The 72,089-nt window shown below is 44.6% G+C and overlaps 1 protein-coding gene and 1 pseudogene across 1 annotated transcript; both read right to left on the bottom strand.

Moving 5' to 3' along the window:
- Window positions 1-1,802: 1,802 nt before the first annotated feature.
- LOC142733211 (tyrosinase pseudogene) lies at window positions 1,803-2,588 on the bottom strand (annotated as a pseudogene).
- Window positions 2,589-59,382: 56,794 nt separating this feature from the next.
- On the bottom strand, window positions 59,383-69,047 carry LOC142733213 (uncharacterized). Its single transcript, XM_075849513.1, has 3 exons — window positions 68,771-69,047; window positions 67,940-68,015; window positions 59,383-65,791 (listed from the first exon to the last, which is right to left on the bottom strand). The coding sequence occupies exons 2-3, from the start codon at window positions 67,986-67,988 to the stop codon at window positions 64,494-64,496; spliced, it is 1,347 nt and encodes a 448-aa protein (XP_075705628.1). The 5' UTR covers window positions 67,989-68,015; window positions 68,771-69,047; the 3' UTR covers window positions 59,383-64,493.
- Window positions 69,048-72,089: the final 3,042 nt, after the last annotated feature.

The following is a 72,089-nucleotide window of genomic DNA, read 5'->3' as shown; positions in this document are numbered from 1 at the left end:
TGATATAACCTGTCTATCTGTACCTGTAGTGTATGATATAATCCTGTCTATCTGTAGTGTATGATATAATCCTGTCTATCTGTACCTGTAGTGTATGATATAATCCTGGCTATCTGTATCTGTAGTGTATGATATAACCTCTCTATCTGTATCTGTAGTGTATGATATAACCTGTCTCTCTGTATCTGTAGTGTATGATATAATCCTGTCTATCTGTATCTGTAGTGTATGGTATAATCCTGTCTATCTGTACCTGTAGTGTATGATATAATCCTGTCTATCTGTATCTGTAGTGTATGATATAACCTGTCTCTCTGTATCTGTAGTGTATGATATAATCCTGTCTATCTGTACCTGTAGTGTATGATATAATCCTGTCTATCTGTATCTGTAGTGTATGATATAATCCTGTCTATCTGTACCTGTAGTGTATGATATAATCCTGTCTATCTGTATCTGTAGTGTATGATATAATCCTGTCTATCTGTATCTGTAGTGTATGATATAACCTGTCTCTCTGTATCTGTAGTGTATGATATAATCCTGTCTATCTGTACCTGTAGTGTATGATATAATCTTGTCTATCTGTATCTGTAGTGTATGATATAATCCTGGCTATCTGTACCTGTAGTGTATGGTATAATCCTGTCTTTCTGTACCTGTAGTGTATGATATAATCCTGTCTATCTGTGTCTATAGTGTATGATATAATCCTGTCTATCTGTATCTGTAGTGTATGATATAATCCTGTCTATCTGTATCTGTAGTGTATGATATAACCTGTCTCTCTGTATCTGTAGTGTATGATATAATCCTGTCTATCTGTACCTGTAGTGTATGATATAATCTTGTCTATCTGTATCTGTAGTGTATGATATAATCCTGGCTATCTGTACCTGTAGTGTATGGTATAATCCTGTCTATCTGTACCTGTAGTGTATGATATAATCCTGTCTATCTGTGTCTATAGTGTATGATATAATCCTGTCTATCTGTATCTGTAGTGTATGATATAATCATGTCTATCTGTATCTGTAGTGTATGATATAATCCTGTCTATCTGTAGTGTATGATATAATCCTGTCTGTCTGTACCTGTAGTGTATGATATAATCCTGTCTATCTGTACCTGTAGTGTATGATATAATCCTGTCTATCTGTACCTGTAGTGTATGATATAATCCTGTCTATCTGTATCTGCAGTGTATGATATAATCCTGTCTATCTGTACCTGTAGTGTATGATATAATCCTGTCTATCTGTACCTGTAGTGTATGATATAATCCCGTGTCTCTGCTCCTGTAGTGTATGATATAATCCTGTCTATCTGTATCTGTAGTGTATGATATAACCTGTCTATCTGTACCTGTAGTGTATGATATAATCCTGTCTATCTGTAGTGTATGATATAATCCTGTCTATCTGTACCTGTAGTGTATGATATAATCCTGTCTATCTGTAGTGTATGATATAATCCTGTGTCTCTGCTCCTGTAGTGTATGATATAATCCCGTGTCTCTTCTCCTGTTATGTATAATATTATCCCCTCTATTTGCGAGATTCACACTAATTTGTCTTTGCATTTAGCAGAATTTGTATTGTCTCACTTTTATGTTAAGGTCTTCTTGCTGATCCTGAATCCTACAATACATTTATTTCACAGAAACAGAAATTATAATCTGTGAATAGAATTTCAGCCTCTGCTGCTGTTGACAGATCTTGTGATGTTTGCCCTGCTAGAGATGCTTTGCGTATGGTAAAGAACATGCTGAGGTTGTGATCTCCTTATATTTTGTTACTCACCCTCCAGGTAGAGAAGACACTTAGTGAACTGAGGAATCCCTGGTTATCGTTACTTCCCAAAAAGTCGTTATTGCAGATGGCACAATCTGGGTCATCCTGCCAGTCGTAATACACAAGAGCAAAGCTCGGATCTTTCACGCATTTTTGGATTTGTTTCTCCAGTAACAGTAACGAGATTCGGTGCCAGGGCAGGAATCCGGTGCTGCCATGTGCGAAGTTTATGATATTGTTTTCCCTGGTGTTGTTAATGAAGGACTTTGTGGCATAATAATGGGAATAACACCACACGTCGTAGTACGAGGCTTCAATGAACTGGAAGGTCTTCCTGCGGAATCGATCCCCAGACCTCATGATGTAATAGTCCGGATCAATTTTGGTTTTGCAGTAATGTAACTTGGCAAAAAATGCTTCTCGTTCAATGATTGTCAACTGCCGGATTTCTCTGCGGTAAATTGTGACGCGAGTGGCGCAGTTATCTCCCTGATAGCCAAACTTACATTCTCCACAGTTGGGACCATCAAAGTTGTTCTTACATTGACAGGTTGTATTGAAATAAAATGAGGGAAAAAGATGTCGGTCATCGATGTTTACATCGGGATTTTCCACGGCCCTGCTAACTCGTAAAGGCAGACAATTGCCCCGGTTTTCACCAGATCCACAAACTGTTCCTTTGTAGGTCGGACAACATGGTACGGGAAACACATCTTTGCCAGTAATACAAGCTCTAGGGAACATTACAGCGTCTGTAGTTGTGAGGACCATCAGGAAGACACTGAGGAGCAACATCTCTCCCTCTCGATCCACTCAGAGATATCTGCAGGGGAAAAAATACATGGAACCGGTGAGACGAGGTTCATGGATAATGGAACATGTGAAGATCTGGTCCCCACTGCACAAAAAGTTCCACCTGTAAAAAAAACCAGAAAGAGCCACCAGCACCGTCTGAAAGAGAATATTAACAAAGGCCATGCACCTGGCTACCAAACCACCGGATACAAGGGACTGGCTACCAAACCACTGGATACAAGGGACTGGCTACCAAACCACTGGATACAAGGGACTGGTTACCAAACCGCTGGATACACGGGACTGGCTACCAAACCACTGGATGCAAGGGACTGGCTACTAAACCACTGGATACAAGGGACTGGCTACTAAACCACTGGATACAAGGGACTGGCTACCAAACCGCTGGATACAAGGGACTGGCTACTAAACCACTGGATACAAGGGACTGGCTACCAAACCGCTGGATACACGGGACTGGCTACCAAACCACTGGATACAAGGGACTGGCTACCAAACCACTGGATACAAGGGACTGGCTACCAAACCACTGGATACAAGGGACTGGCTACTAAACCACTGGATACACGGGACTGGCTACCAAACCGCTGGATACACGGGACTGGCTACCAAACCACTGGATGCAAGGGACTGGCTACCAAACCACTGGATACAAGGGACTGGCTACCAAACCGCTGGATACAAGGGACTGGCTACTAAACCACTGGATACACGGGACTGGCTACCAAACCGCTGGATACACGGGACTGGCTACCAAACCACTGGATACAAGGGACTGGCTACTAAACCGCTGGATACAAGGGACTGGCTACCAAACCGCTGGATACAAGGGACTGGCTACCAAACCGCTGGATACAAGGGACTGGCTACCAAACCGCTGGATACAAGGGACTGGCTACCAAACCGCTGGATACAAGGGACTGGCTACCAAACCGCTGGATACAAGGGACTGGCTACCAAACCGCTGGATACAAGGGACTGGCTACTAAACCGCTGGATACACGGGACTGCTACCAAACCGCTGGATACACGGGACTGGCTACCAAACCACTGGATACACGGGACTGCCTACTAAACCGCTGGATACAAGGGACTGGCTACTAAACCACTGGATACAAGGGACTGGCTACCAAACCGCTGGATACAAGGGACTGGCTACCAAACCACTGGATACAAGGGACTGGCTACCAAACCGCTGGATACAAGGGACTGGCTACTAAACCGCTGGATACAAGGGACTGGCTACTAAACCGCTGGATACAAGGGACTGGCTACTAAACCGCTGGATACACGGGACTGGCTACCAAACCGCTGGATACACGGGACTGGCTACCAAACCGCTGGATACAAGGGACTGGCTACCAAACCGCTGGATACAAGGGACTGGCTACCAAACCGCTGGATACAAGGGACTGGCTACCAAACCGCTGGATACAAGGGACTGGCTACCAAACCGCTGGATACAAGGGACTGGCTACCAAACCGCTGGATACAAGGGACTGGCTACCAAACCGCTGGATACAAGGGACTGGCTACCAAACCGCTGGATACAAGGGACTGGCTACCAAACTGCTGGATACAAGGGACTGGCTACCAAACCACTAGATAAAAGTTTGTGCTGCAGTAGTAGTAGTAGTATTTTATGCTGCAGTAGTAGTAGTAGTAGTAGTTTATGCTGCAGTACTAGTACTACTACTACTACTAGTAGTAGTAGTATTTTATGCTGTAGTAGTTTGTGCTGCAGTAGTACTAGTAGTAGTTTATGCTGCTGCAGTAGTAGTAGTAGTAGTAGTAGTAGTAGTTTATGCTGTAGTAGTAGTTTGTGCTGCAGTAGTAGTAGTAGTAGTAGTTTGCTGCAGTACTAGTAGTATTTTATGTTGTAGTAGTAGTAGTAGTTTGTGCTGCAGTAGTAGTAGTTTGTGCTGCTGCAGTACTAGTAGTAGTATGAGTAGTGGAGGTGTGCGGATGTGAAGATGGAGGTGTGCGGAGGTGTGCGGAGGTGGAGGTGGTGATGGAGGTGTGCGGAGGTGGTGATGGAGGTGTGCGGAGGTGGAGGTGGAGATGGAGGTGTGCGGAGGTGGAGATGGAGGTGTGCGGAGGTGGAGATGGAGGTGTGCGGAGGTGGAGATGGAGGTGTGCGGAGGTGGAGATGGAGGTGTGCGGAGGTGGAGATGGAGGTGTGCGGAGGTGGAGATGGAGGTGTGCGGAGGTGGTGATGGAGGTGTGCGGAGGTGGTGATGGAGGTGTGCGGAGGTGGTGATGGAGGTGGGCGGAGGTGGTGATGGAGGTGGGCGGAGGTGGTGATGGAGGTGGGCGGAGGTGGTGATGGAGGTGGGCGGAGGTGGAGATGGAGGTGTGCGGAGGTGGTGATGGAGGTGCGGATGTGGGTGGAGATGGAGGTGCGGATGTGGAGATGGAGGTGCGGATGTGGAGATGGAGGTGCGGATGTGGAGATGGAGGTGCGCGGAGGTGGAGATGGAGGTGCGCGGAGGTGGTGATGGAGGTGCGCGGAGGTGGAGATGGAGGTGTGGAGATGGAGGTGCGCGGATGTGGAGATGGAGGTGTGGAGATGGAGGGGCGCGGATGTGGAGATGGAGGGGCGCGGAGATGGAGGGGCGCGGATGTGGAGATGGAGGGGCGCGGATGTGAAGATGGAGGGGCGCGGATGTGGAGATGGAGGGGCGCGGATGTGGAGATGGAGGGGCGCGGATGTGGAGATGGAGGGGCGCGGATGTGGAGATGGAGGGGCGCGGATGTGGAGATGGAGGGGCGCGGATGTGGAGATGGAGGGGCGCGGATGTGGAGATGGAGGGGCGCGGATGTGGAGATGGAGGGGCGCGGATGTGGAGATGGAGGTGGTGATGGAGGTGCGCGGAGGTGGAGATGGAGGTGCGCGGAGGTGGAGATGGAGGTGCGCGGAGGTGGAGATGGAGGTGCGCGGAGGTGGAGATGGAGGTGCGCGGAGGTGGAGATGGAGGTGCGTGGAGATGGAGGTGCGCGGAGGTGGAGATGGAGGTGCGCGGAGGTGGAGGTGCGCGGAGGTGGTGATGGAGGTGCGCGGAGGTGGTGATGGAGGTGCGCGGAGATGGAGGTGCGCGGAGGTGGAGATGGAGGTGCGCGGAGATGGAGGTGCGGATGCGGAGATGGAGGTGCGCGGATGTGGAGATGTACAGATTTTGTTTTAGATGTAGTTCCTCCACGCTTGTGTCCACTGTTAGCAGTATAAAGGACATTAATGTGTAAATAATCGCAGCAGATAATTCCGGTCTTACGTTCCATTTCCTTCCTTATGGGGGATGAGATGGAGGTGTGCGGATGTGGAGATGGAGGTGTGGAGATGGAGGTGTGCGGATGTGGAGATGGAGGTGTGCGGATGTGGAGATGGAGGTGTGCGGATGTGGAGATGGAGGTGTGCGGATGTGGAGATGGAGGTGTGCGGATGTGGAGATGGAGGTGTGCGGATGTGGAGATGGAGGTGTGCGGATGTGGAGATGGAGGTGTGCGGATGTGGAGATGGAGGTGTGCGGATGTGGAGATGGAGGTGTGCGGATGTGGAGATGGAGGTGTGCGGATGTGGAGATGGAGGTGTGCGGATGTGGAGATGGAGGTGTGCGGATGTGGAGATGGAGGTGTGCGGATGTGGAGATGGAGGTGTGCGGATGTGGAGATGGAGGTGTGCGGATGTGGAGATGGAGGTGTGCGGATGTGGAGATGGAGGTGTGCGGATGTGGAGATGGAGGTGTGCGGATGTGGAGATGGAGGTGTGCGGATGTGGAGATGGAGGTGTGCGGATGTGGAGATGGAGGTGTGCGGATGTGGAGATGGAGGTGTGCGGATGTGGAGATGGAGGTGTGCGGATGTGGAGATGGAGGTGTGCGGATGTGGAGATGGAGGTGTGCGGATGTGGAGATGGAGGTGTGCGGATGTGGAGATGGAGGTGTGCGGAGGTGGAGATGGAGGTGCGCGGAGGTGGTGATGGAGGTGCGCGGAGGTGGAGATGGAGGTGCGCGGAGGTGGAGATGGAGGTGCGCGGATGTGGAGATGGAGGTGCGCGGATGTGGAGATGGAGGTGCGCGGATGTGGAGATGGAGGTGCGCGGATGTGGAGATGGAGGTGCGCGGAGATGGAGGTGCGCGGATGGAGGTGCGCGGATGTGGAGATGGAGGTGCGCGGATGTGGAGATGGAGGTGCGCGGATGTGGAGATGGAGGTGCGCGGATGTGGAGATGGAGGTGCGCGGATGTGGAGATGGAGGTGCGCGGAGGTGGAGATGGAGGTGCGCGGAGGTGGAGATGGAGGTGCGCGGAGGTGGAGATGGAGGTGCGCGGAGGTGGAGATGGAGGTGCGCGGAGGTGGAGATGGAGGTGCGCGGAGGTGGAGATGGAGGTGCGCGGATGTGGAGATGGAGGTGCGCGGATGTGGAGATGGAGGTGCGCGGATGTGGAGATGGAGGTGCGCGGATGTGGAGATGGAGGTGCGCGGATGTGGAGATGGAGGTGCGCGGATGTGGAGATGGAGGTGCGCGGATGTGGAGATGGAGGGGCGCGGATGTGGAGATGGAGGGGCGCGGATGTGGAGATGGAGGGGCGCGGATGTGGAGATGGAGGGGCGCGGATGTGGAGATGGAGGGGCGCGGATGTGGAGATGGAGGGGCGCGGATGTGGAGATGGAGGGGCGCGGATGTGGAGATGGAGGGGCGCGGATGTGGAGATGGAGGGGCGCGGATGTGGAGATGGAGGGGCGCGGATGTGGAGATGGAGGGGCGCGGATGTGGAGATGGAGGGGCGCGGATGTGGAGATGGAGGGGCGCGGATGTGGAGATGGAGGGGCGCGGATGTGGAGATGGAGGGGCGCGGATGTGGAGATGGAGGGGCGCGGATGTGGAGATGGAGGGGCGCGGATGTGGAGATGGAGGTGTGGAGATGGAGGTGCGCGGATGTGGAGATGGAGGTGCGCGGATGTGGAGATGGAGGTGCGCGGATGTGGAGATGGAGGTGCGCGGAGGTGGAGATGGAGGTGCGCGGAGGTGGAGATGGAGGTGCGCGGAGGTGGAGATGGAGGTGCGCGGAGGTGGTGATGGAGGTGCGCGGAGGTGGAGATGGAGGTGCGCGGAGGTGGAGATGGAGGTGCGCGGATGTGGAGATGGAGGTGCGCGGATGTGGAGATGGAGGTGCGCGGATGTGGAGATGGAGGTGTGGAGATGGAGGTGCGCGGATGTGGAGATGGAGGTGCGCGGATGTGGAGATGGAGGGGCGCGGATGTGGAGATGGAGGGGCGCGGATGTGGAGATGGAGGGGCGCGGATGTGGAGATGGAGGGGCGCGGATGTGGAGATGGAGGGGCGCGGATGTGGAGATGGAGGGGCGCGGATGTGGAGATGGAGGGGCGCGGATGTGGAGATGGAGGGGCGCGGATGTGGAGATGGAGGGGCGCGGATGTGGAGATGGAGGGGCGCGGATGTGGAGATGGAGGGGCGCGGATGTGGAGATGGAGGGGCGCGGATGTGGAGATGGAGGGGCGCGGATGTGGAGATGGAGGGGCGCGGATGTGGAGATGGAGGGGCGCGGATGTGGAGATGGAGGTGTGGAGATGGAGGTGCGCGGATGTGGAGATGGAGGTGCGCGGATGTGGAGATGGAGGTGCGCGGATGTGGAGATGGAGGGGTGCGGATGTGGAGATGGAGGGGTGCGGATGTGGAGATGGAGGGGTGCGGATGTGGAGATGGAGGGGTGCGGATGTGGAGATGGAGGGGTGCGGATGTGGAGATGGAGGGGTGCGGATGTGGAGATGGAGGGGCGCGGATGTGGAGATGGAGGGGCGCGGATGTGGAGATGGAGGGGCGCGGATGTGGAGATGGAGGTGTGGAGATGGAGGTGTGCGGATGTGGAGATGGAGGTGTGCGGATGTGGAGATGGAGGTGTGCGGATGTGGAGATGGAGGTGCGCGGATGTGGAGATGGAGGTGCGCGGATGTGGAGATGGAGGTGCGCGGATGTGGAGATGGAGGTGCGCGGATGTGGAGATGGAGGTGCGCGGATGTGGAGATGGAGGTGCGCGGATGTGGAGATGGAGGTGCGCGGATGTGGAGATGGAGGTGCGCGGATGTGGAGATGGAGGTGGTGATGGAGGTGTGCGTATGTGGAGATGGAGGTGCGCGGATGTGGAGATGGAGGTGTGCGGATGTGGAGATGGAGGTGGAGATGGAGGTGTGCGGATGTGGAGATGGAGGTGCGCGGATGTGGAGATGGAGGTGTGCGGATGTGGAGATGGAGGTGGTGATGGAGGTGTGCGGATGTGGAGATGGAGGTGTGCGGATGTGGAGATGGAGGTGTGCGGATGTGGAGATGGAGGTGTGCGGATGTGGAGATGGAGGTGTGCGGATGTGGAGATGGAGGTGCGCGGATGTGGAGATGGAGGTGCGCGGATGTGGAGATGGAGGTGCGCCGATGTGGAGATGGAGGTGCGCCGATGTGGAGATGGAGGTGCGCGGATGTGGAGATGGAGGTGCGCGGATGTGGAGATGGAGGTGTGGAGATGGAGGTGCGCGGATGTGGAGATGGAGGTGCGCGGATGTGGAGATGGAGGTGCGCGGATGTGGAGATGGAGGTGCGCGGATGTGGAGATGGAGGTGTGGAGATGGAGGTGCGCGGATGTGGAGATGGAGGGGTGCGGATGTGGAGATGGAGGGGTGCGGATGTGGAGATGGAGGGGTGCGGATGTGGAGATGGAGGGGCGCGGATGTGGAGATGGAGGGGCGCGGATGTGGAGATGGAGGGGCGCGGATGTGGAGATGGAGGGGCGCGGATGGAGGTGCGCGGATGTGGAGATGGAGGTGCGCGGATGTGGAGATGGAGGTGCGCGGATGTGGAGATGGAGGTGCGCGGATGTGGAGATGGAGGTGCGCGGATGTGGAGATGGAGGTGCGCGGATGTGGAGATGGAGGTGCGCGGATGTGGAGATGGAGGTGCGCGGATGTGGAGATGGAGGTGTGCGGATGTGGAGATGGAGGTGGTGATGGAGGTGTGCGTATGTGGAGATGGAGGTGTGCGGATGTGGAGATGGAGGTGTGCGGATGTGGAGATGGAGGTGGAGATGGAGGTGTGCGGATGTGGAGATGGAGGTGCGCGGATGTGGAGATGGAGGTGTGCGGATGTGGAGATGGAGGTGGTGATGGAGCTGTGCGGATGTGGAGATGGAGGTGTGCGGATGTGGAGATGGAGGTGTGCGGATGTGGAGATGGAGGTGTGCGGATGTGGAGATGGAGGTGTGCGGATGTGGAGATGGAGGTGTGCGGATGTGGAGATGGAGGTGTGCGGATGTGGTGATGGAGGTGTGCGGATGTGGAGATGGAGGTGTGCGGATGTGGAGATGGAGGTGTGCGGATGTGGAGATGGAGGTGTGCGGATGTGGAGATGGAGGTGTGCGGATGTGGAGATGGAGGTGTGCGGATGTGGAGATGGAGGTGTGCGGATGTGGAGATGGAGGTGTGCGGATGTGGAGATGGAGGTGTGCGGATGTGGAGATGGAGGTGTGCGGATGTGGAGATGGAGGTGTGCGGATGTGGAGATGGAGGTGTGCGGATGTGGAGATGGAGGTGTGCGGATGTGGAGATGGAGGTGTGCGGATGTGGAGATGGAGGTGTGCGGATGTGGAGATGGAGGTGTGCGGATGTGGAGATGGAGGTGTGCGGATGTGGAGATGGAGGTGTGCGGATGTGGAGATGGAGGTGTGCGGATGTGGAGATGGAGGTGTGCGGATGTGGAGATGGAGGTGTGGAGATGGAGGTGCGCGGATGTGGAGATGGAGGTGCGCGGATGTGGAGATGGAGGTGCGCGGATGTGGAGATGGAGGTGCGCGGATGTGGAGATGGAGGTGTGCGGATGTGGAGATGGAGGTGTGCGGATGTGGAGATGGAGGTGTGCGGATGTGGAGATGGAGGTGTGCGGATGTGGAGATGGAGGTGTGGAGATGGAGGTGCGCGGATGTGGAGATGGAGGTGCGCGGATGTGGAGATGGAGGTGCGCGGATGTGGAGATGGAGGTGTGGAGATGGAGATGGAGGTGTGGAGATGGAGGTGTGGAGATGGAGGTGTGGAGATGGAGGTGTGCGGATGTGGAGATGGAGGTGCGCGGATGTGGAGATGGAGGTGCGCGGATGTGGAGATGGAGGGGTGCGGATGTGGAGATGGAGGTGTGGAGATGGAGGTGTGGAGATGGAGGTGTGCGGATGTGGAGATGGACGTGCGCGGATGTGGAGATGGAGGTGCGCGGATGTGGAGATGGAGGTGCGCGGATGTGGAGATGGAGGTGCGCGGATGTGGAGATGGAGGTGCGCGGAGGTGGTGATGGAGGTGCGCGGAGGTGGTGATGGAGGTGCGCGGAGGTGGTGATGGAGGTGCGCGGATGTGGAGATGGAGGTGCGCGGATGTGGAGATGGAGGTGCGCGGAGGTGGAGATGGAGGTGCGCGGAGGTGGAGATGGAGGTGCGCGGAGGTGGAGATGGAGGTGCGCGGATGTGGAGATGGAGGTGCGCGGATGTGGAGATGGAGGTGCGCGGATGTGGAGATGGAGGTGCGCGGATGTGGAGATGGAGGTGCGCGGATGTGGAGATGGAGGTGCGCGGATGTGGAGATGGAGGTGTGGAGATGGAGGTGCGCGGATGTGGAGATGGAGGTGCGCGGATGTGGAGATGGAGGTGTGGAGATGGAGGTGTGCGGATGTGGAGATGGAGGTGTGCGGATGTGGAGATGGAGGTGTGCGGATGTGGAGATGGAGGTGTGCGGATGTGGAGATGGAGGTGTGCGGATGTGGAGATGGAGGTGTGCGGATGTGGAGATGGAGGTGTGCGGATGTGGAGATGGAGGTGTGCGGATGTGGAGATGGAGGTGTGCGGATGTGGAGATGGAGGTGTGCGGATGTGGTGATGGAGGTGTGCGGATGTGGAGATGGAGGTGTGCGGATGTGGAGATGGAGGTGTGCGGATGTGGAGATGGAGGTGCGCGGAGGTGGAGATGGAGGTGCGCGGAGTTGGAGATGGAGGTGCGCGGAGGTGGAGATGGAGGTGCGCGGAGGTGGAGATGGAGGTGCGCGGAGGTGGAGATGGAGGTGCGCGGAGGTGGAGATGGAGGTGCGCGGAGGTGGAGATGGAGGTGCGCGGATGTGGAGATGGAGGTGTGCGGAGATGGAGGTGCGGATGCGGAGATGGAGGTGCGCGGATGTGGAGATGGAGGTGCGGATGTGGAGATGTACAGATTTTGTTTTAGATGTAGTTCCTCCACGCTTGTGTCCACTGTTAGGAGTATAAAGGACATTAATGTGTAAATAATCGCAGCAGATAATTCCGGTCTTACGTTCCATTTCCTTCCTTATGGGGGATGAGATGGAGGTGTGCGGATGTGGAGATGGAGGTGTGGAGATGGAGGTGTGCGGATGTGGAGATGGAGGTGTGCGGATGTGGAGATGGAGGTGTGCGGATGTGGAGATGGAGGTGCGCGGAGGTGGTGATGGAGGTGCGCGGAGGTGGTGATGGAGGTGCGCGGAGGTGGTGATGGAGGTGCGCGGAGGTGGAGATGGAGGTGCGCGGAGGTGGAGATGGAGGTGCGCGGAGGTGGAGATGGAGGTGCGCGGAGGTGGAGATGGAGGTGCGCGGAGATGGAGGTGTGCGGATGTGGAGATGGAGGTGTGGAGATGGAGGTGCGCGGATGTGGAGATGGAGGTGCGCGGAGGTGGTGATGGAGGTGCGCGGAGGTGGAGATGGAGGTGCGCGGATGTGGAGATGGAGGTGTGGAGATGGAGGTGCGCGGAGATGGAGGTGCGGATGTGGAGATGGAGGTGTGCGGATGTGGAGATGGAGGTGTGGAGATGGAGGTGTGCGGATGTGGAGATGGAGGTGTGGAGATGGAGGTGCGCGGAGGTGGAGGTGCGCGGAGGTGGTGATGGAGGTGTGCGGAGGTGGAGATGGAGGTGTGCGGAGGTGGAGATGGAGGTGCGGATGCGGAGATGGAGGTGTGCGGAGATGGAGGTGCGGATGCGGAGATGGAGGTGCGCCGATGTGGAGATGGAGGCGCGGATGTGGAGATGTACAGATTTTGTTTTAGATGTAGTTCCTCCACGCTTGTGTCCACTGTTAGGAGTATAAAGGACATTAATGTGTAAATAATCGCAGCAGATAATTCCGGTCTTACGTTCAATTTCCTTCCTTATGGGGGATGAGCTGCAGAGAGTAGAAAAGACTCACATGGTCCTTTTTGGGTTTTTTCCTATTTACATCTTTGGGATATTAAGTGTCATGTGAAATGTCACAGACTTGACTTAGTAATGGGTTTGGGGACATGTGGTCCCAACCGAGGCCGCAGGCGCTTCTAACTCTGCTACCCGCGTGCAGACAGTAGGAGGAGTTCTGCGCTGGAAGATCAGGAGAATAAAGGGAATTCTGTGGTTTTCCCAAGGACCAAAGTGACAGCAGTATCTCTGGAGTGAAAATTATATGAGAAGCAGCACCCCTACAATCTGTACCCCCCGACACTGATGGCGACAACCTTGGCACACGTCTAACTCTCTTTCTTCAGTGGTGCCCGAGGTGCACCAAACATCAGTGGAGAAAATCACAGATTTCCTCCATTACAAGTTCATGCTGAAAACGTACAACTCTGCCCTTCACCGCACCAAACAAGTCCATGTCACCTCCTCATCTCCGCACATCTAATAATCCATAAACATCCTCTGATACGTTTCACTTCTTTCTTAGTCCAAAACTGCAGACGCCGATCACAGATTTCAGGACTGAAGACCTAGCCACTTATTTCACAGTTATAATTGACAACATCCGGCATGATATTATCTACCAGTCCTCTCGTAACATCGATCCCCTTCACTCCCGCACTCCCTCTTCTTCACTTTCAGCATTTGACCCAATAACAGAAGAAGCCGTCTCTAGGCTCCTCTCTTCTTCTCGTCCAGCTACCTGCTCTAGTGATCCTGTCCCCTCACACCTCCTACAGTCCCTCTCCCCAGCTGTCTCCAGGCTCCTCTCTTCTTCTTGTCCTACTACCTGCCCTAGTGATCCTATCCCCTCACACCTCCTCCAGTCCCTCTCCCCGGCTCTCTCTAGGCTCCTCTCTTCTTCTCATCAAACTACCTGTCCTAGTGATCCTATCCTCCAGTCCCTCTCCCCGGCTGTCTCTAGGCTCCTCTCTTCTTCTCATCCAACTACCCATCCTAGTGATCCTATCCCCTCACACCTCCTCCAGTCTCTCTCCCCGGCTGTCTCTAGGCTCCACTCTTCTCGTCCTACTACCTGTCCTAGTGATCCTATCCCCTCATAGCTCCTCCAGTCCCTCTCCCCGGCTGTCACTAGGCTCCTCTCTTCTTCTCATCCTACTACCTGCCCTAGTAATCCTATCCCCTCACACCTCGTCCAGTCCCTCTCCCCCGACTGTCTCTTGGCTCCTCTCTTCTTCTCGTCCAGCTACCTGCTCTAGTGATCCTGTCCCCTCACACCTCCTCCAGTCCCTCTCCCCAGCTGTCTCAAGGCTCCTCTCTTCTTCTCGTCCTACTTCCTGTCCTAGTGATCCTATCCCCTCACACCTCCTGCAGTCCCTCTCCCCGGCTCTCTCTAGGCTCCTCTTCTTCTCATCCAACTACCTGTGCTAGTGATCCTATCCCCTCACACCTCCTCCAGTCCCTCTCCCCGGCTGTCTCTAGGCTCCTCTCTTCTTCTCATCCTACTACCTGTCCTAGTGATCCTATCCCCTCACACCTCCTCCAGTCCCTCTCCCCGGCTATCTGTAGGCTCCTCTCTTCTTCTCATCCTACCTGCTCTAGTGACCCCATCCCCTCACACCTCGTCCAGTCCCTCTCCCCGGCTGTCTCCAGGCTCCTTTCTTCTTCTCGTCCTACTACCTGTCCTAGTGATCCTATCCCCTCACACCTCCTCCAGTCCCTCTCCCCAGCACTCTCTAGGCTCCTCTCTTCTTTTCGTCCTACTACCTGTCCTAGTGATCCTATCCCCTCAAACCTCCTCCGGTCTCTCTCCCCAGCTGTCTCTAGGCTCCTCTCTTCTCGTCCTACTACCTGTCCAAGTGAACCTATCCCCTCACAGCTCCTCCAGTCCCTCTACCCGACTGTCTCTTGGCTCCTCTCTTCTTCTCATCCTACTACCTGTCCTAGTGATCCTATCCCCTCACACCTCCTCCAGTCCCTCTCCCCGGCTGTCTCTTGGCTCCTCTCTTCTTCTCATCCTACTACTGGCCCTAGTGATCCTATCCCCTCACACCTCGTCCAGTCCCTCTCCCCGGCTGTCTCCAGGCACCTCCCTTCTTCTCTTCCTATTACCTGTCCTAGTGATCCTATCCCCTCACACCTCCTCCAGTCCCTCTCCCTGGCTGTCACTAGGCTCCTCTCTTCTCATCCTACTACCTGCCATAGTGATCCTATCCCCTCACACCTCCTCCAGTCCCTCTCCCCGGATAGCTGTTATATGGGGATACCTTGCAGGACAGTTGTTATATGGGGATAGCTTGCAGGACAGCTGTTATATGGGTATATCTTGCAGGACAGCTGTTCTATGGGGATAGCTTGCAGGATAGCTGTTCTATGGGGATAGCTTGCAGGACAGCTGTTATATATGGATATATCTAGCAGGAGCTGTTATATGGGGATAGCTTGCAGAGCAGGTGTTATATGGATATATCTTGCAGGACAGCTGTTATATGGATATATCTTGCAGGACTGCTGTTATATGGATGTATCTTGCAGGACTGCTGTTATATGGGCATAGCTTGCAGGATAGCTGTTATATGGGCATATCTTGCAGGATAGCTGTTATATGGGGATAGCTTGCAGAGCAGGTTTTATATGGATAAATCTTGAAGGACAGCTGTTATATGGGTATATCTTGCAGGATAGCTGTTATATGGGCATAGCTTGCGGGATAGCTGTTATATTATATGGGGATAGCTTGCAGGGTAGCTGTTATTTAGGTATATCTTGCAGGATAGCTGGTATATGGGTATATCTTGCAAGAGAACTGTTATATGGGGATAGCTTGCAGGATAGCTGTTATTTAGGTATATCTTGCAGGATAGCTGGTATATGGGTATATCTTGCAAGAGAACTGTTATATGGGGATAGCTGTTATTTAGGTATATATTGCAGGATAGCTGTTATATGGGGATATCTTGCAGGACAGCTGTTATATAGGTATATCTTGCAGGATAGCTGTTATATAGGTATATCTTGCAGGATAGCTGTTATATGGGCATAGCTTGCGGGATAGCTGTTATATTATATGGGGATAACTTGCAGGGTAGCTGTTATATGGGTATATCTTGCAGGATAGCTGTTACATGGGTATATCTTGCAAGAGAACTGTTATATGGGGATAGCTTGCAGGATAGCTGTTATTTAGGTATATATTGCAGGATAGCTGTTATATGGGGATATCTTGCAGGACAGCTGTTATATAGGTATATCTTGCAAGAGAACTGTTATATGGGTATAGCTTGCAGGATAGATGTTGTTTAGGTATATCTTGCAGGATAGCTGTTATATGGGGATAGCTTGCGGGATAGCTGTTATATGGGTACATCTTGCAGGGTAGCTGTTATATGGGTATATCTTGCAGTATAGCTGTTATATGGATATATCTTGAAGGACAGCTGTTATATGGGTATATGTTGCAGGATAGCTGTTATATGGGTATATGTTGCAGGATAGCTGTTATATGGGGATATCTTGCAGCACAGCTGTTATATGTGGATAGCTTGCAGGACAGCTGTTATATGGGTATATGTTGCAGGATAGCTGTTATATGGGGATAGCTTGTGGGATAGCTGTTATATGGGTATATCTTGCAGGGTAGCTGTTATATGGATATATGTTGCAGGATAGCTGTTATATGGGGATATCTTGCAGGACAGCTATTATATGGGGATAGCTTGCAGGACAGCTGTTATATGGGGATATCTTGCAGGATAGCTATTATATGGGGATAGCTTGCAGGACAGCTGTTATATGGGGATATCTTGCAGGATAGCTGTTATATGGGTATATGTTGCAGGATAGCTGTTATATGGGTATATCTTGCAGGATAGCTGGTATATGGGTATATGTTGCAGGATAGCTGGTATATGGGTATATGTTGCAGGATAGCTGGTATATGGGTATATGTTGCAGGATAGCTGTTATATGGGGATATCTTGCAGGATAGCTGTTATATGGGTATATCTTACAGGATAGCTGTTATATGTGGATAGCTTGCAGGACAGCTGTTATATGAGGATAGTTTGCAGGATAGCTGTTATGGGGATATCTTGCAGGATAGCTATTATATGGGGATAGCTTGCAGGACAGCTGTTATATGGGGATAACTTGCAGGACAGCTGTTATATGGGGATATCTTGCAGGATAGCTGTTATATGGGTATATGTTGCAGGATAGCTGTTATATGGGTATATGTTGCAGGATAGCTAGTATATGGGTATATGTTGCAGGATAGCTGTTATATGGGGATATCTTGCAGGATAGCTGTTATATGGGTATATCTTGCAGGATAGCTGTTATATGGGGATATCTTGCAGCATAGCTGTGATATGGGTATATCTTGCAGGATAGCTGTTATATGGGTATATCTTGCAGGATAGCTGTTATATGGGGATATCTTGCAGGATAGCTGTTATATGGGGATAGTTTGCAGGATAGCTGTTATATGGGTATATGTTGCAGGATAGCTGTTATATGGGGATAGCTTGTGGGATAGCTGTTATATGGGTATATCTTGCAGGGTAGCTGTTATATGGATATATGTTGCAGGATAGCTGTTATATGGGGATATCTTGCAGGACAGCTATTATATGTGGATAGCTTGCAGGACAGCTGTTATATGGGTATATGTTGCAGGATAGCTGTTATATGGGGATAGCTTGCAGGACAGCTGTTATATGGGGATATCTTGCAGGATAGCTATTATATGGGGATAGCTTGCAGGACAGCTGTTATATGGGGATATCTTGCAGGATAGCTGTTATATGGGTATATCTTGCAGGATAGCTGTTATATGGGTATATGTTGCAGGATAGCTGGTATATGGGTATATGTTGCAGGATAGCTGGTATATGGGTATATGTTGCAGGATAGCTGTTATATGGGGATATCTTGCAGGATAGCTGTTATATGGGTATATCTTACAGGATAGCTGTTATATGTGGATAGCTTGCAGGACAGCTGTTATATGAGGATAGTTTGCAGGATAGCTGTTATGGGGATATCTTGCAGGATAGCTGTTATATGGGGATATCTTGCAGGACAGCTGTTATATGGGGATAACTTGCAGGACAGCTGTTATATGGGGATATCTTGCAGGATAGCTGTTATATGGGTATATGTTGCAGGATAGCTGTTATATGGGTATATGTTGCAGGATAGGTGTTATATGGGTATATGTTGCAGGATAGCTAGTATATGGGTATATGTTGCAGGATAGCTGTTATATGGGGATATCTTGCAGGATAGCTGTTATATGGGTATATCTTGCAGGATAGCTGTTATATGGGTATATCTTGCAGGATAGCTGTTATATGGGGATATCTTGCAGCATAGCTGTGATATGGGTATATCTTGCAGGATAGCTGTTATATGGGGATAGTTTGCAGGATAGCTGTTTTATATGGGTATATCTTGCAGGATAGCTGTTATATGGGGATATCTTGCAGGATAGCTGTTATATGGGGATAGTTTGCAGGATAGCTGTTATATGGGTATATCTTGCAGGATAGCTGTTATATGGGGATAGTTTGCAGGATAGCTGTTCTATGGGTATATCTTGCAGGATAGCTGTTATATGGGGATAGTTTGCAGGATAGCTGTTATATGGGTATATCTTGCAGGATAGCTGTTATATGGGGATATCTTGCAGGATAGCTGTTATATGGGTATATCTTGCAGGATAGCTGTTATATGGGGATAGTTTGCAGGATAGCTGTTATATGGGTATATGTTGCAGGATAGCTGTTATATGGGGATAGCTTGCAGGATAGCTGTTATATGGGGATAGCTTGTGGGATAGCTGTTATATGGGGATAGTTTGCAGCATAGCTGTGATATGGGTATATCTTGCAGGATAGCTGTTATATGGGGATATCTTGCAGCATAGCTGTGATATGGGTATATCTTGCAGGATAGCTGTTATATGGGGATAGTTTGCAGGATAGCTGTTTTATATGGGTATATCTTGCAGGATAGCTGTTATATGGGGATATCTTGCAGGATAGCTGTTATATGGGGATAGTTTGCAGGATAGCTGTTATATGGGTATATCTTGCAGGATAGCTGTTATATGGGGATAGTTTGCAGGATAGCTGTTCTATGGGTATATCTTGCAGGATAGCTGTTATATGGGGATAGTTTGCAGGATAGCTGTTATATGGGTATATCTTGCAGGATAGCTGTTATATGGGGATATCTTGCAGGATAGCTGTTATATGGGTATATCTTGCAGGATAGCTGTTATATGGGGATAGTTTGCAGGATAGCTGTTATATGGGTATATCTTGCAGGATAGCTGTTATATGGGGATAGCTTGTGGGATAGCTGTTATATGGGGATAGTTTGCAGCATAGCTGTGATATGGGTATATCTTGCAGGATAGCTGTTATATGGGGATAGTTTGCAGGGTAACTGCTTCTAACCAAACGCATATCCTGAGAGAACATATTATGCGGAGCCATATTAGAAGCTAGCCCTAAGGATACATGCTTTATTCACACCTGTCTGATACAACTTCTCATCGCAGCCGACAGTTCTCTGACTTCACAATTTCAGTTTGCAAATTTTAGGTCAGATTTACTATTCAAAAAGCCCAGATTTCTGCCGTACTTGACATGAGCCACATTTGTAACTATTTTAGATACTTTTTTTTTTGTCACACTTGACAATGGGGCGTGGCTGAGTACAAAGGGTGTGGCTTAAAGGTGACACCGTAAGCCAAAATTTTCAGAATTTTTGGTACAAATAATGGCGCAAACTAAGAAGCCCAAAAGTTGTTATAAAGAAGAGAAAAGTGTCTGATATGTCGAATAAAATGTGCTGCGTTTATCATACGGCGTGCGCCACTGGGAAACGCTTCTCTCTGCCCGGTCTAATCTTACGCCGCTTCGTAACTCTGCCCCGGACCGCTCAGCGTCACGTAAATGTCCTCCCCGAACTCTTTTGCCTTTCATTCTCTTTCTTAATAACTTTCTGTGTCTGTTTCCGGCGGATGATGTAATATCGATGTTCGTTTCATCGCATCTTTTGTCTCACGTACGTTTTACCGCACAGAATGTAGAGGACGTTCTTACAATTACAGGTAAAATCCCCCTGGACCGGAATATTAACCCCTTTGTGGGATGTCCGGACCTTTACTAACTCTGGCGCCCAACACATGAGAAGGTTTTACATCTTTTTAGTTTGTAAACTCATTGGTCCCATTATTTTTTGCTTGCTTGATATCATCCAGTTCCGGCTCCGGACCTTCCCTTCAAAAGACGAAACGGGGGAAGACCATGAAAAAGATTCCGTATTAATCATCCTGTGGTAGTAAATTCTGACATTTGGCGTAACTGTATTTTAGGGAGGGGGTGCATGATGCCAGTTTATGGGCTGAGCTCCTCTAAACGCTGCCAGTGTCATGTGATTATTACAGCTGACACCTCACACTAGCGGCCGGGATCTGGGGTAACTCTGATCCCAGCCGCCTGGACGCAGTGACGTGGCATCTTAGCCCTTAGAAGGCCCCCCCCCCCCGTCTGACACTCCGCTATTCCCCTGAGACACGATTGCGGGCTGCTGATGTTGTCATTGCGTTGTGCCCTCTTGTCCTCTTCCATATTTCTCCTGCTCGGTGAGCGCCGTAATAATAAATACAAAAATCCACCAGAATCATTCATTTTCGATCATCGACCTCTCCCCCCAAAAGAACGGAATAAAAAGTGACCAAGAAGTTGTATGTACCCCACAATTGTACCAAAAAGACCTGCAGCGCGCCCCACAAAAAAACAGCCCTCAGCTCCGCGGATGGAAAAGTAATGAAGTCCGAGCTCTCGGAATATGCCGACACAAAACACATTTTTTTGACAGATTGTTTATATTTTGTAAAATTGCTAAAAGATTTTAAGAAAATAGATAAATTTGGTCTCGCTGGAATATTATTGACCCACAGAATTCGGCATTTTTACCGCTCAGTGAAAGCCCAAAAATTGCAGGAATTGAGTTTCTTTTACATTTCACCCCACAAAATAATTTTGAGAAGTTTCTCAGTAGATTAAATGGTTCATTTAATGAGGCCTTAAAAACGATCGCTCGCCCCGCAAAAAACAAGCCCTCATGTGGCTATACCGACGGGGAAGTGAGAGAAACAAAAAATAGCTGTGACGGAAACGGGTTAATAGGATGTTTGTCATGAGGACCATGGGCCTGTCCTCCTGTCTTGTAGTTGGACGGGATTCTCCATATCGTTGCCGATACTTCATCCCTCGTCCTTCCGAGACCTCTAGCTCTCCATTCTATCTAATAAGCCACATCTTCTGAACACATTCTCCGTATTCTGGGAGATTATTAGGGTTTAATCCCCTTACACGTTTTGGGGGCCTGATAGCGCTCACGTCTTGACAGGTGGTTTCGATTGGTCAGAATATCATGGAGTGCTCAGCTTGTCAGTGCTTTTCAAAATCTCTACATCTAGAAAATGAATTTCCTCACTTAGTTTTCTCACTTAGTAAGAGATCAGCCTGGTGGCCCACCATAGAGATGTACTGGTGGCCACCCTGAGGTCTACTAGTAGATCCCAACCTACACGTTGTCCAACACCCTCTAAACCCTTTCACTGCCTTCCCCGCCCTGTCTTGTCTTTTCAGACCTCCTTTGACACATCAAGTCTTTCTTTCCCACAAGAACCACTGCATGCCCCGTCCTTCGTGCTACGACCCTTTCCCTCCTGACCCTGTTCAGCCTTCACAAATACCTGTAAACCCCTAAAATCTTAAAAAGAAACATTGACCTGACTCCTACACCCCTAGTCACTCGGTCCAGGACTCTATAGAACACACGTTCTATATGCAATAAATGTCCCCTATAAACCATCTCATTACTCAAAGCCGCTCACATATGGTTCTACCCAAACTTAGGGGGCTCCATCTGACAGTCTCCTCTCCTCCACCCTTTCATGGAGGTCTCCAATCATTCCCAGGATCTCTATGAGGACTATTCTGTCCACACTCCCACCAGGCTCCAACTTACCACCATTTACTGACCACCTTTTACTAATCTGTTCACCACGTGGCTCCTGCACTCCCTTTCATCTGACATCTCCATCTCCCATCTTATAACTGCTCTCCTCCCAGTCTTAAATCTCTCACTTATCTCTGACTACTTGCATTTCCCCCTCCTTGTTTAGACATGTTACCACCACCCATTATCAGGAAATCCTCCTTTGACCCATGTCAACATGAACATGTCTGTCAAGCTTCCATCCCATCTCGCTTGCCTTTGCCTCCAAACAACTTACGCATGTTTACTCATCTAACATGTAACTCGCTTTCTTCATAAATGTACTATCTAGTCTAAGACCCCAACACTACACTAAATATGCCCCAACTTAAGTCCCCAATGACGTCCTAACTGCTACAGCCAAGAGACGCCAACTCCCTCCTTCTACAGATTCTTTTGTCCCTCAGCAGCACAGACTTGGGGCTATCCTAGATCTTGTCTCCCTCCCCAACCATCTGTTTAGCATCTTAAACACCCCTTGCTCCCCCCTTTCTCTTAGTGGGCCTCATAGCTCTGTCTCGGACCCCTCCTCTATCTACACATTTGACCCAGGACAGCTCACTAATACACTGATGACATTCAGATTGACCTCTGTGGCCTAATGTTACCTGTCTGCTATCCGGAGTTCGGGAGGTCTATCCGCGATCTCCTCCTTCTCCAGATGCTTTATAAAACTCAACGGAAAACTGAATTTATAATTTTTGTACAATCCCATTCGCTATCAGATCAATCACAGTAGATGATGCCACGCTCTGCCCGGTCTCACAAGTCATCTACCTTTGGTCTATCGTTAGACTCTGGTGTGCTGTTTAGACCAGACATTTGAGCCCTCACCATCTCTTGCTGCCGACCACTTTCTAAACCAGCTCCTTCCTCACTCATGAGTCAACCAAATTGCTCATACATCTCCCATATCGATTTTTGTGGCTGACCCTCCAACAGACTCGCACCCATCCAATCTGTTCCCAATTTATGTTTCTCTCCTCTGTCAATCCCATAACTAGTTTCAAATGGGCCAGTAAAAACTTTCATTCATAAAATGACAACCCTATGAAGTTTTCACTGCCTACCCCTCATCCCTCCCCTCCCTGATCTCCTGGTACCACCGTGCACATAAACTTTGTTCTTTACGACACCGTCTCTCCTCTCTGCATTTCTGGTCAGAAAATTCTTGCCCCCAGGATTTGCCCTGTGCACCCCCGGAATGCAATACACAAAGATATCACTCTCCTACTCTGCAATCTTTCAAAAAGAACCTAGAAACTCAGCTCTTCAGACAAGTCTATGACCTACCACCTCCCCATTACCCCCAAATACTCCATCATTACTACTTAGTCTCTCTCCCCCTGACTTCAGCCACTCACTATATAGAGAAGAACATACGGTACCTTCTAAGCTCCGATGTGAGGTCTGAGGTCTCTGGTACTGTCTCTGGTGTGAGGTCTCCGGTCTCTGGTGTGAGGTCTCCGGTCTGAGGTCTCTGGTTCTGTCTGTGGGTGAAGACAAGTCCCTACAGATGGAGAGGAATGCGAGTATTTATGTACCCAAAGAAGAAGCTTCAGGAAAAGCCAAGATGCAAATAAAATCTGCAGCTTCCTAAAGTCAGAACACAACTCAGATTAACCTACTTTGTGCCAAAACGGAAGTTGTGATTGATTGTGTGTCACCTGGTTGTGTGTTGAGCGGCCGCCTTCCTGGTGCAACATCCTAGAAACAGTGTAAGGTGTACAGAAATACACTATGTAGTGTGTAGAACAATTGGATCTTTATAGTAAAGGGTTGAAATATTACTAATTAGCTTATGGCAGGGGTGGACACAGACACCGGAAGACCCCTCAATAGTATATGAGCCCCTTGGCCTCCAATAGCTCAGTATAGATCAATCCCCTTATGTCTAACACTCCTCCAGTAATTAAGAGCCATAAAATTCATTATTCCCTCACAGAAAATGTGATAAACAGTAAGAGGCTGCTTATAAGTTGACAGTGGCCCCTTACCAGTGGGCCCCTGCGCAGTCACACAGGCTGTAAATCTGGTATGTCGGCCCCAGTAGTATGTCTGAGCGTAGTGTAATATAATATACTAAGACAAAAGAGTGTAAGCAGTCACCAAGACACAGGAGCGAAGGAGACACCAAGACACAAGATTGAAGGGTTCACTAAAATAAGCTTATCGATGCCCTTTAATGGTCATTAACTATCTGCTTCTAGTAAGTGTTCTATCTCACCCCAGTGCTGGAGTCACAGCTACACTGCTGTATAATGTTATCCATGCTGCTGCAGCTTCTACTAACTGTTATATCTCACCCCAGTGCTAGAGTCACAGCTACACTGCTGTATAATGTCCTCCATGCTGCTGCAACTTCTAGTAAGTGTTATATCTCACCCCAGTGCTGGCGTCACAACTACACTGCTCAGTACTGCTGTATAATGTTATCCATGCTGCTTATTCTACTAAGTGTTATATCTCACCCCAGTGCTGGAGTCACAGCTACACTGCTCAGTACTGCTGTATAATGTCCTCCATGCTGCTGCAGATTCTAGTGAGTGTTATATCTCACCCCAGTGCTGGAGTCACACATACACTGCTGTATAATGTTATCCATGCTGCTGATTCTAGTAAGTGTTAAAACTCACCCCAGTGCTGGAGTCATAGCTACACTGCTCAGTATTGCTCTTTGATGTTCTCCCTGCTGCTGCTGCTGCTGCTTCTAGTAAGTATTAGTAGGATAGAACAGACCATGTGGAACAGAACCTGTCATAATAAAGTCAGTAAGGTTAAAACATATCTATCTTTCAGGTAGCTTTTCTCAATAAGCTGTCATGTGTGTGTACGTAAGGAATTACAGTAAGTCTGGCCTTTATATGATTCATAGCCCGGATTTTATTTTTTTAGCAGTTAACTCCGATGCAGGCTCTTTATCTACTTTTCCATTTTTTCTGTGCTATTGAGTGGAGTTTAACTGCTATCATGTCTTCTATACACTGCACACATTGAGAAGTTAACACCCTGCTCTCCTATATCAATCTATCACATATATAATGGTAGCAGAAATATGGATGACATTATACAAAGTACTAAGCAGTGTAGCTGAGAATCCAGCACTGAGGTGAGTTATGACACTTACTAGAAGCAGCAACAGCATAAAGGAGATTATACAGCAGTACTGAGCAGCGCAGCTGCGACTCAAGCACCAGTAAGTTTAACGTCTTCTGTGGGTAAAATGTGTGAAGGTTTTCTAAGAGACACTATCCTGGAGAATCTGAATGATACTAAAGGTATAAGTGATATCAGTGTGGGATTATGAGGGGTCCGTCCTGTCACACTTATTTTATCACCATCTATAAGGAGGTAAGTTCTAGACTGGACCGGGGGGGGGGGGGGGAGTCATTGGATGTTATAGATCTGGATCTTTATAATACATTTGATACTGCGGCGCATAAAAAGTTGGCGCATAAAATAAGAATGCTGCGACTGTGGAAAATGTGTGTAAGTAACGGGCTCAGTGCTAGAAAACACAGGGGGGTTATTAACAGTACAAACTTAGATTGGGTCACAGTTACTAGTGTGGAACCAAATGGGTCAGTATTTGAGGAGATTACAGGTGCTAGTGGGTAGCACAGGGGTCAGTATTCGAGAAGATCACAATTAATATTGGGGTGTTACAGAGGTTGCTATTTAAGTGGATGACAGTTAGGGTATGTTCACACGGCCTATTTACGGACGTAATTCGGGCGTTTTTGCCCCGAATTACGTCTGAAAATAGCGCCTCAATAGCGCTGACAAACATCTGCCCATTGAAAGCAATGGGCAGACGTTTGTCTTTTCACACGAGGCGTAATTTACGCGCCGCTGTCAAATGACGGCGCGTAAATAGACGCCCGCGTCAAAGAAGTCACCTGTCACTTCTTTGGCCGTAATTGGAGCCGTTATTCATTGACTCCAATGAATAGCAGCGCTAATTACGCCCGTAATTGACGCGGCGTTCAAGCGCCTGCACATGCCGTTACGGCTGAAATTACGGCGATGTTTTCACAGTTACTAGTGCTGAGGAAGAGAATTCTAGCTGGGGTGGTGGAGTGTTTAAACTAGGGCTGAGGAGGGCGGCCAATGTAGAAAATAAAGGGGTAGTCAGGTTAGAGAGGGGTCAGACTATATTGGTGGGGGGAGAAACAGAATGTGGGGAGAGGACTAGACAACCGTATAAGGAGATCCTTTTGTTACAAAACAGCAATAAAAATAAAGATGCCCAAATAATGTCAAATAACCACATTTCTGAAAGTGAAAATTTATTCCTATAGGTAACAAGTATAAATGACTAAAATGAACCCCCACATGGCTTACACCTTCTGTAAAAAGGGCATTTAAAAAATACAAATCTGAGGGTACATCTGCAGCCTTTGTAAAATATAAAGAGCTTAATAAAATCTGTAAAAATACAAAATGAAAGGCAGGTGGCCAAGGATAGTAAAACAAATCCCCCAAAAATTTTCAAGCATATAAATGCAAAAAAGCCAAGGTCTGAACATGTAGGACCCCTAGATAATGGTAATGGGGAGTTGGTGACAGGGGATCAAGAGAAGGCAGAGTTACTAAATGGGTTCTTCAGCTCTGTATATACAACAGAAGAAAGAGCAGCTGATGTGGACGAGGCCAGTGGTGAGGAGTTGATGTAGCCGGTGCCAGTGCTGAGGAGCTTATGTAGGCAGTTTCAGTGGTGAGCAGCTGATGTAGACTGGGCCAGTGCTGAGAAGCTCACGTGGGCGAGGCTAGTGCTGAGATGCTGATGTAGGCGGTGGCAGTGCTGAGATGCTGATGTAGGAGGGGCCTGTGCTGAGGAGCTGATGTAGGCGGGGCCAGTGCTGAGGAGCTGATGTGGGCGGGGCCAGTGCTGAGGAGCTGATGTGGGCGGGGCCAGTGCTGAGGAGCTGATGTCGGTGGGGCCAGTGCTGAGGAACTGATGTAGGCGGGGCCAGTGCTGAGGAGCTGATGTAGGCGGAGCCAGTGCTGAGGAGCTGATGTAGGTGGGGCCACTGCTGAGGAGCTGATGTAGGTGGGGCCAGTGCTGTTGATACATCAGATATACTGAATTGGATGAATGTGGATATGGTCCAAGCTAAGTTAAATCAATATGCACAAGGCCCCGGGACCAGATGGGTTACACCCTAGAGTTCTTAAAGAGCTTAGTTCAGTTATTTCTGTCCCCCTCTTCATAATATTCAGAGATTCTCTAGTGACTGGTATAGTGCCAAGAGACCGGCGCAGGGAAAATGTGGTGCATTTATCGGGAAAGTCAGTTACTGCCAAAGTCAGAAATATTGGTGAATGATCCGAACATATTGGAGTACTAATGCAAGTGATTATAGGGACCGAAAGGTGATCCAATGAATAATATGACCGATGGGCAGCTGGATAGAACGTAGAGTCAGAATGTGAAGGCAAACACCCCACTAGGAGTCCATCACATGCGGACTAGGCAGTCTAACCTTAACCCCTTCCCGCTCCTGGACGTACTATTAGGTCATGGTAACTGCATCGTTCTCGCTCTATGACGGAATAGTACGTTGTGGGAGTAGCCGCCATTTCGTCCGTCCTCCCGGCACATACTGGATCTGTGACAACTGCTCTATTGTTCAGCAGTTGCCGCAGCTCCTTCAGCGGGGACCGATCGCTGTGCCCCCGCTGATTAACCCCTTAGAAGCCGTGTTCAATAGCGATCGCGGCTTCTTAGGGGTTAAACAACCATCAACGGTCCGCTACATTATACTGGTGGCAGTGGTTACTATGGCAACCAGAGGCCTAATAATGGCCTTCTTGAGTGTATTTCTTGATTGATTGTACTTCTTGATTGATTGTACTTCTTGATTCATTGTACTTCTTGATTCATTGATTGTATTGATTGATTCATTGATTGTATTGATTGATTCATTGATTGTACTTCTTGATTGGTTGATTGTATTTCTTGATTGTACTTCTTGATTGTATTTATTGATTGTATTTATTGATTGTATTTATTGATTGTATTTCTTTGATTGCACTTCTTGATTGATTGTATTTCTTGATTGAATGTATTTCTTGATTGTACTTCTTGATTGTATTACTTGATTGATTTTGATTGATTGTATTTCTTGATTGTATTTCTTGATTGTACTTCTTGATTGTATTTCTTGATTGTATTGATTGATTGTACTTCATTGTATTACTTGATTGTATTGATTGTATTTCTTGATTGTATTTCTTGATTGTATTGATTGATTGTACTTCATTGTATTACTTGATTGATTGTATTACTCGATTGTATTTAGTGATTGTACTTGATTGTATTTCTTGATTGTATGTATTGATTGTACTTAATTGTATTTCTTGATTGTATTTCTTGATTGTACTTCTTGATTGTATTTCTTGATTGGTTGTATTTCGTGATTGTACTTCTTGATTGACTGTATTTCTTGATTGCACTTCTTGATTGATTGTACTTCTTGATTGTACTTCTTGATTAGTTTGTATTTCTTGATTTTACTTCTTAATTGATTGTATTTCTTGATTGTATTTCTAGATTGATTGTATTTCTTAATTGTATTTTTTGAGTGATTGTATTTCTTGATTGTATTTCTTGATTGTACTTCTTGATTGTATTTCTTGATTGTATTGATTGATTGTACTTCATTGTATTACTTGATTGTATTGATTGATTGTACTTCATTGTATTACTTGATTGATTGTATTACTCGATTGTATTTAGTGATTGTACTTGATTGTATTTCTTTGATTGCACTTCTTGATTGATTGAATTTCTTGATTGAATGTATTTCTTGATTGTACTTCTTGATTGTATTACTTGATTGTATTACTTGATTTTTGATTGATTGTATTTCTTGATTGTATTTCTTGATTGTACTTCTTGATTGTACTTCTTGATTGTATTGATTGATTGTATTTCTTTGATTGCACTTCTTGATTGATTGTATTTCTTGATTGAATGTATTTCTTGATTGTACTTCTTGATTGTATTACTTGATTGTATTACTTGATTGATTTTGATTGATTGTATTTCTTGATTGTATTTCTTGATTGTACTTGATTGTATTTCTAGATTGATTGTATTTCTTGATTGATTGTACTTCTTGATTATATTTCTTGATTGTATTTCGTGATTGTATTTCGTGATTGTATTTCTTGATTTTACGTCTTGATTGATTGTATTACTTGATTGTACTTGATTGTATTACTTGATTGATTGTATTTCTTGATTGTACTTGATTGTATTTCGTGATTTTTTCTTGATTATACTTCTTGATTGCATTTTGTGATTTGTATTTCTTTATTATACTTCTTCATTGTATTTCATGATTGTACTTCTTGATTGTATTTCTTAATTGTACTTATTGATTGTAGTTTGTGATTGTATTACTTGATTAATTGTATTGCTTGATTGTACTTCATGATTGTATGTATTTATTGATTGTAGTTTATTGTATTTCTTGATTGATTGTATTTCTTTATTATACTTCTTGATTGTATTTCATGATTGTACTTGATTGTATTTCTTTGATTGCACTTCTTGATTGATTGTATTTCTTGATTGAATGTATTTCTTGATTGTACTTCTTGATTGTATTGATTGTATTACTTGATTGATTGTACTTGATTGTATTTCTTGATTGTATTTCTTAATTATATTTCATGATTGTGTTTCTAGATTGTATTTCTTGGTTGTATTTTGTGATTGTATTAATTGTACTTCATGATTGTATGTATTTATTGATTGTAGTTTATTGTATTTCTTGATTGATTGTGTTTTGTGATTGTATCTCTTGATTAATTGTATTTCTTTATTATACTTCTTGATTGTATTTCATGATTGTATGTATTTATTGATTGTACTTGATTGTATTTCTAGATTGTACTACTTGCTTGTATTTCTTGATTGGTTGTATTTCGTGATTGTACTTCTTGATTGACTGTATTTCTTGATTGCACTTCTTGATTGATTGTACTTCTTGATTGTACTTCTTGATTAGTTTGTATTTCTTGATTGTACTTCTTGATTGTATTTCTTGATTGTATTTCTAGATTGATTGTATTTCTTAATTGTATTTTTTGAGTGATTGTATTTCGTGATTGTATTTCTTTATTGTATTTCTTGATTGATTGTACTTCTTGATTATATTTCTTGATTGTATTTTTTGAGTGATTGTATTTCGTGATTGTATTTCTTTATTGTATTTCTTGATTGATTGATTGTACTTCTTGATTAGTTGATTGTATTTCTTGATTTTACGTTTTGATTGATTGTATTTCTTGATTGTATTACTTGATTGTACTTGATTGATTGTATTTATTGATTGTACTTGATTGTATTTCGTGATTTTTTCTTGATTATACTTCTTGATTGCATTTTGTGATTTGTATTTCTTTATTATACTTCTTCCTTGTATTTCATGATTGTATGTATTTATTGATTGTAGTTGGTTGTATTTCTTGATTGTAGTTTGTGATTGTATTACTTGATTAATTGTATTGCTTGATTTGTACTTCATGATTGTATGTATTTATTGATTGTAGTTTATTGTATTTCTTGATTGATTGCACTTCTTAATTGTGTTTTGTGATTGTATTTCTTTATTATACTTCTTGATTGTATTTCATGATTGTATTTCATGATTGTACTTGATTGTATTTCTTTGATTGCACTTCTTGATTGATTGTATTACTTGATTGAATGTATTTCTTGATTGTACTTCTTGATTGTATTACTTTGTACTTGATTGTATTACTTGATTGATTGTAGTTGACTGTATTTCTTGATTGTATTTCTTGATTGATTGTATTTCTTGATTGTACTTCTTGATTGTACTTTATTGTATTACTTCATTGATTGTACTTGATTGTATTACTTGATTGATTGTATTACTCGATTGTATTTAGTGATTGTATTTCTTGATTGTACTTGATTGTATTTTGTGATTGTATTTCTTAATTGTACTTCATGATTGTATGTATTTATTGATTGTAGTTTATTGTATTTCTTGATTGATTGTGTTTTGTGATTGTATTTCTTGATTAATTGTATTTCTTTATTATACTTGATTGTATTTCATGATTGTATGTATTGATTGTACTTGATTGTATTTCTAGATTGATTGTATTTCTTGATTGATTGTACTTCTTGATTATATTTCTTGATTGTATTTCGTGATTGTATTTCGTGATTGTATTTCTTGATTTTACGTCTTGATTGATTGTATTTCTTGATTGTATTACTTGATTGTACTTGATTGTATTACTTGATTGATTGTATTTAGTGATTGTATTTCTTGATTGTACTTGATTGTATTTCGTGATTTTTTCTTGATTATACTTCTTGATTGCATTTTGTGATTTCTATTTCTTTATTATACTTCTTCATTGTATTTCATGATTGTATGTATTTCTTGATTGTAGTTTGTGATTGTATTACTTGATTAATTGTATTGCTTGATTGTACTTCATGATTGTATGTATTTATTGATTGTAGTTTATTGTATTTCTTGATTGATTGTATTTCTTGAGTGATTGTATTTCGTGATTGTATTTCGTGATTGTATTTCGTGATTGTATTTCTTTATTGTATTTCTTGATTGATTGTATTTCTTGATTGATTGTATTTCTTGATTGATTGTATTTCTTGATTGATTGTACTTCTTGATTACTTGATTGTATTTCTTGATTTTACGTCTTGATTGATTGTATTTCTTGATTGTATTACTTGATTGTACTTGATTGATTGTATTACTTGATTGATGGTATTTCTTGATTGTATTTCATGATTGTATTTATTGATTGTACTTGATTGTATTTCGTGATTTTTTTCTTGATTATACTTCTTGATTGCATTTTGTGATTTGTATTTCTTTATTATACTTCTTCATTGTATTTCATGATTGTATGTATTTATTGACTGTAGTTGGTTGTATTTCTTGATTGTACTTCTTGGTTGTATTTCTTGATTGTATTTCTTGATTGTATTTCTTGATTGTACTTATTGATTGTAGTTTGTGATTGTATTACTTGATTAATTGTATTTACTTGATTGTACTTCAAGATTGTATGTATTTATTGATTGTAGTTTATTGTATTTCTTGATTGATTGTACTTCTTAATTGTGTTTTGTGATTTTATTTCTTTATTATACTTGATTGTATTTCTTTGATTGCACTTCTTGATTGATTGTACTTCTTAATTGTATTTCATGATTGTATTTCATGATTGTACTTGATTGTATTTCTTTGATTGCACTTCTTGATTGATTGTATTTCTTTATTGTACTTCTTGATTGTATTGATTGATTGTATTACTTGATTGATTGTACTTGACTGTATTTCTTGATTGATTGTATTTCTTGATTGTACTTCTTGATTGTACTTGATTGTATTACTTGATTGATTGTATTACTTGATTGATTGTACTTGACTGTATTTCTTGATTGTATTTCTTGATTGTACTTCTTGATTGTACTTGATTGTATTACTCGATTGTATTTCTTGATTGTATTTCTTGATTGTATTTCATGATTGTACTTGATTGTATTTCTTAATTATATTTCTTGATTGTATTTCGTGATTAATTGTACTTGATTGCGTTTTGTGAATGTATTTCTTGATTGTACTTCTTGATTGTATTACTTGATTGATTTTGATTGATTGTATTTCTTGATTGTATTTCTTGATTGTACTTCTTGATTGTATTTCTTGATTGTATTGATTGATTGTACTTCATTGTATTACTTGATTGTATTGATTGTATTTCTTGATTGTATTGATTGATTGTACTTCATTGTATTACTTGATTGATTGTATTACTCGATTGTATTTAGTGATTGTACTTGATTGTATTTCTTGATTGTATGTATTGATTGTACTTAATTGTATTTCTTGATTGTATTTCTTGATTGTACTTCTTGATTGTATTTCTTGATTGGTTGTATTTCGTGATTGTACTTCTTGATTGACTGTATTTCTTGATTGCACTTCTTGATTGATTGTACTTCTTGATTGTACTTCTTGATTAGTTTGTATTTCTTGATTTTACTTCTTAATTGATTGTATTTCTTGATTGTATTTCTAGATTGATTGTATTTCTTAATTGTATTTTTTGAGTGATTGTATTTCGTGATTGTATTTCTTAATTGTATTTCTTGATTGTATTTCTTGATTGTACTTCTTGATTGTATTTCTTGATTGTATTGATTGATTGTACTTCATTGTATTACTTGATTGTATTGATTGTATTGATTGATTGTACTTCATTGTATTACTTGATTGATTGTATTACTCGATTGTATTTAGTGATTGTACTTGATTGTATTTCTTTGATTGCACTTCTTGATTGATTGAATTTCTTGATTGAATGTATTTCTTGATTGTACTTCTTGATTGTATTACTTGATTGTATTACTTGATTGATTTTGATTGATTGTATTTCTTGATTGTATTTCTTGATTGTACTTCTTGATTGTACTTCTTGATTGTATTGATTGATTGTATTTCTTTGATTGCACTTCTTGATTGATTGTATTTCTTGATTGAATGTATTTCTTGATTGTACTTCTTGATTGTATTACTTGATTGTATTACTTGATTGATTTTGATTGATTGTATTTCTTGATTGTATTTCTTGATTGTACTTGATTGTATTTCTAGATTGATTGTATTTCTTGATTGATTGTACTTCTTGATTATATTTCTTGATTGTATTTCGTGATTGTATTTCGTGATTGTATTTCTTGATTTTACGTCTTGATTGATTGTATTTCTTGATTGTATTACTTGATTGTACTTGATTGTATTACTTGATTGATTGTATTTCTTGATTGTACTTGATTGTATTTCGTGATTTTTTCTTGATTATACTTCTTGATTGCATTTTGTGATTTGTATTTCTTTATTATACTTCTTCATTGTATTTCATGATTGTACTTCTTGATTGTATTTCTTAATTGTACTTATTGATTGTAGTTTGTGATTGTATTACTTGATTAATTGTATTGCTTGATTGTACTTCATGATTGTATGTATTTATTGATTGTAGTTTATTGTATTTCTTGATTGATTGTATTTCTTTATTATACTTCTTGATTGTATTTCATGATTGTACTTGATTGTATTTCTTTGATTGCACTTCTTGATTGATTGTATTTCTTGATTGAATGTATTTCTTGATTGTACTTCTTGATTGTATTGATTGTATTACTTGATTGATTGTACTTGATTGTATTTCTTGATTGTATTTCTTAATTATATTTCATGATTGTGTTTCTAGATTGTATTTCTTGGTTGTATTTTGTGATTGTATTAATTGTACTTCATGATTGTATGTATTTATTGATTGTAGTTTATTGTATTTCTTGATTGATTGTGTTTTGTGATTGTATCTCTTGATTAATTGTATTTCTTTATTATACTTCTTGATTGTATTTCATGATTGTATGTATTTATTGATTGTACTTGATTGTATTTCTAGATTGTACTACTTGCTTGTATTTCTTGATTGGTTGTATTTCGTGATTGTACTTCTTGATTGACTGTATTTCTTGATTGCACTTCTTGATTGATTGTACTTCTTGATTGTACTTCTTGATTAGTTTGTATTTCTTGATTGTACTTCTTGATTGTATTTCTTGATTGTATTTCTAGATTGATTGTATTTCTTAATTGTATTTTTTGAGTGATTGTATTTCGTGATTGTATTTCTTTATTGTATTTCTTGATTGATTGTACTTCTTGATTATATTTCTTGATTGTATTTTTTGAGTGATTGTATTTCGTGATTGTATTTCTTTATTGTATTTCTTGATTGATTGTACTTCTTGATTAGTTGATTGTATTTCTTGATTTTACGTCTTGATTGATTGTATTTCTTGATTGTATTACTTGATTGTACTTGATTGATTGTATTTATTGATTGTACTTGATTGTATTTCGTGATTTTTTCTTGATTATACTTCTTGATTGCATTTTGTGATTTGTATTTCTTTATTATACTTCTTCCTTGTATTTCATGATTGTATGTATTTATTGATTGTAGTTGGTTGTATTTCTTGATTGTAGTTTGTGATTGTATTACTTGATTAATTGTATTGCTTGATTTGTACTTCATGATTGTATGTATTTATTGATTGTAGTTTATTGTATTTCTTGATTGATTGCACTTCTTAATTGTGTTTTGTGATTGTATTTCTTTATTATACTTCTTGATTGTATTTCATGATTGTATTTCATGATTGTACTTGATTGTATTTCTTTGATTGCACTTCTTGATTGATTGTATTACTTGATTGAATGTATTTCTTGATTGTACTTCTTGATTGTATTACTTTGTACTTGATTGTATTACTTGATTGATTGTAGTTGACTGTATTTCTTGATTGTATTTCTTGATTGATTGTATTTCTTGATTGTACTTCTTGATTGTACTTTATTGTATTACTTCATTGATTGTACTTGATTGTATTACTTGATTGATTGTATTACTCGATTGTATTTAGTGATTGTATTTCTTGATTGTACTTGATTGTATTTTGTGATTGTATTAATTGTACTTCATGATTGTATGTATTTATTGATTGTAGTTTATTGTATTTCTTGATTGATTGTGTTTTGTGATTGTATTTCTTGATTAATTGTATTTCTTTATTATACTTGATTGTATTTCATGATTGTATGTATTGATTGTACTTGATTGTATTTCTAGATTGATTGTATTTCTTGATTGATTGTACTTCTTGATTATATTTCTTGATTGTATTTCGTGATTGTATTTCGTGATTGTATTTCTTGATTTTACGTCTTGATTGATTGTATTTCTTGATTGTATTACTTGATTGTACTTGATTGTATTACTTGATTGATTGTATTTAGTGATTGTATTTCTTGATTGTACTTGATTGTATTTCGTGATTTTTTCTTGATTGTACTTCTTGATTGCATTTTGTGATTTCTATTTCTTTATTATACTTCTTCATTGTATTTCATGATTGTATGTATTTCTTGATTGTAGTTTGTGATTGTATTACTTGATTAATTGTATTGCTTGATTGTACTTCATGATTGTATGTATTTATTGATTGTAGTTTATTGTATTTCTTGATTGATTGTATTTCTTGAGTGATTGTATTTCTTGAGTGATTGTATTTCGTGATTGTATTTCGTGATTGTATTTCGTGATTGTATTTCTTTATTGTATTTCTTGATTGATTGTATTTCTTGATTGATTGTATTTCTTGATTGATTGTATTTCTTGATTGATTGTACTTCTTGATTACTTGATTGTATTTCTTGATTTTACGTCTTGATTGATTGTATTTCTTGATTGTATTACTTGATTGTACTTGATTGATTGTATTACTTGATTGATGGTATTTCTTGATTGTATTTCATGATTGTATTTATTGATTGTACTTGATTGTATTTCGTGATTTTTTTCTTGATTATACTTCTTGATTGCATTTTGTGATTTGTATTTCTTTATTATACTTCTTCATTGTATTTCATGATTGTACTTATTGATTGTAGTTTGTGATTGTATTACTTGATTAATTGTATTTACTTGATTGTACTTCATGATTGTATGTATTTATTGATTGTAGTTTATTGTATTTCTTGATTGATTGTACTTCTTAATTGTGTTTTGTGATTTTATTTCTTTATTATACTTGATTGTATTTCTTTGATTGCACTTCTTGATTGATTGTACTTCTTGATTGATTGTACTTCTTAATTGTATTTCATGATTGTATTTCATGATTGTACTTGATTGTATTTCTTTGATTGCACTTCTTGATTGATTGTATTTCTTTATTGTACTTCTTGATTGTATTGATTGATTGTATTACTTGATTGATTGTACTTGACTGTATTTCTTGATTGATTGTATTTCTTGATTGTACTTCTTGATTGTACTTGATTGTATTACTTGATTGATTGTATTACTTGATTGATTGTACTTGACTGTATTTCTTGATTGTATTTCTTGATTGTACTTCTTGATTGTACTTGATTGTATTACTCGATTGTATTTCTTGATTGTATGTATTGATTGTACTTGATTGTATTTCTTGATTGTATTTCATGATTGTACTTGATTGTATTTCTTAATTATATTTCTTGATTGTATTTCGTGATTAATTGTACTTGATTGCGTTTTGTGATTGTATTTCTTGAGTGATTGTATTTCGTGATTGTTTTTCTTGGTTGTATTTATTGATTGTACTTGATTGTATTTCTAGATTGTACTTCTTGATTGTATTTCTTGAGTGATTGTATTTCGTGATTGTTTTTCTTGGTTGTATTTCTTGATTGAGTGTATTTTGTGATTGTATTTCTTAATTGTAATTCTTAATTGTACTTCATGATTGTATGTATTTATTGATTGTAGTTTATCGTATTTCTTGATTGTACTACTTGCTTGTATTGATTGGTTGTATTTCTTTATTGTACTTCTTGATTGTACTTCTTGATTGATTGTACTTCTTGATTGATTGTATTTCTTGATTGCACTTCTTGATTGTACTTGATTAGTTGATTGTATTTCTTGATTTTACTTCTTAATTGATTGTACTTCTTGATTGTATTACTCGATTGTATTTAGTGATTGTATTACTCGATTGATTGTATTTTTTGATTGTATTTATTGATTGTACTTCTTAATTGTACTTCTTGATTGCGTTTTGTGATTGTATTTCTTTATTATACTTCTTCATTGTATTTCATGATTGTATTTGATTGTGTTTCTAGATTGTATTTCTTAATTGTACTTCATGATTTGTATGTATTTATTGATTGTAGTTTATTGTATTTCTTGATTGATTGTGTTTTGTGATTGTATTTCTTGATTAATTGTATTTCTTTATTATACTTGATTGTACTTGATTGTATTTCTAGATTGATTGTATTTCTAGATTGATTGTATTTCTTGATTGATTGTACTTCTTGATTATATTACTTGATTGTATTTCTTGAGTGATTGTATTTCGTGATTGTATTTCTTTATTGTATTTCTTGATTGATTGTATTGATTGTATTTCTTGATTGATTGTACTTCTTAGTTGATTGTATTTCTTGATTGTACTTGATTGATTGTATTACTAGATTGTATTTAGTGATTGTATTACTTGATTGATTGTATTTCTTGATTGTACTTCTTGGTTGTATTTCTTGGTTGTACTTCTTGATTGTAGTTTGTGATTGTAGTTTGTGATTGTATTACTTGATTAATTGTATTGCTTGATTGTACTTCATGATTGTATGTATTTATTGATTGTACTTCTTGATTGTATTTCTTAATTGTACTTATTGATTGTAGTTTGTGATTGTATTGCTTGATTGTACTTCTTGATTGTATTTCTTGATTAATTGTATTTATTGATTGTACTTCTTGATTATATTTCTGGATTGTATTTCTTGATTGGTATTTCTTGATTGGTATTTCTTGATTGTTCTTTTCGATTGTACTTCTTATGCTTTTATTTTTTATGTATTTCTACCTTTACATATCAGAAACATTTGTACGTGAAACTCCTGTCCATATGTATCACCAATAACTTCTGGTTGAGAGAAGAACTGAAATGTTGATTTACAGAAGCTTTCATGTACCTGATACAATTATAGAAGCAGAATGTAGTGTCTCGTAGAATTGTGTGCCAGGAAGCAGTCTACGAGCCTCTGCAATGTTGTCACTTCTATCTCGGATAGTGATGCCACCCTCCTTATCTGCCGAGGTTATCACATTGGTTGTTGGAGAGTGTTTTCACTTCTTGCTGTAACAGCCGCCGCCGCCGTGTACTCACTATTTCTCACCGTCTTTTGTCTCCTGGCTGATACTTCTCCTCTCCCCAGGTTTTCACTACTTGCGACCTCCCACTCTGTCGCTGCTCACCTCCTGCCTTGTCCACGGCAGCTGCTGGGGTGTAAGCCAATATGCCAAAATTCCTAAGCTATAAAAGGGTTCCACTCACTCTGCTCCATTGCTTGAGCAATTAGGTTTCTTCCTCATTCGCTAGTGATGCCCTGCGCTATACTTCGTTTGGTTTTCCTGTAATTGACCTATGTCTGTATCGTGGACTTTTGTTGCCTGCCGCCTGTCGTGACCTCTTGCTTGTTACACATGATGAACCTCTGCCGCCTGCCCTGAGTTTTGCTATACTTGGCCATATATACCATCTGCTGTTTCTGTACCACACCTGTTCAAGGTCGGCTGTCACCAAAGGAGGCTACGGGGGGGGAGGGGGGGTGACCTGTCGTTCCCGCGTAGCGAACTTCAGATCCCTGTATAGGGATTAAAGTGTGAATACCTCAGCACCACGTTATATTCTTTGGTGACACAGTGAGTTCACACCTTCCTCCAGAGGTCCGGTGACAATCTCGCTATCCACGGGCCCCGTGACACTTGCCTTTCATTATTATTATTGATTATTTTTGGTGAGGTGGCTTGAATCAGAAGACCTAAATTAATTCACCTACCAAGGTGAAGAAGATATCTAGGGCTGGACCGCGGTGATGAGTGGGGTAAAAAAAGGAGTTAGGTAGGGTTCACACAGCCTATTTTTGGCAGTTTTATGGGCCGTAAACGTCCGAAAAACGGCTGAAAAATCGGAAACAGAACACCTGCAAACATCTGCCCATTGATTGCAATGGGAAAAACAGCGTTCTGTTCCGACGTGCCGTTTTTTTATGGCGCCGTTTTGAAAAAACGACCGCGTATAAAAACGGCTGCGAAAAAGAAGTGAATGTCACTTCTTGAGCCGTTTTTGGAGCCGTTTTTCATTGGCTCCATTGAAAAACGGGCGTAAAAAAACGCATTAAAAAATGGGAGTTGCTAGAAAATCGTCTGGAAATCAGGTGCTGTTTTACCTTGAGAACGGCTCCGTATTTTCAGACGTTTTTAGTCCAGCGTGTGAACATGGCCTTAGGGTGAACATGGACTGCAATCGTTTTGCGATGATCAGAGATTTGGTCAGTAGAGGTCACAGGGTACAGTCTGAGTTATTAAATTAACGGGATGAATTAAGGTTATGGATGAAAGAATTCGGTCCAGAAAAAGGAGTAGATGGAGGACCAAGAGAAGCCCCTCAGATAAGAATCTGACCTCATTATCTTTTCGGATGTATTTTAAGAGATGGGGTCATTTTACCGATTTGTTCGGTTCCCTTTGACTGGGGTTACTGCTGGCTTTAGATTTTCTGTTTCTTTCTCCCCTACATCTCCTCTACCTGTCTACTAATTCTTCTAATAGATGTTTTTGTACCGGATGAAGAAAGTAAGTGATCGGTTGGCCAGTCAGTAATGAGAACAGTACTGCTGTGGTCTGGTGTAAATGCTCTACTTGTGGGGCAACCGGGCACATGGTGAGTCCTAAAAAACAAACCGTGCAGGATCAGAATCTCTGAGATGTCAACGGGGGAGGGGGACAAAACACAGGAATATGAGAATCTTTTTGTGCTGATCGGGATGTAGGATCATCATAAACTGATCATCTTAGACCTCAAATATGAGGGCCAGATCGTTATCAGTCGTCACTTTAGTCTGTTATGGGGAGCGACTCTTCATGGGAATGGGAGGTAGAGACCAGATGTGTTATATTATGTCATGTCCGGAGGTGACCAGTGCAGAGGCATGTGGGGCATTCCGGGTCTGATCGAGATGTTCAGTGGCAGCACGTGGCGGATCCGCTCTTCGGGATATGACCGGTTTGTTTGCTGCTGAACTGTGACACTCCGATGGTCAGAAAGTCTCATTTGCCTTTGATTTTATGTGGAACTCAATGAACTGAATTATTTTTATAAAAGAACAGACTGATTTGTTTCTTCACTGCCGGCGTTATCCGGGACCGGCCATGGTGGGCAAACAGTTTGGCTTATCGTCTGTTTTCACTTTGCTGGGGCTACTTCTGCAGGGCTGTCATTAGTTTCTTGCATTACCAGGTTTATAGTCCGATCTCCATTCAATTTATTCACATTTTCAGTATAAAATTTGCCAGTTTTGTATAATCAGGAAGAATCTCGAAACATTTCAAATGAGTCCAAAACATTTCAGTCCTGCACAAATTACTTTCATTTTATTCAAAATTCTTTGGAGAAGTTCAGCTGAACAAGTGTCCATGAAGTTCTCCCAATCATCACTGAAGGGATATCATCCATAGAGGGGGATATAAATAGCAAACGTAGCCCCCGGGGTGGAATATTCTCAGTTATATATTAAGGAAAAAACAGTCAGTATTATGAGACGCCTCAAATATGAGGGTCAGATAATTATCAGTCGTCACTTTAGTCTGTGCCATTTCAGCTTTGAAACGAGTCACCAATAAAATATCTTGTCCTTCTGGATTTTGCTTCGGTGGTCAGTAGGGATACAAGTCTTCTTGGTTGCGCCCGCTGCCCTCCTCCTCCTCCTCCTCTTCCTCCTCCTCCCTGTACAGATTGACTGCTGAGTGTGGACACAAGTCTTTCACAGTCACACCAGAAAGTGAGTGCACGGAGGGCTGATTTCCATATCAGTAACCAGGATGAAGACAAAGTCCAGATCACTAAACCAGCAGTGGGAAAATGATGATTACCAGGAAATTGCCACACAAACTGGGGCCACTGAGCCATAGTAAGGGGTGGCCACGAGGGTCGCTTTAGGCTACTGGCAGCAGGGAGTAGAGATGTACATGTTAACTTGTTGAGGTCCCTGAAGAGCAAAAAAAAACCTTCTACTTTGCCGGGTATATTTGGGTGCATGATGGAACAGCAAAGGGCAGACCTGCGGTTGACAGAAACCAGTGGATGGTAAATGGAGAATGTTCTGGCCAGAGCTCCAGTCTACTTTACTAGAAGACAATTTTATTAGGATGTGGTCAGCACAAATGTCAGGTTCCTTGTGCACATTTTGATCAAACTGTGTGAGCCCACCTGCCACGACAAGGCGACCTCTTATAAATACACCACTATTCTGGGTCTAAGCCTGTAGAATATAGAGAAGAAAGAGAAAGTAGGAAACCTCCAACTCACCAATCCTGCGTCTCAAGCACGAACCTCGCTCGGATCCCCGCGACGGCCCACGGTGAGTAATGTAGAAGTAGAAGGAAAAATGATCCAGCGCTGTTTAAGGATAAAAGGGATACTCTGTTCCCACTTTTATTGATACAAATATTGCTGTATAATTGAAAGGAGACGCAGTGTCAAGGTGGTTATAATACGGGCAGGTGCCTGAGCCTACGCGTTTCGAACACCGACAGTGTTCTTATTCATGGCAGAAATACAACTGCTACGTGTGCCTGTCTGGTCTATATCCACCGTCCGTGATTGGGGCGGTATAACACTAAAATCACCTGTGGTCGTCAAAAATCGTGGATCGAAATGTTACCCTCTCGGTTCTGGACAGAATCCAGGTAAACAAAGCTTAGAGGAGAGATTCTACATACATATATTCAGAAAAAGAGGCCATTGATGTGAGTATATTCTCAATAATACTTTTTGAACCTCAAGCTCCTGTAAAATGAACCAATATACTGGAGGAAAGCAATGAGAAGAAATGTGTAGAACCATTGATTGTATTCGAGCCGATCACTGAGGGAACACAGATATAGCAAAAGCACACGTAGCATGAAAAATACCTCAGAATATTACATGAAATAAAACAGACAGGGGATTGTTGTAAGATTTCTCACGATAGAACACTTTTTAAATCTTATATTTTATGCTTAAAATAGGGAAGCATTTTTAAAGAATATAAGAATATAATATGGTCCGCATTGACCAGAACATTAGAAGAAAATGGAGCCGTTTAAAAACAATAGATCAAAACATATATTTTCTTGTTATTTATTCCACTAATTCTATATACCTATGTCTGCGATATATCCGTTATTGGGCATCAGCCAAACAATGTCTACTAATTGTATTGCAACATGAAAAAAAGATGTTTTTCTTTTACAATATCGATAAAGATTACAATGTTTGTAAATGTCACCAATGAAATTATCCCTAATTTCGTAGTCCTGTTTGTCCACCAGTGGGGACCTCACATTGAAATGAAAAGCATGGACACGGAGAGAGACCCCGTTGTAGATGCTCATATTGCTGCGGAGGACGATAAAATGTTCCCTCTGATATACACGGCGTCCTGTGCAGCTGAACGTAGTGGAGTAATAATTGCAATCCGCGACTGCGCAGCTTTTACGTTACATGATGTATTGTCGGATGTACAGGGCGTTACTTGGGTTTAGATTGTGACATAAATAACGTCACTTACACTTTTGTCTGTGCGTTTTCCTCACACGAGGCATCGTAGATTTTGGTCCTCTCTCATGTCAATGTTTCTGATATTATTAGGGGCCTTGTGATTATCGGCGGAGACTTCAATACCGTACTTGACCCAAATCTAGATTCCACCACCACTAGCAGACATACCGGCTCCTCGGCGGTCTCTAATGTAGAGGACACTTTCTACGAAGTCTGGCGATGTCAACATGGTGGTGAAAAAGATTTTACTCCCCCCCCCCCCCCTTCGCAACTCATACTCAAGAATCGATTTTTCCTTGTTAATAAGTTGTCCCTCCTTCAGACTAGTCCCTCTGCGATTGGGGATATTACTTGTTCGGATCACGCCCCTATACAGATTAGTTTATGAGAACATTTTACTTCTCCCTCTCAGTGGAGATTAAATGATCGCATTGTAACGCACCCCGATCCTGCTGCTACATTATGGGTATGTGCACACGAGCATGTTACCTCCGTAATTGACGGACGTATTTCGGCCGCAAGTCCCGGACTGAACACAGTGCAGGGAGCCGGGCTCCTAGTATCATAGTTATGTACGACGCTAGGAGTCCCGGCCTCTCCGTGGAACTTCTGTCCCGTACTGAAAACATGATTACAGGGACAGTTGTCCTGCAGCGAGGCAGGGACTCCTAGAATCGTACATAAGTATGATGCTAGGAGCCCGGCTCCCTGCACTGTGTTCGGTCCGGGACTTGCGGCCGAAATACGTCCGTCAATTACGGACGTAATGCCCTCGTGTGAACATACCCTAAGGGATAACTTAGAAACCTATTTCTCGATCAATAAGGATTCAGTAGATCTCCCACATCTGCTATGGAATGGCCATAAGGCTTTTACGCGTGGTCTCCTTATCCCGGCAGGTGCCCAAGTCAAGAAAAAACGCAGACAGGAAACGAATACTTATCTTTTGAAAATTCGTACATTGGAATCTGAACATAAGGCGGTTCCTCTTCTTTCTCGGTCAGTAGAACTGAAATCTCGAAGGATTCCGCTGCAGATCCCACCAGCAGCAAAGCATGGAGACTGTTATACATAATGAAGATGCCATTTTATGTCCATAACAATAGGGCGGGGGGGTTGTCAGCTAAACGGGGGAGATACGGGGGAAACACGCTTCCTGCTTGATAGTCGAGGTAATAAAATCTCTGACCCACGTCTTGTAGCAGAAAAATTCAGAAGCTTTTATAGATCTCCTTATAATTCATAGAATGATCCACTGGTGCATCAGCCCACAAAGCAGGACATTGATGGGTTCTTAGTCTTCCCTCTTTGTCCCCGAGTCAATTAGATTATATTTCAGCTCCCAAATCAACTCTTGAGGTAGAGAAGGCAATTCTCACATTGCAACCCTTTGAAATCCGAATTAGAAAAACCATCAGGCCCAGGGATTTAAACATTTTTCTGGTGTCTCGGCCCCATTTTTGGCAGATAGTTTTAATAAGGATGCGGGGGGACGGTTGATTCCGCCTGAGATGTTGGAGGCCACTATAATCACCCTTCCCAAACCTGGGAAAGACCCCACGACTCCTGTCAACTTTCGGCCAATATCGCTGCTCAACACAGATCTAAAGCTTTGGACTGAGATTTTATCGCTGAGGTTGGTGCATATCTTACCGGAATTACTTCATCCCGACCAAGTTGGGTTTGTGGCAGGAAGATGATGCTCTGACGGCACTCGCTGGTTTATGGAGCTCGTTCAGCTGGTGGAATCCTCGCGATCGCCTTCTCTGCTTCTCGCTTTGGATGCGGAGAAGGCGTTTGACAGGGTTTTCTGGGGACATTTGTCGACTACGTTGAACAAGTTTGGATTTCAGGGTAGGATGGAGTCCGCTATACTTGCCTTGTATTCACGTCCAGCTGCTAGAGGATTCTCCGAAGGGTTTCTGTCCGACAAATTTGATATCACTAATGGAACTAGACAGGGTTGCCCGTTGCCCCCTATAATCTTCGCCCTAGTAATGGAACCTTTTGCAGAACATATCAGGACCAATTGTAATGTTGACGGTATATCAGTAGGCACCTCCTCACACACCATAGGCTTATATGCAGGTGAACTATATATAAGAAATCAGATCATATCAAATGCTAGAGCTCAGTACAAGTCGTACGGTGCCAACCAGTGAGTGTAAACTGTTATAATGCAAGGAAGGAGGGAGGGACAATGGGGACTAGGAAAGGGGCAAGGAAAATGGGAAAGATAAAGGGGAATCCACTGGTAAGTAGGCACTCGGCTCAGCAATATATAAAAAATATATCAACATTTTATTGTCAATAAATTAAAAAGCAGAAGGTAGCACTAAGTGCGACCCTGTATCCGTCTAAACAATCAAACACAAAATAAGAATACATACAATAGACAGACAGAGATAGACATCACAGGCCCGGCCGGGTCACTAGTAGCTAGTTCACATAGATCATCAGTGATCGAAAAGATTATAATATCAAGTTCAAGATGAAGTGTGGCAGTGTGGTGAGCCGGTGAGCCGGTGAGTAATGGGCAGTGTGCAGATCATGCGTTTAGTAATGTATTCCGCTCATCAATGACAATGTATCAGCTGTGGATACAAAATGGGTGTAACTTCTCGTTGCACTACGTGAGTGGATTCACATATATAACCTATGGATCCCACTATATAAGGACACAAGGAAAGAGATGCAATCGATATGTATAACCTATAGATCTCGTTGTAGGACAATACAATAAAAAATTGCAATAGTCTGAATAAACATAGCATGCAAATTTCAGCCAACAGGATTTGTTCAGCAGCACATATCAGATTGTATACTAATCGCCAATAATTATGGCTTCTGAAGTGTAAGTTGAGATGTTGTCATTGGATTCCATATGTGCTGTCGATCTGTCAGATTGCAAGCTTTAGTGCTTATCCAAGGATCGTGTTGTAGCCGGCATCCAGGCCGGGACCACGGAGGAGCCCAGAAGGGAATAGTGGTTGTTAGAGGGAAACAATTATTGTTCCAATGAAGAGAGTTCCTTGATGGACCATATGTCATATGGGTTTAAAGGCAGGCAAGATAGAACGAGACGCATGTATATCAACCACGGCTCTCTGATCGTCAAGCTCTTAAGTTATCAGGCTCTCATCAGCAGAGATTATACGTTTCAAACGTATGTAGGCAGCAAGCGAGTCCACAAATCAGTCCACACACTGCTCAGAAAGAGGGCGTACGCTGACGCGTTTCGTCACCACGTGACTTCCTCAGAGCGTAACAACACCATCAATAAACACCTATTGTAATGGACTGACAGCCAATGAAGAATCAGAATCGCCATCATTTAATTCAGTCCAATCCTAGGTGCACAGCGCAATAACAGGTAAGTGTACAAATTCATTTTTGCCAAATCATCGCCAGGTGGATATCAAGAAAGTAGAACAAAGTAAACCTAAAATAAAAATAAAAGAAAGAAGAGAAAAAAAGAAGAAAGACAAAAGAAAGGAGAAAAAGAAAAAAGGGGAAAAAATGAAGAAAGGAGAAAAAGAAAAAAGGGGAAAAAATGAAGAAAGGAGAAAAAGAAAAAATGGAGCAGAAACACAGGCTGGGTCCCGAGAGTCCGTCAATGCAACAAAAAGTCACATGAACAGTCCCGGGACCCAGCCCGCATCAAAGAAACATATGTAGTTTAAGTTCATTATTCAAGCCCAAGGGATTAATCGTTTTATGGGTGTAGATCCACATGCTCTCCTTCGGCAGCAGTCGATCACGGTTACCGCCCCTACTTCCTCTAGGGAGTTGGTAGATCGCCATTAATGATAATCCTTCTGGCGATTGTTGATGATATTCTTTAAAATGCATGGCTAAGGGACTATATGCAGGTGATGTACAACTTTCTATAACAGACCCTATTGTTTCCATTCCAGCTGTCCATCAAATCCTTACTAATTTTGGGAATGCATCATACTATAAAATTAACCCTTCTAAGTCACAAATCCTGAATGTAGGCATAGCTCCTTTAACTAAATCCTCGTTGGAGGCGAGTTTTCCGTACCATTGGCAAGATAAGTTTATTACTTATTTGGGTATTTCTCTAAGCTCCAGTAGAGATTGTTTTGGGTGTAACTATATACCCTTGTGGTCTAAGATGTCTCGACTAGTACAGAAATGTAATAAACCACTATTTACCTGGGTCACTAGAGTGGCTATTGTTAAGATGTTACTTTTACCTTCCATTGTGGATGTATTTTGGACTGTGATTGTGCCGGTGACCAACACAAATTTTGTAACATTTCAGAAAATGTTGTCAGACTTCATATGGATTACTTGGCGGCTATTTTCAAACAAAATTTTGGTGGAACAATTCCCACAAAAAACGGTGGGTGGTCATTGAAAGTGCACATTTGTGGATCCCATTAAATGCCTTATTCTGCATGTCGTCATCATCGCCCCTTTACAAGGTTTCTAATAAGTTGTCCAGTATTTCAGCTTCCATTTCTGCATGGAAATCCCTTTGTACATTTCCCTCCGCATTAGATAGGACAATTCCTGGAGATTTACCCGTATTCCGGAGCTGGACCGCAGTAATTGGAAGGCAGCAGGTGTAAAGACAATTGGACTTTTATACTCTGAAGATTCCCTACACACGTTTGAACATTATCTCTCATAAAAATCTCTTGCAGGAAGAGAATAAGTACAAGTACCTCCAAATCCGTCATGCACTACACGATACGTCAACTCACTCCCCAACAAACCCAGCGGTTATAGATCAGTTCTCTTCATCTCTTAGGCTCTTCCAGGGATCTCATTGCTTTATAAATTGTTAGTGCAACCACAAATGATAAATGACCCCTCTTATATTCTTAAACGGGAACAAGATCTAAATGTTACTATAAATTCGGAAGAATGGTAAACTGCAATCAAGGGAATATCCAAGAGTGCAAGCTACTGGGAGACGTCCTTTAACCCCTTCCCTCTTTGCCCACTTTTGACCTTCCTGACAGCCTCATATTTCAGATCTTACAGGTGTCGCTTTATGTGGTAATAACTCCAGAAAGCTTTAATCTATCCAAGCGATTCTGAGACTGTTTTCTCGTGACACATTGGACTTTATGTTACTGGCAAAATTTGCTTGTTACATTCAGTATTTAAATGTGAAAAACACCAAAATTAGCGAAAACTTGCAAAAATTTGCATTTTTCTAAATTTTTATGTATCTGCTTGTAAGACAGGTCGTTATACCACACATAATAGCCACTAACTAACATCCCCATATGTCTACATTAGATTGGCATTGTTTTTTTGAACATCCTTTTATTTTTCTCGGACGTTACAAGGCTCAGAACTTTAGCAGCGATTTCTCACATTTTCAAGAAAATGTCAAAAGGCCGTTATTACAGGGGCCAGTTCAGTTCTGAAGTGGCTTTGAGGGTCTTATATATTAGAAACCCCCAATAAGTCACCACATTTTAACAACTTCACCCCTCAAAGTATTCAAAGCAGCATTTAGAACATTCCTTAACCCTTTAGACGTTTCACAGGAATTAAACCAAAATAGAGGTGTGATGTTCTCTCCGTCAATCGCGGCGTTCCAGGGGGGGTGATGGTCCGGCACCACTCTTTCCCCGTAGCTGGCTGACATCCTGGCCGATGCAGTCCTAGGCCCAGCCGACGCTGGCCCGTCCAAAGTACTGTCATCCGCTTCTGGCGTGGCATAAAGGGAAATACAGCCCTGGCTCACATGCACCTCTGCAGGGCTGTCCTCCGATTCCTCTTCCTCTTCTTCAAATGGGCAAGATGGCCGCCCCCCCTTTCTGGAAGGGGCGCGACATCACTAGTGTACCCGGACCGGGTACTTCCGGTCCCCAACGCATGCCTCCCTGCTCCAGCAGGAGGTGAACATATCCTCCTTGACGAGCCCGTCCGCCGCTTTCTGCGGGCCGGGCATGAAGTCTCCGCCTCTGTCTGATGAGCTCCTCCGGCGCCCGGAACATCGGCGCTGGAGAGGGCCATCACTTCCGGTCCCGCCGTCACTTCCGGCCTTGTCGTTGTCGACAGGAGGAGGGAAGATGGCCGCGGCCCCCTTCTGCCACCTCCATTCCCGCCCGCCTGCCGGGATTCCTCCCAGACCTCCTAGGCCCTGAGCATGGCGCCCGCTTAGGACCTGGAGGAGGGTCCCTAGTGGGGCTCCCACGGTGCCAACGGGACTGAGGCGTTACCTCGGATGAAGGCCTCTCCGGAGGCCTGAAACACCGGCTCCTGCGCCCCCCCACGCTCAACGCTCCAGCCGCTGGCTCAGGAGGAAGAGCCCCAGAAAACGGCTGCTCCAGCCATCCAGGTCCTTGCTGAAGCGCTGCGTCTCTGATCCTGGCCATCATGGACTCCAGCGAAGAATCCATGTTCAGGTAAGTGAAATATTATTATTAATATATTTTTTAATTTTTTTTTAAGCACTATTGTAATGTACAGTAAATCTTTCTTCTGTTGTCCAGCGGGAAAGAGGGCTGCCTTTATCCCACCCAGACTTATATACACTATACTCCTCCCACCAGCTAAAGATACATTCCTATGCCAGCCCCCTTATGCTTAACCCTTTAAACCCCTGCACTCTTAGCCTCACACTTAATAGCCTAAAACCCAAACCACCTTGTCATGCGCTCTCTCCATTACGGCTGCACCTACATTACTTATTACCTCCTTTATAATCAGGGTCACTAGGGTTACGCCTCGTTCCCCTACCTTTTTCTTATACTGACGTCACTCTAATTGCTTTGCTGCTACTCCAGGGAATAAGACTGTACAGTAAATAAAGGTGATATTTATTAACATACAGTAATCAATCTCATATATAAAATACAGTAACTAATCACAGTGCAGTATAAACGCGGTATTACTATCCTAATTATACTGCCATCCACTTACCTAAACATACATAGAAGTTACTTGTAATTCTCACACTATCTCTGTCCCACTCCCTCCTAATATAACTGTCCCTGTATGCTAAGGGTTAATAAGGCAAAGGGTTAACAGTGGGAAGGGTTAAACATTTCAAGGGTTAACCAGGGATACAACAGGGGATGTGGGGGTCAGCAAGGGTTAACTTAGGGACTGCAGGGGGTAGTAAGGTTTACTCAGGGACAGCAAGGGTTACTCAGGGACAGCAAGGTTTACTTAGGGACAGCAAGGGTTAACACAGGGCAGAAAGGGTTAACACAGGGCAGCAAGGGTCAACAGGGGCACCAAGGGTTAACAGGGACAGCCTGGGAGAGAGGTAGAGGTAAAGTGTAGCCGTGGCTACACTATGATACTTAGCGTTTCGTTGGTGGAGCAGGGGAGAAAAGGCAGGAGCCGGAGCAGGTCGTTGGTGGAGCAGAGGCAGGACCCGGAGCAGGTCGTTGGGGGAGCAGAGGCAGGAGCAGGTCGTTGGTGGAGCAGGGTAGCAGAGGCAGGAGCCGGAGCAGGTCATTGGTGGAACAGGGGAGCAGAGGCAGGAGCCAGAGCAGGTCATTGGTGGAGCAGAGGCAGGAGCCGGAGCAGGTCGTTGGTGGAGCAGGGGAGGAGAGGCAGGAGCCAGAGCAGGTCGTTGTTGGAGCAGGGGAGCAGAGGCAGGGGAGCAGAGGCAGGAGCCGGAGCAGGTCATTGGTGGAGCAGAGGCAGGAGCCGGAGCAGGTCGTTGGTGGAGCAGTGGAGCAGAGGCCGGAGCAGGTCGTTGTTGGAGCAGGGGAGCAGAGGCAGGAGCCGGAGCAGGTCATTGGTAGAGCAGAGGCAGGAGCCGGAGCAGGTCGTTGGTGGAGCAGGGGAGCAGAGGCAGGAGCGGGAGCAGGTCGTTGGTGGAGCAGGGGAGCAGAGGCAGGAGACGGAGTAGGTCGTTGGTGGAGCAGGGGAACAGAGGCAGGAGCCGGAGCAGATCGTTAGTGGAGCAGGGCAGCAGAGGCAGGACCCGGAGCAGGTCGTTGGTGGTGTGGTGAGGTCCTTGCTGGAGAGGTGAGCTTTGTTGGTGGTGTGGGGGCAGGACCCAGCTGCTGAGCGTACCGACACAGGGCTATTTAACCCTGCCAGTATGCTCGCAGCAGGGGATGAGTGGCTAACATGGGTCGGCATGGTGATAACGTGCGTAATCCCGCGAGTTCGCGCGTGCGCGGGAAGTTTGAAATGGAGACAGGAAATCAAACAGTATCTCCTGTCTCCATGGTTTCCAAACAAAGCAGGACAATACTAATTGTCCTGCTTTTTTGTGATTCATGACCAGGGCTGTGTATCTACAGCCCTGGCTCATGAGACATTATGTATACACATTTTATATATATATATATATATATATATATATATATATACATACATACATACAAAAATAGGGGAAACTTCCCTTTACAGTGACTATGGCCCGGTGACCAGAAATGTGTCCGCTAATACACTGGATGCCAGGGAGTCACTGAACTAGAGAGCACCAAGAACAACCTATTAGTACAAACAGGAAACGATCTCGTCAATGTAAATGACAGAAAAGCATATACATAAATTAAGTAAAGAACGAGATCCTGAGTAAAACCAAGTATATATTGGTGCACTGACCCTCAACATCTAATATAAAGCCTATAAGGTGTGGGGTACAATTAACACAACAATGTAGCAGAAAGAGAATAACAACCTTTATTGAAAAAAATCACAAAGTTAAAAGATGAGTCATGCACAGCATGAGAGTAAAACGTTCATCTGATGCCAGAGATACAAGTACCCCATGGGTGGGTAGACACATCACCCCCGGACGAAGGCATCCTGCCGAAACGTGCGTCGGGTCTGACGATCTCTCATGCCCGAGATATCACCATGGGTATGTGACCAGCTACATTTGTTTCTCTTTGCTGCTTTGTCCATAGACCTTACTCACTCAGAGTAGTATTGGTTAACTTTTCAGGTTCTGGGCACCAGACTACCAGCATGTATTTGTATAGAGACCTTACCAATATACTTGCACTGTCATGTGAATTATGATATCTATTTCACTTTTGTCTTACAATCTCTACATACTTTAATTGACTTTCAATCAATTTGTATAGTCTGTTTGCTCAACATAGCTGCTAATACTATTCATATGTGTCTACCCACCCATGGGGTACTTGTATCTCTGGCATCAGATGAACGTTTTACTCTCATGCTGTGCATGACTCATCTTTTAACTTTGTGATTTTTTCAATAAAGGTTGTTATTCTCTTTCTGCTACATTGTTGTGTTAATTGTACCCCACACCTTATAGGCTTTATATTAGAGAGCACCAAGGAATGGAGGACTAAACCACTGAACACCAGGGAACGGAGGACTAAACCACTGAACACCAGGGAATGGAGGACTAAACCAATGAACACCAGGGAATGGAGGACTAAACCAATGAACACCAGGGAACGGAGGACTAAACCAATGAACACCAGGGATTGGAGGACCAAGCCAATGAACACAAGGGAATAGAGGACTAAACCAATGAACACCAGGGAATGGAGGACCAAGCCAATGAACACCAGGGAATGGAGGACTAAACCAATGAACACCAGGGAATGAACGACTAAACCACTGAACACAAGGGAATGGAGGACTAAACCAATGAACACCAGGGAATGGAGGACTAAACCACTGAACACCAGGGAATGGAGGACTAAACCACTGAACACCAGGGAATGGAGGACTAAACCACTGAACACCAGGGAATGGAGGACTAAACCACTGAACACCAGGGAACGGAGGACTAAACCACTGAACACCAGGGAATGGAGGACTAAACCAATGAACACCAGGGAATGGAGGACTAAACCAATGAACACCAGGGAAAGGAGGACTAAATTAGTCATTCATTTCCTTGTCTCCACTAAGTATGTTGGTGCTGAGCGATGAGAGAGAGATGGGCTGAAGTCTTCCCCTCATCATGTTACGTCATTGTCCTCCACAAGGAAACAACAGTCAGTGGCTAATAAGATCATTTCCCTGTAAATGTTACAAATGACTTTGGCACGTCAGTCTCCGCTCCGTGCATGATGCCAGGAAGAGTTATCCTGAGGGAAGGTCCCTCATCCTCAACACTTGTATACACAGTAGCCGTTTCCTTTTGGATCTGTACCCAAGAGGAAGATGTCATGATGGGGAATGAAGGAAAGCTCTTGTGTACACTCCTCGCCACCATCTTGGCACGCAAGTAAATTCTGTAAAACTTCAATGTGCCAGATATAATTAATCATCCGTGTTGTGTGTATATAATTCTTCTACAATAGAAATATTAGTAAGAGAAAATCACCTATGTTCTAGAACTGAGCACTCCCCTTCTTCATGCCAAGGCGAGGTACCCCTCAAATGTCAGAAGAATTCATTACAAATAGCAGAAGACGTAATGACGATTGGCTCCCCAAAAACATCCCTAAACAATGCGGACATGTGGGGGGAACTGATAAAGATCTTTACTTAATATTAAGGAGAATTGAGGATCTGTACTGACCCGAATGTACAAGAGTGAGTCAAATTGTATGAAATGACAGGAATCGTCAGCGCTGCGGAGTCAGGTACACTAAAAGATCACACATCTCCCTGACCAGGTGACATCACACTCTCCTCTCTACATGTATATACAGGAGTCACCCCTCACACATCTCCCTGACCAGGTGACATCACACTCTCCTCTCTACATGTATATACAGGGGTCACCCCTCACACATCTCCCTGACCAGATGACATCACACTCTCCTCTCTACATGTATATACAGGAGTCATCCCTCACACATCTCCCTGACCAGGAGGACATCACACTCTCCTCTCTACATGTATATACAGAGGTCACCCCTCACACATCTCCCTGACCAGGTGACATCACACTCTCCTCTCTACATGTATATACAGGGGTCATCCCTCACACATCTCCCTCACCAGGTGACATCACACTCTCCTCTCTACATGTATATACAGAGGTCACCCCTCACACAACTCCCTGACCAGGTGACATCACACTCTCCTCTCTACATGTGTGAGGGATGACCTCTGTATATACATGTAGAGAGGAGAGTGTGATGTCACCTGGTCAGGGAGATGTGTGAGGGGTGACCCCTGTATATACATGTAGAGAGGAGAGTGTGATGTCACCGGGTCAGGGAGATGTGTGAGGGATGACCTCTGTATATACATCTCCCTGACCCGGTGACATCACACTCTCCTCTCTACATGTATATACAGGGGTCACCCCTCACACATCTCCCTGACCAGGTGACATCACACTCTCCTCTCTACATGTATATACAGGGGTCATCCCTCACACATCTCCCTGACCAGGTGACATCACACTCTCCTCTCTACATGTGTATACAGGGGTCATCCCTCATGCATCTCCCTGACCAGGTGACATCACACTCTCCTCTCTACATGTATATACAGGGGTCATCCCTCACACATCTCCCTGACCAGGTGACATCACACTCTCCTCTCTACATGTATATACAGGAGTCACCCCTCACACATCTCCCTGACCAGGTGACATCACACTCTCCTCTCTACATGTATATACAGGGGTCACCCCTCACACATCTCCCTGACCAGGTGACATCACACTCTCCTCTCTACATGTATATACAGAGGTCACCCCTCACACATCTCCCTGACCAGGTGACATCACACTCTCCTCTCTACATGTATATACAGAGGTCATCCCTCACACATCTCCCTGACCAGGTGACATCACACTCTCCTCTCTACATGTATATACAGGAGTCACCCCTCACACATCTCCCTGACCAGGTGACATCACACTCTCCTCTCTACATGTATATACAGGGGTCATCCCTCACACATCTCCCTGACCAGGTGACATCACACTCTGCTCTCTACATGTATATACAGGAGTCATCCCTCACACATCTCCCTGACCAGGTGACATCACACTCTCCTCTCTACATGTATATACAGGGGTCACCCCTCACACATCTCCCTGATCAGGTGACATCACACTCTCCTCTCTACATGTATATACAGGGCTCTTCTTTCACACATCTCCCTGACCAGGTGACATCACACTCCATGATGAATGACGAGGTCAGAGCCAGAATATTAATGTCGTTGAGATGCCGTGCGGAGATAGGAAACGGGCCGTGCATGCAAGAAACCCCTCAAACATCAAACAGCGTCAAATATTCTCCTTGGAGGAGGGGAAGTGTCCCAGTCGATGTCCTAGACACACGTACCAGAGGTTGAGTCGGCCAGAGGGCCAATACCAGGTATTAAATGCATCGTAACATGAATTTTCTTCTGTTCAGTTCCATAACCTTTATATTCTGTGTGACTGAGGAACAAGGATAAGAATAATAACACTTTACATGGGGTGTCGTTACTATTTCAGGTGATTGTACATTCATAGCGACTGCCGCCCCGTACAGGAGGTGCGGACTGACGCTGGTTCTTCCACAGACCTCCAGAAGAAGAAAAGTCTGAGAGTGAGAAAGCGCTTGACTTAACCCTTGGCAGTGCGGCCCACACAGTAAATGGTGGGGGATGGCAGCACTCCGGATCCCCCCCGTCTGATGCCTGGTGAAATGATTGCTGCTGACAGTGGAGTAACCAGGTGTGAAGGACACTGGGCGCCCAGACACGCGTGATATGAGGCTGTGGACAAGATCGCTCTATAAATCAATCATTTACCAGCTGAGTCCTCCGGTCGCCTTTGTATATTATGACATTTTATCTTAAAACCTTGTCTCGCCTTGTACAGTGCATAGAATGGTCTCATAGTGGCCAGGGTCTGGATGTGGGGGCTTCACATGACTTCTTTGCAGGACCTGCAGATCATGGAAATTGGATGGTCAATACTAAGGTCACCACCTTCAATCCATAGAGAAATCAACACACGTTCAAGTAAAAGGGATTTTACCACAAGACGTGAAATGAGTCCAGACATCCGACCAGCAGCAAAGCAAATGGCCTGGAGCAATACGAAGGTACGAAGGATCTGCTGGAGAACATCTATGGAACTTGCTAGAACGGAGACTTAAGTTTGGGACAGACGGATATTGGGTTTTTGGGCCTTTGCCCCGTTATCTGACCTGCGGTCATACGAGCACTGCCCGATGGAACTACAAGTTGTTTCGTGATCCTCCTGTTCTATATCTGATCAGATTACAGGAGAGCTGGTACTAAGCCAACTGCTCATCTCCGGATTGTTGCATTATTTATCCTACTTCTCCCATGTTTCGCCCCTTCTAGCGGGTGTTACCCGTCATATAGGTGCCTAGTGTGAATGGACGACCTATCCTTGTCCCCTCTTAGGTGTTGGAGGACGGGGGTGCAGATTTCTTCCTTGTATTTCTGTCATGTATTTAATGTGGTTTACATCGACTTCTCCATATCAGGGTTCAGTTGTGAAGGGCACATTCACATTGACATATTTCACATCTGTTCTGAAGACCAACTGGGAAATGTTTTCCTTATTCCACTTAAAGGGAACCTGTCTGCAGCATTTCACCTATTGACCTCTACTCGCCCCTCACCGGTCGCTGCTGTCATAAGTTCATTGCCGTTATCCCCGCTCCTAAACTCCTCCGACGGATGCAAACATTTCACGCTTTTTATGGTAATAATCCGGCGTCCCTTTGTGCGCACACCCCAGAAGAGGACATCAATGCACAAGCGGGGGAAGTGCCGGGGGAGGCGAGGTTCTATCAATCAAAAGTAAGGGGGCGGGGCTAACTCGGAAAGACTCGAGGAATGAAGATCTGACTTTTACGCTCATTAGCAGACGCCGCGGGAAGACTAAAAAACTGAACAGTAAAGCTACAGAGCGACTAAGACGACAATTACAGGTTATACAGAGATGATTTTTCACCCCCTTCCACCAGGTAGCGCTGGTCTAATAGGTGAAATGCTGGGGACCGGTTCCCTTTAAGTTACAATCCCATTTTTTGGCACAAAAAAATAAATAAAAAATGCCACATACTGACGGGTACCGGGATCTTATTAAAGAGATGGGGGAGCGGGTGCATAAAGAAGGACCCATGTGAAATGACGTCATGGAAGTGACCACTGGCGGCCGAGTCGTGACCGCCTTGTATGAAGAGCTCAGCCCAGGCTTGAGGTCATCTCTGTGGACATGGAGATCCTCCTGGATAACTTCCATTCTCACATTGGTGTCAGTTCTCTGGTGCTTTCTCTTATGTTTCATGACCTGCACTGGACACAGAGCTCATCAAGTCTTCTATAAAGAGGTTTTCTGTCCAGGACCCATCTTCATCATCATCTGACAGAGCTGAGGATCTACCCTGGGGCGAGCGGACGGGTTGTCAGGACCTCTGTGATGGGGCCGTGATCTTCTCTGTCCTCCGGCTCCAGTCAGGACGCTGCTGCGGGACTTCCGTCTGATTCCATTCTCCCATTTTGTTGGTTGACCTCAGAGATCCCTCCACGTAATGTGAGGAGCGCGCGTGTTTTTACTGTAATCATGTTTACAGTACGGGACAGTTGTCCTGCAGCGAGGCAGGGACTCCTAGCATCGTACATAAGTATGATGCTAGGAGCCCGGCTCCCTGCACTGAGTTCGATCCGGTACTTGCGGCCGAAATACGTCCGTCAATTATGGACGTAATTAGTGTGTGTGCACATACCCTTACTGGGTGTGAACTCTTTCCAACACTTTGCTTCTGGGCAGGACAATGTGATTTAGCATTCTAGGCAGATAAATAAAATTGCACCCCCACCTCCTTATGAGAAGAATTGCACCCCACCTGTAAAGGATCTGCCAGGCACAACTTCTATGTATACGCCCATAGGTAATCAGTCTGCACCTGAGTCTATGTCTCTGAGACTGACTCCATCTTCCACCACTCAGGATGGCAGGCTTAGGAGTGGGAGAGCCTATCGCAGCCTGGCCAGACGGAGCTAGCTCCCGCCCTCTGTCTATTTATACCTGCCTTTCCTGTTCCTCCTTTGCTTGTGATTCTTCTCGTGTGGTTTCCTGGCCCAGCTAAAGCTTCTGACTATTTGATCCTGCTCCATACTGACCCTGGCTTACTGACTACTCTCCTGCTCTGCGTTTGGTACTTCGTACACTCCTGGTTTGACTCGGCTCGTTCACCTCTCTTGTTGCTCACGGTGTTGCCGTGGGCAACTGCCCCATTTCCCTTAGTTTTGTGTACCCTTGTCTGTTTGTCTCCTGCACTTACTGAGTGTAGGGACCGTCGCCCAGTTGTACCCCGTTGCCTAGGGCGGGTCGTTGCAAGTAGGCAGGGACAGAGTGGCGGGTAGATTAGGGCTCACTGGTCTGTTTCCCTACCCCCATCATTACACCACCTCCTTATAATGAGAAGAATTGCACCCCACCTCCTTATAATGAGAATAGTACCCCACCTCCTTATGAGAAGAATTGCACCCCACCTCCTTATAATGAGAATAGTACCCCACCTCCTTATGAGAAGAATTGCACCCCACCTCCTTATAATGAGAATAATTGTACCCCCATCTCCTTATAATGAGAAGAATTGTACCCCACCTCCTTATAATGAGAAGAATTGCACCCCCACCGCCTTATAATGAGAAGAATTGTACCCCACCTCCTTATAATGAGAAGAATTGCACCCCCACCTCCTTATAATGAGAAGAATTGTACCCCACCTCCTTATAATGAGAATTGTACCCCACCTCCTTATAATGAGAAGAATTGTACCCCACCTCCTTATAATGAGAAGAATTGTACCCCCACCTCCTTATAATGAGAAGAATTGCACCCCCACCTCCTTATAATGAGAAGAATTGCACCCCCACCCACAACAGAAACCACATGAGTCTCCCCATGACATCTGCAGAGTGCCCCATCCCCCCATCCTGTTCTCTTACAGCTGCGTATAGGAGGGGTACGATGACAGTACTGACAGGCAACCAATGAACCCTCAGAGCTAAGGCAGCGTTGATTGTTACTATGACAACCAGCGCATAACAGGCTCTGAACAGTAATGGTTAATGGGCAGAGCGGCCACCACCGCACCGCACAAATGTGGCCAGATTATTGTTTTACTGATAACTTGTTCCCCCGATGTCAGGCGCGTCATGGTGCCCTGTGCGGGCGTTACCACTTTTCCCGGATATACTTTGGTTCCTCATATTTGTATTTTGTCATGTTGGGGAAGGAACGATGCATAATTGTAGCTCCTCACCTTCAGAACACATTATACAGAGTCTCTGCTTTATGCAGCGACCACCCCCCCCATCCAATAAATCTCCATTTACAGTCCCAGTGTTTAATCTCCGGTCTCCCCTCGACTTCTCTCTGGGGGACATCACCACACACTCGGCGCACATTCTAGTGATATATTTGCTGTAAATGCCGTCACAATGTAATATGACAAGAGAATAAAGAGCAGGCGCCTGAGGTGCTCAGGACAGAGATCTGTAATCATGGATGAGACATCAGTGGACATCTCCACACACCTGCCACCGGGAACACGACCAGTCAGGACAGAGATCTGTAATCATGGATGAGACATCAGTGGACTCCACACACCTGCCACCGGGAACACCACCACAGTCAGGACAGAAATCTGTAATCATGGATGAGACATCAGTGGACTCCACACATCTGCCACCGGGAACACCACCACAGTCAGGACAGAGATCTGTAATCATGGATGATACATCAGTGGACATCTCCACACACCTGCCACCGGGAACACGACCAGTCAGGAAAGAGATCTGTAATCATGGATGAGACAGCAGTGGACATCTCCACACATCTACCACCGGGAACACGACCAGTCAGGACAGAGATCTGTAATCATGGATGATACATCAGTGGACATCTCCACACACCTGCCACCGGGAACACGACCAGTCAGGACAGAGATCTGTAATCCTGGATGAGACATCAGTGGACATCTCCACACACCTGCCACCGGGAACACGACCAGTCAGGACAGAGATCTGTAATCATGGATGAGACAGCAGTGGACATCTCCACACACCTGCCACCGGGAACACGACCAGTCAGGACAGAGATCTGTAATCCTGGATGAGACATCAGTGGACATCTCCACACACCTGCCACCGGGAACACGACCAGTCAGGACAGAGATCTGTAATCATGGATGAGACATCAGTGGACATCTCCACATATCTGCCACCGGGAACACCACCACAGTCAGGACAGAGATCTGTAATCATGGATGAGACATCAGTGGACATCTCCACACACCTGCCACCGGGAACACCACCACAGTCAGGACAGAGATCTGTAATCCTGGATGAGACATCAGTGGACTCCACACAACTGCCACCGGGAACACGACCAGTCAGGACAGAGATCTGTAATCATGGATGAGACATCAGTGGATATCTCCACACACCTATCACCGGGAACACCACCACAGTCAGGACAGAGATCTGTTGTAAAGGATCTGCCAGGCACAACTTCTGTGTATACGCCCATAGGTAATCAGTCTACACCTGAGTCTATGTCTCTGAGACTGACTCCATCTTCCACCACTCAGGATGGCAGGCTTAGGAGTGGGAGAGCCTATCGCAGCCTGGCCAGACAGAACTAGCTCTCGCCCTCTGTCTATTTATACCTGCCTTTCCTGTTCCTCCTTTGCTTGTGATTCTTCTCGTGTGGTTTCCTGGCCCAGCTAAAGCTTCTGACTATTTGATCCTGCTCCATACTGACCCTGGCTTACTGACTACTCTCCTGCTCTGCGTTTGGTACCTCGTGCACTCCTGGTTTGACTCGGCTCGTTCACCACTCTTATTGCTCATGGTGTTGCCGTGGGCAACTGCCCCATTTCCCTTAGCTTTGTGTACCCTTGTCTGTTTGTCTCGTGCACTTACTGAGCGTAGGGACCGCCGCCCAGTTGTACCCCGTCGCCTAGGGCGGGTCGTTGCAAGTAGGCAGGGACAGAGTGGCGGGTAGATTAGGGCTCACTTGTCCGTTTCCCTACCCCCATCATTACATCTGTAATCATGGATGAGATATCAGTGGACATCTCCACACATCTGCCACCGGGAACACCACCACAGTCAGGACAGTGATCTGTAATCATGGATGAGACATCAGTGGACTCCACACATCTGCACCGGGAACACCACCACAGTCAGGACAGAGATCTGTAATCATGGATGAGTCATCAGTGGACATCTCCACACACCTGCCACCGGGAACACCACCACAGTCAGGACAGAGATCTGTAATCATGGATGAGACATCAGTGGACATCTCCACACACCTGCCACCGGGAACACGACCAGTCAGGACAGAGATCTGTAATCATGGATGAGACAGCAGTGGACATCTCCACACATCTACCACCGGGAACACCACCACAGTCAGGACAGAAATCTGTAATCATGGATGAGACATCAGTGGACATCTCCACACACCTATCACCGGGAACACCACCACAGTCAGGACAGAGATCTGTAATCATGGATGAGACATCGCTGGACATCTCCACAGATCTGCCACCGGGAACACGACCAGTCAGGACAGAGATCTGTAATCATGGATGAGACAGCAGTGGACAGCTCCACACATCTGCCACCGGGAACACCACCACAGTCAGGACAGAGATCTGTAATCATGGATAAGATATCAGTGGACATCTCCACACATCTGCCACCGGGAACACCACCACAGTTAGGACAGAGATCTGTAATCATGGATGAGACATCAGTGAACTCCACACATCTGCCACCGGGAACACCACCACAGTCAGGACAGAGATCTGTAATCATGGATGAGACATCAGTGGACATCTCCACACACCTGCCACCGGGAACACGACCAGTCAGGACAGAGATCTGTAATCATGGATGAGACATCAGTGGACATCTCCACACATCTACCACCAGGAACACGACCAGTCAGGACAGAGATCTGTAATCATGGATGAGACATCAGTGGACATCTCCACACATCTACCACCGGGAACACCACCACAGTCAGGACAGAGATCTGTAATCATGGATGAGACATGAGTGGATATCTCCACACACCTATCACCGGGAACACCACCACAGTCAGGACAGAGATCTGTAATCATGGATGATACAGCAGTGGACATCTCCACACATCTGCCACCGGGAACACCACCGCAGTCAGGACAGAGATTTGTTGTAAAGGATCTGCCAGGCACAACTTCTGTGTATACGCCCATAGGTAATCAGTCTGCACCTGAGTCTATGTCTCTGAGACTGACTCCATCTTCCACCACTCAGGATGGCAGGCTTAGGAGTGGGAGAGCCTATCGCAGCCTGGCCAGACAGAACTAGCTCTCGCCCTCTGTCTATTTATACCTGCCTTTCCTGTTCCTCCTTTGCTTGTGATTCTTCTCGTGTGGTTTCCTGGCCCAGCTAAAGCTTCTGACTATTTGATCCTGCTCCATACTGACCCTGGCTTACTGACTACTCTCCTGCTCTGCGTTTGGTACCTCGTGCACTCCTGGTTTGACTCGGCTCGTTCACCACTCTTATTGCTCATGGTGTTGCCGTGGGCAACTGCCCCATTTCCCTTAGCTTTGTGTACCCTTGTCTGTTTGTCTCGTGCACTTACTGAGCGTAGGGACCGCCGCCCAGTTGTACCCCGTCGCCTAGGGCGGGTCGTTGCAAGTAAGCAGGGACAGAGTGGCGGGTAGATTAGGGCTCACTTGTCCGTTTCCCTACCCCCATCATTACATCTGTAATCATGGATGAGATATCAGTGGACATCTCCACACACCTGCCACCGGGAACACCACCACAGTCAGGACAGAGATCTGTAATCATGATGAGACATCAGTGGACATCTCCACACACCTGCCACCGGGAACACGACCAGTCAGGATAGAGATCTGTAATCATGGATGAGACAGCAGTGGATATCTCCACACACCTGCCACCGGGAACACAACCAGTCAGGACAGAGATCTGTAATCATGATGAGACATCAGTGGACATCACACATCTACCACCGGGAACACGCCCAGTCAGGACAGAGATCTGTAATCATGGATGAGACAGCACTGGACTCCACACACCTGCCACCGGGAACACCACCACAGTCAGGACTACATTTCACAAGGTGCTAATAAAGTCCAGTAGACGATGGACTTCCGCTAGTAATGTCCCTGCACTCCCAGTTTCCCCATAGCTCAGCCATCCAGGCCCGGAGATCACACTGCTGCATACGATGGGGCTTTATATTCAGAGACCTCATGGCGTGTAGTCCGTCCTGGGCAGAGTTTTGTCACCTTCTTATGTGGTGGCCAAGATCGTCAATACATCAAAGTATTCACAACTTGCAAATCCAATGTTATCCCACACCCAGGTAACTGCAACGTGACTATTTCTCCACCCGGGTACCAGTCACGTGATTATTTCTCCTCCTGGGTACCAGCAATGTGATTATTTCTCCCCCGGGGACCAACAATGTGATTATTTCTCCCCCCAAGTACCAGCAATGTGATTATTTCTCCCACGGGGACCAGTAATGTGATCATTTCTCCTCCCGGGGACCAGCAGTGTGACTATTTATTCCCCCGGGACCAGCAGTGTGACTATTTCTCCTCCTGGGGACCAGCAGTGTGACTATTTATCCCCCCGGGGACCAGCAGTGTGACTATTTATCCCCCCGGGGACCAGCAGTGTGACTATTTATCCCCCCGGGGACCAGCAGTGTGACTATTTATCCCCCCGGGGACCAGCAGTGTGACTATTTATCCCCCCGGGGACCAGCAGTGTGACTATTTATCCCCCCGGGGACCAGCAGTGTGATTATTTCTCCCCCCGGGGACCAGCAGTGTGATTATTTCTCCCCCCGGGGACCAGCAGTGTGACTATTTATCTCCCGGGGACCAGCAATGTGATTATTTCTCCTCCCGGGGACCAGCAGTGTGATTATTTATCTCCCGGGGACCAGCAATGTGATTATTTCTCCCCCCGGGGACCAGCAGTGTGACTATTTAGCCTCTCAGGCACCCACTTTCTGAATATATTTATATGATTTCTATGACAATGATTAGTCTCATGTTAATATTTTGAGCTGCAGTCTTTAGTTTTCACATGCCAGGAGCTATAAGTGACATAAGATAGTGGTGGTCAGCGGTCACATCATCCTCCGGTGGAGACGGTATAATAACACAGCTCTAAATCTCTCGGTCCTTGGGACACGGAAAGGTCCGTCTTTCAGGGAAACGTGACTCAGAAGAAGAATTGGGGAGCGATTTCTCTATGGACGTCCACTAAGTCCTTCGCTTTCTATCACAATGCAGACGCTGCCCCTCGGCTGATATTACGGAGCAGACGGTTCCACGAGGCACCAGACACATCCTCTAAGTATCACAGCTCTTTACTCTCCATGTTGGACCTTTACATGTAGGAGTTCTCGACAGAGTGAGTTTTTTGATGTGTCACTAGTTGATAGCTCCAGCAGAAGCTTCTACCACATTCGATACACGTGTATGGTTTCTCCCCGGTGTGAACGCGCTGGTGTCGTACTAGCTGATAACTCCAGCTGAAGTTCTTCCCACACTGCATGCAGGAGTATGGCTTCTCCCCTGTGTGGGTTCTCTGATGTTTATTATAATCCGAGTTGCGGCTAAAGTTCTTGCCACAAAGCAGGCACTGGAAAGGCTTCTCATTACTGTGGGTGACGCGATGTCTGTCACAGCCCACCTTATCGATGAAGCATTTGCCACATTCGGGGCAGGTGTAGGGCTTCTCTCCTGTGTGTATCCTCTGGTGGGTAACCAGCACGGACCTCTGGCTGAAGCTCTTGCCACAAGCAGAGCAGGTGTATGGTTTCTCTCCAGTATGTATCCTTTGATGCATGACCAGCTTGGAGCTCTCACTGAAGCTCTTGCCACACTCGTTGCAGGTATATGGCCGTTCGCCGGTGTGAGTTCTCTTGTGTGTGATGAGATGTGAGCGCACGCTGAAGCTCTTTCCGCAGTCACTACATGAATATGGACGCTCTCCTGTGTGTGTCCTCTGGTGAATGACCAGCTTGGAGCTTTCACTAAAGCTTTTTCCACACTCGAAACATGTGTACGGCCGCTCGCCGGTGTGGGTCCTCTGGTGGCGCACAAGTTGGGAGCTTTCACTGAATCGTTTGCCACAATCTGAACATGCAAATGGTTTTTCTCCAGTGTGTATCTTATGGTGGCGAATGAGCAGAGAGCAGGATGTGAATCCCTTTCCACATTCCATACACGGGTAAGGTCGCTCTCCGGTGTGGTTTCGGTGATGTTGAATGAGTAAAGATTTTTGGCTGAATCTCTTTCCGCACACGGTGCACAGGAATGGCTTTGCCTTAGCACTGCTTCCCTTTTTTGAGCTCCGTGGCCGGTCGATGGAATGTTTTGGCACATTTGATGGCACAGCAGGAGCCTCAATGATGTCGTCTTCCTCTTTTTTTATGGACATCTTGGCTGCACTTACAGAGGGGTCATCAAAAGAAGCAGTTTTCCCCTCAGAGCCCTCACTGCTGGAGTTCACATCGCTATCTTGAGAGTGGCCAATAATATCACTACATTTTAGCATATTTAGGGAGAGTCTTTCTGGGGAGCTTGTGGTCAGGTTGCGATGCGTTTTAGCTGGTTTTCGCCGTCGTCTCATTGGCTCCTTCTTCTGACAAGTGCTGTTGGCTCCATTTGTAGCATTTGTGTCTGTAAAATAATAATTCATAACAATTATCATCAATCGGTCAGGTTAACATGTTCAATCAGTTCATCCCAAATACTAGGGTGAGGCTATGTGGAAGCTAGGCTGCGCCTACGTGGATGCTAGGGTTTGGGTATGTGGATACTAGGGTTAGGCTACGTGGATGCTAGGGTTAGGCTACGTGGGTGCTAGGGTTAGGCTACGTGGGTGCTAGGGTTAGGCTACGTGGGTGCTAGGGTTAGGCTACGTGGGTGCTAGGGTTAGGCTACGTCGGTGCTAGGGTTAGGCTACGTGGGTGCTAGGGTTAGGCTACGTGGGTGCAAGGGTTAGGCTACGTGGGTGCTAGGGTTAGGCTACGTGGGTGCTAGGGTTAGGCTACGTGGGTGCTAGGGTTAGGCTACGTGGGTGCTAGGGTTAGGCTACGTGGGTGCTAGGGTTAGGCTACGTGGGTGCTAGGGTTAGGCTACGTGGGTGCAAGGGTTAGGCTACGTGGGTGCTAGGGTTAGGCTACGTGGGTGCTAGGGTTAGGCTACGTGGGTGCTAGGGTTAGGCTACGTGGGTGCTAGGGTTAGGCTACGTGGGTGCTAGGGTTAGGCTACGTGGGTGCAAGGGTTAGGCTACGTGGGTGCAAGGGTTAGGCTACGTGGGTGCAAGGGTTAGGTTACGTGGGTGCAAGGGTTAGGCTACGTGGGTGCTAGGGTTAGGCTACGTGGGTGCTAGGGTTAGGCTACGTGGGTGCTAGGGTTAGGCTACGTGGGTGCAAGGGTTAGGCTACGTGGGTGCTAGGGTTAGGCTACGTGGGTGCAAAGGTTAGGCTACGTGGGTGCAAAGGTTAGGCTACGTGGGTGCAAGGGTTAGGCTACGTGGGTGCTAGGGTTAGGCTACGTGGGTGCTAGGGTAAGGCTACGTGGGTGCTAGGGTTAGGCTACGTGGGTGCTAGGGTTAGGCTACGTGGGTGCTAGGGTTAGGCTACGTGGGTGCTAGGGTTAGGCTACGTGGGTGCTAGGGTTAGGCTACGCGGGTGCTAGGGTTAGGCTACGCGGGTGCTAGGGTTAGGCTACGCGTGTGCTAGGGTTAGGCTACGCGGGTGCTAGGGTTAGGCTACGCGGGTGCTAGGGTTAGGCTACGCGGGTGCAAAGGTTTGGCTACGCGGGTGCTAGGGTTAGGCTACGCGGGTGCTAAGGTTAGGCTACGCGGGTGCTAGGGTTAGGCTACGTGGGTGCAAAGGTTAGGCTACGTGGGTGCAAAGGTTAGGCTACGTGGGTGCAAGGGTTAGGCTACGTGGGTGCTAGGGTTAGGCTACGTGGGTGCTAGGGTTAGGCTACGTGGGTGCTAGGGTTAGGCTACGTGGGTGCTAGGGTTAGGCTACGTGGGTGCAAGGGTTAGGCTACGCGGGTGCTAGGGTTAGGCTACGCGGGTGCAAAGGTTTGGCTACGTGGGTGCTAGGGTTAGGCTACGTGGGTGCTAGGGTTAGGCTACGTGGGTGCAAGGGTTAGGCTACGTGGGTGCTAGGGTTAGGCTACGTGGGTGCAAAGGTTAGGCTACGTGGGTGCTAGGGTTAGGCTACGTGGGTGCAAAGGTTAGGCTACGTGGGTGCAAGGGTTAGGCTACGTGGGTGCAAGGGTTAGGCTACGTGGGTGCAAGGGTTAGGCTACGTGGGTGCTAGGGTTAGGCTACGTGGGTGCTAGGGTTAGGCTACGTGGGTGCTAGGGTTAGGCTACGTGGGTGCTAGGGTTAGGCTACGTGGGTGCAAAGGTTAGGCAACGTGGGTGCAAGGTTAGGCTACGTGGGTGCAAGGGTTATGCTACGTGGGTGCTAGGGTTAAGCTACGTGGGTGCTAGGGTAAGGCTACGTGGATGCTAGGGTTAGGCTACGTGGATGCAAGGGTTAGGCTACGTGGGTGCTAGGGTTAGGCTACGTGGATGTAATGAAGGTTTTATCCAACGTACAACATCATAGTGTCGCTCATGTACAAAGGGATTAATACGTAGGTTGTAATAAGTGCTAATCTGGATGTATTAGGACTCCTATTGGTTGACCTGATACTATCTATGGAAAATGTGAATAAGTCCGAATCACCATGGAAAGGACAATAAGCAGGAAGACCTCATGACAGAACAGTAAAGGGCGGCATCGAAGGCTGTGATACCAACCAGTAAATAAGGAATCTGAGAGACTTGTCAGCTCTTCTGGTTCCTGCATGATCCCTCCTCCCGCTAAGTGTATCCACTGCAAAACACAAACGTGTATATTGTAAGAAACAGCCCCAGCGGATACAGCGATCACGTGACTAAGGAACGTTCAACGCGTCACATGACGTATTAGAGGGGGAAACTATTATTCTCATTTACTTTATAGCGACGTTATTTCTAGGGCGCTGTACATAGGAAATACAGGGGGGTAAATACATAGCACAAAAAAGTACAATACACATGAGCCTAGAGAGCGGGTACAGAAAGAGAAGGAACCTGCCCACCAGGGCTTATACTCTACAAGGGAAGGAGACGGTAGAAGATGTCCATCCGGTAGAGTAGTGGCAGCAGCGTTAGTGCAGCTTGTGAGCTTTTATGAAGAGGGGGTCTTCAAAATGAAGCGTTTTTGCCCCCCAGCCTGTGTGTGTTTTACATTATAGATAAAATCTAACTATCCTGTGATCACTGTTACCGAGGTCTCAGGAACAGCGACATCCCCAACAAGCTCTGCATTATTAGAAATGACCAGATCCAGCAGAATACCCCCTCTAGTCGGGTCTTCCACAAACTGGGCCATAAAATTATCCTGCAACAGATTGAGGAAATGTCTCCCCTTCACAGTTGGAGCCGAACCATGACACCAATTAATATCTGAGAAATTGTAACCCTCATTATCATTACACTACCCGTCTGTGCAGCCCACCCCATCTCTTTATACAGCTGACCTTCCATCACCTCAGTTACATTCGGGGGTCTATAGATAAAACTATTACATTATTTTTCAGTGTTTACCTCTCTTTGTAATTCCACCTCCTCACAATCTTCCAACAGTATTACCTAGTACAGTAAAAATAGTGTAGTACCGTGATCGCCAGAAACAATATGGTATGGTCAAAACAGACAGCCAATAAAAGTCCGACACCTACAATACTTCTAACCATAAAAATTATACATGCGGCTTTCAGAGCAAAGGATCCCTCTTCAGGCAGGGTTAAAAATGAATGACTTAGAAAAGCAAAACATATAAAATGTGACACAAAGACGGGTCATACATGAGGAGACACATCAGTAAGATAAGCCGGGGGATGATACGGAGGTTATAGGGTGATGACTTAGAAAAGCAAAACATATAAAATGTGACACAAAGACGGGTCACACATGAGGAGACACAATCAGTAAGATAAGCCGGGGGATGATATGGAGGTTGTAGGGTGATGACTTAGAATAGAGCAGAACATATAAGATGTAACACAAAGACGGGTCATACATGAGGAGACACATCAGTAAGATAAGCCAGGAGATAATACAGAGGTTATAGGGTGATGACTTAGAATAGAGCAGAACATATAAGATGTGACACAAAGACGGGTCATACATGAGGAGACACATCAGTAAGATAAGCCAGGAGATGATACGGAGGTTATAGGGTGATGACTTAGAATAGAGCAGAACATATAAGATGTGACACAAAGACGGGTCATACATGAGGAGACACATCAGTAAGATAAGCCGGGGAGATGATACGGAGGTTATAGGGTGATGACTTAGAATAGAGCAGAACATATAAGATGTGACACAAAGACGGGTCACACATGAGGAGACACATCAGTAAGATAAGCCGGGGCGATGATATGGAGGTTATAGGGTGATGACTTAGAATAGAGCAGAACATATAAGATGTGACACAAAGACGGGTCATACATGAGGAGACACATCAGTAAGATAAGCCGGGGGATAATACGGAGGTTATAGGGTGATGACTTAGAATAGAGCAGAACATATAAGATGTAACACAAAGACGGGTCATACATGAGGAGACACATCAGTAAGATAAGCCCGGAGATAATACGGAGGTTACAGGGTGATGACCTAGAATAGAGCAGAACTTATAAGATGTTACACAAAGACGGGTCATACATGAGGAGACACATCAGTAAGATAAGCCGGGAGATGATGCGGAGGTTATAAGGTGATGACTTAGTATAGAGCAGAACATATAAGATGTAACATAAAGACGGGTCATACATGAGGAGACACATCAGTAAGATAAGCCGGGGAGATGATACGGAGGTTACAGGGTGATGACCTAGAATAGAGCAGAACATATAAGATGTAACATAAAGACGGGTCATACATGAGGAGACACATCAGTAAGATAAGCCGGGGGATGACACGGAGGTTATAGGGTGATGACTTAGAATAGAGCAGAACATATAAGATGTAACACAAAGACGTGTCATACATGAGGAGACACATCAGTAAGATAAGCCGGGAGATGACACGGAGGTCAGCCAATAAAGGTCTTATACATACAATACTAATACAATATATACACTACATCTATACACTCCATTATATATACACCGTATACACTACATTATGTGTACATTGTACACACGACATTATATATACTCTGTATACACTACATCTATACACTACATTATATATACATTGTACACACTACATCTACACACTACATTATATATACACTGTTTACACTACATCTATACACTACATTATATATACTCTGTATACACTACATCTATACACTACATTATATATACACTGTATACACTACATCTATACACTACATTATATATACACTGTATACACTACATCTATACACTACATTATATATAGACTGTATACACTACATCTATACACTACATTATACATACACTGTATACACTACATCTATACACTACATTATATATACACTGTATACACTACATTATATATAGACTGTATACACTATATATAATGTAGTGTATAGATGTAGTGTATACAGTGTATATATAATGTAGTGTATAGATGTAGTGTATACAGAGTATATATAATGTAGTGTATAGATGTAGTGTATACAGTGTATATATAATGTAGTGTATAGATGTAGTGTAAACAGTGTATATATAATGTAGTGTATACAGTGTATATATAATGTAGTGTATAGATGTAGTGTATACAGTCTATATATAATGTAGTGTATAGATGTAGACTGTATACACTACATCTATACACTACATTATATATACACTGTATACACTACATTATATATACACTGTTTACACTACATCTATACACTACATTATATATACACTGTATACACTACATCTATACACTACATTATATATACTCTGTATACACTACATCTATACACTACATTATATATACACTGTATACACTACATCTATACACTACATTATATATACACTGTATACACTACATCTATACACTACATTATATATACACTGTATACACTACATCTATACACTACATTATATATACTTGTATACACTACATCTATACACTACATTATATATAAACTGTATACACGACATCTATACACTACATTATATATACTCTGTATACACTACATTATATATACACTGTATACACTACATCTATACACTACATTATATATACACTGTATACACTACATCTATACACTACATTATATATACACTGTATACACTACATCTATACACTACATTATATATACTCTGTATACACTACATCTATACACTACATTATACATACACTGTATACACTACATCTACACACTACATTATATATACACTGTATACACTACATCTATACACTACATTATATATACTCTGTATACACTACATCTATACACTACATTATACATACACTGTATACACTACATCTACACACTACATTATATATACACTGTATACACTACATCTATACACTACATTATATATACTCTGTATACACTACATCTATACACTACATTATATATACTCTGTATACACTACATCTATACACTACATTATATATACTCTGTATACACTACATCTATACACTACATTATATATACACTGTATACACTACATCTATACACTACAATATATATACACTGTATACACTACAATATATATACTCTGTATACACTACATCTATACACTACATTATATATAAACTGTATACACGACATTATATATACACTGTATACACTATATATAATGTAGTGTATAGATGTAGTGTATACAGTGTATATATAATGTAGTGTATACAGTGTATATATAATGTTGTGTATAGATGTAGTGTATACAAGTATATATAATGTAGTGTATAGATGTCGTGTATA

Source organism: Rhinoderma darwinii, unplaced genomic scaffold (assembly GCF_050947455.1).
Source record: "Rhinoderma darwinii isolate aRhiDar2 unplaced genomic scaffold, aRhiDar2.hap1 Scaffold_937, whole genome shotgun sequence".
In the NCBI taxonomy this organism is placed as follows: domain Eukaryota; kingdom Metazoa; phylum Chordata; class Amphibia; order Anura; family Rhinodermatidae; genus Rhinoderma; species Rhinoderma darwinii.
The sequence above is the reverse complement of the archived record's forward strand: the minus strand, read 5'-3'. Positions and strand labels throughout refer to the sequence as shown.

What these genes read in the sequence shown, in the direction of transcription:
- LOC142733213 (XM_075849513.1), bottom strand. Translation starts at nt 67,988, where the DNA reads ATGCAGGAACCAGAAGAGCTGACAAGTCTCTCAGATTCCTTATTTACT. An exon ending in CTCAGATTCCTTATTTACTG is followed by an intron (nt 65,792 to 67,939) that starts GTTGGTATCACA and finishes ATTATTTTACAG; the next exon opens with ACACAAATGCTACAAATGGA.